This window comes from Misgurnus anguillicaudatus, chromosome 13, assembly GCF_027580225.2.
Source record: "Misgurnus anguillicaudatus chromosome 13, ASM2758022v2, whole genome shotgun sequence".
Taxonomy (NCBI): domain Eukaryota; kingdom Metazoa; phylum Chordata; class Actinopteri; order Cypriniformes; family Cobitidae; genus Misgurnus; species Misgurnus anguillicaudatus.
Genome location: NC_073349.2, coordinates 4,006,214 through 4,078,302, shown reverse-complemented (window position 1 = coordinate 4,078,302; position 72,089 = coordinate 4,006,214). Strand labels below are relative to the sequence as shown.

The window sequence follows — 72,089 nt, the reverse complement described above, 5'->3', positions numbered from 1 at the left end:
AGGAGGTCTGAGATTACAGACTGTCAAGACACCTCCTTTTTTGGGCTTAACGGAACATATGCTCTTTCAGGGTGTGGACGTGCTCTCTCGCAATGACCCGCCACTGGAAGAGTGGAGAATGCACCCTCAGATGGTCGAGACGATATAGACCATCTTCGGTCAACCACCTAACCTGCTCTGCCCCATCAGAGCCCTTAGCATTTAAACAAACCCCTTTGCCTCCTTTAGGAAGTCAGAACAGCTGTTTGTAAGCTTCGCAGATCAGTCACAATCACAAAACAGCAGCGAGTGTTTTTAACTGCAAGCTTCATGCGAAAAGGTACTCTATGGCATTTGTATAAAAGGCTGTAGAGGAAAGAGACTTTTACTGTGAGACTTTGATTTTGATAAGTGCAATTCCTGAACTTTCCAGGAGGCGGCGGTAGCGTTCTTATTCACTATGCTGTGTTATAGTTGAATACTGAGAGAACGTCAGCGGTTTAACTATAAGTTTCTCCTGCCTGTCTTTCTGGTTTATCGTTGGTGATTTGGTGTTCAAGTGTTAGTACGTGACAAATAAGTAAGTTTTTAAATATTATTTTAAGAGATTGATCGTGTTTGAGGTATATCATTTAAATTTGTGTGCCACACGTGCATTGCTAATTCCTGTAGTTATTGTAGAGTTGTTATCGTTTGTCTAATCACCGAGTGATTTATATTGTCAATCTTGCAATATTATCCTGAACATTGTGCTATGCCTTTGACATTTAAGTTGATTATACTGCAGGAGGATTTGGTTTAGTTATTTGAACACTATTATTTGTTTAATGATATTTCTCTGCTTTATACCTCACACATTCATACTAAGTCATTTGTGTTCAGCCTAACATGATGTAAATGTGTATTTGAGATTACAATTTCTTGATTGTTAGTTTGATTTGTTACCAAATAGGTTTGTTATTTATATACAGCCTATATAAGCATAGTTAACATTGTTAATCCACTCCTATTTAACTGTATTCTGTCTTTATTATTTTCTATACTATGATTCAATACACTTTGAAAAAGAAGCTCCCGTCTCCTCATCATTAAAGTGTTCTGACGGACACACAGGAGTGTTCACTGTATAAATTGCAAGCCAGAGCCTATAAGTCTAATTCCTACCTAACAGATGGTCCTTCGAGCCGGATACAGTGCTCATTCCTGGTATGATGGAGTTTGATGAGGAGAACATTAGAGCAACCAGACCAAAGCGCCATATACGTCCACCAGTCCGACTCCAAGATTTTGAAGTACAGTATGTAGGGGGCAGACCAGTACCTGAACCTGTTCTCTCATCTCCTTGGGACTTACCTTCCCGCACGACCCCCTTTCAGTCATTTTATGACAAGCCTGACTCCTTCCATGGTGATCCTACTCCACACAGCAGCTTTAAATTAGGTGCTGCTGGTTTAAATTATGCTGAACGCAGTGAAGCCTTATATCATCAGTTCCCATCAACACAGAGTGAAGGCTACCCTGAGTATGAACGTCACAGAGAACTCCAAGCTATTCACAAAGAAAATGCCCAGCTTATTCAGTCACGTCAGGCCTTTCATGCTGATCTGATGGAGTTAAAAGCAGTCCGTACTGAGGTCAAAGAACTGGTCACAGTTGCTAAAGCCCTTAAAGCAGAACTTAGTACAGCAAAAAGCCGTGGCAGTCCTTCAGCCCGTCAAGACTCATTGATGTTTTCCAGTCCTTCCTGCAACGTAGACCAACCTGAGCTAGACAATTCTGCATATAGTGACCAATGGCCTGAACTTCCACCTTGGCCAGAACCTGAGCCTGGACTTCAGAGGGGTATTGAGACTTTGCAGTTAACAAAACCTCAAAAAGCTGCCTTCCAATCTGAGATACCTAATTATTCACAGGCCTCCAAAGCGCATCCTTCACCTGCGTACTGTTATCCTCCATATTCTGCCCCAAATACTGAGATATTCCCCCCTCCTCCAACCCCTGATGAACTCGGAGAGCTATTTTCCCCATCTGTGCCGCGCTCATACTTAAAACCCTCACAACTCAGAATTCCAGTTGCCCCTCCCACATATAGTTCCACACCTGCTCAATCTAACCACGCAGCACCTGAGGTTAGATTAACTTCAGACACAACACATCTAGCCCACCCTTCAGTGTCAGATTATGTATATAGAGGACCTACCCCTACTATTCCAAAGTTCACTCATCCAGATCCAAGTGAATTTGCCAGACTCCGTATTGCTTTGGAGAATTTGCTTCCTCCCAATGGAACTGAACTCTTTAAGTATCAAATACTTGTAGATCATTTAAAATTGGATGAAGCTAAATTAATAGCAGATGCTTATTTGAATTCACCCTTTCCCTTCACTGATACCATGAGAGTTTTACATGAGAAGTATGGTCAGCCCCATCAGCTGGCATTAAGAAAAATTGCAGTTGTTCTGGAAATGCCAGATGTAAAACGAGGAGATATAATTGCCTTCCAAAAGTTTTCACTTCAGGTACAGTCTCTGGTAGGTTTGCTAAAAACTTTAGGCCCTGAAGGTGATATTGAACTGCAGTGAGGGTCACACGTTGCTCGTCTGTTAAGTAAGCTACCATCAGACCAACGAGCAGAGTTCCGACGCCATATGTTCCGGCAACCTGGAACTACCCCTACTTTACATGACCTCTCAAACTGGCTTCGTTATGAAGCTTGGTGCCATGACTTTGATGTTGAGACAGCCACACGTGGAGTTCACGACAGAACTAACTCGAGGTCAGTACAGAGTAAGAAACCTGTAGCAATTCTTCATGGGGTTGAAGATTCCCAAACTGTGACTCTCCTGTCTCCGCAGAAAACTACTCAACAGGCTAAGTCAGTCAAGGGTAAACGATTCTGTTCATTCTGTGATAGTACAGAGCACTATTTAAGCCAGTGCAATACCTTTGAAAAACTCACCACCGATGAAGTCAAAGATTGGATCCGAAGCAATAATCGCTGTTGGCGTTGTGCCAGAAGTCATCACGCAGCCCAGTGTGATTTAAAAAAGCCATGCAACCTATGTCAAGGTAAACACCTCCGTCCTCTTCACGAGGTAAATGTCAGACCCACACAAGAGGATACCCTGAGGACAGAGAAAAGTTGTCTTACCAATTCCTCGACAGATAAATTTTACCTGGACAAACCTGTCGTTGGGAACCGTGTCATGCTAAAGATAGTCCCAGTACATGTTCATTATGAAGGACGTACTTTAGATACCTTTGCTCTGCTGGATGACGGTTCGGAGAGAACCATCCTGCTCCCAATTGCTGCAAAAGCCCTTGGTATACAAGGCATACCTGAAGACCTCCCTTTGCGGACTGTGCGTCAAGACATTGAAGTTCTTCATGGGGCATCTATTACCTTTGAAGTAGCACCGACTCATAAGCCTCAACTCAGGTATAAGATTGAACATGCTTTCACAGCTGATAACCTCAATTTATCACAACAGTCGTATCCTGTGGATCAATTGCAAAGAAAGTATAAACACTTACGAGGTCTTCCCATCACGCCAATGAAAGATGCTCAGCCTCTGCTTTTGATTGGGTCAGATCAGCCACATCTCATTACACCCACTGAACCTATCAGATTAGGATCACCCGGTGGTCCAGCTGCTGTGCACACCCGTCTAGGGTGGACCCTCCAAGGCCCTATCACGTTCATGGGGCGGCCTGTGTCTTCCTCACAATGCTTGCTGACCTCAGTCCAATCACCACAAGATGAACTTTTTAAGAACGTCCAAAGACTCTGGCAGGTTGAAGTAGTTCCTCACCGAGATGAGAGGGAGGTGACTCGGTCCAAACAAGATCAGGAGGCTTTGACGTTGCTGGAAACCAAGTCTGTTCACACAGATATGAATGGAGTTCTACGCTTAGCCACGCCACTATTGCGTCAAAAGGATATGCCTAGGTTGTGTGCCCCTAAAGAGTCAGTCATGCCTAACCTACGTAGTACAGAGAGACGTTTGATGAAGGATCCAGTGAAAGCAGACATATACAGGAAGGAGATAGAGAAACTTGTGCAGACTGGAACTGTTTGGGAAGTATCCACAGATGCAGCAGAATCTAATGAGTGTTGGTATATACCCCACCATCTTGTTAGTCATAATGGGAAATCTCGGGTTGTGTTCAACTGTTCCCACGAATACCATGGACAAAGTCTAAACCAGTTTCTGTTACCAGGCCCTACTCTGGGAGCATCATTGTTAGGCGTACTCATCAGATTTTGGGAGCATCTAGTCGCTGTAAGTGGTGATATAAAGGCCATGTTCCATCAGGTCTGCCTGCTTCCTGAAGACCGTCCTTTATTGCAGTTTCTCTGGCGTGATCTCAGCGTGGATAAGCCCCCAAAGGTCTTCCAATGGCAGGTATTACCTTTTGGTACCACATGCAGCCCATGCTGTGCCACTTATGCCCTGCAACGGCATGTTACAGACCACAGTATGACGGATGAGAACATCAGATTTTCAATTGAAAGATGCTTTTATGTTGATAACTGCCTCCAGAGCTTGTGCACACCTGAGGCCGCCAGACAGCTAGTCGACAACCTAAGAGCAATACTTTCTGAAGCTGGATTCGAAATCAGGCAGTGGGCTAGCAATGTTCCCGAGGTTCTGAGTCATTTACCTACGGAGGCACGAGCAGAGAGCTTGGAACTGTGGTTAACTCAAGATAAATCTGACATGCCTGAGTCAACCCTGGGCTTAAGTTGGAACTGGCAGACGGATACTTTGACTTACAAGCACAGACCTGTGGTGTATAAGACCCCCACCCTAAGAAATGTCTACAAGGTCCAATATGACCCGCTCGGTTTACTTTTACCTTACACCACTCGAGCAAAGGTTATTATCAGGCAGCTATGGAATAAGCAACGTGGTTGGGATGACCCAAACTTACCTCCTGAGATTCTACAGGCGTGGGGTGTCTGGGAAAATGAGTTGCAGTACCTACCAAACATGACAATTCCTAGAACATATGTCCCTCCTGAGGTCGACCGGGATGGTACCACACATGAGGTACACATATTCTCAGATGCATCAGAGCAGGCATATGGAGCTGTGGCCTACTTAAGGACCACTGACAAGAGAGGCCAAACGTTCCTGTCCTTTATCATTGCACGTTCCCGCTTGGCCCCCAAGCGTTCACATTCCATTCCTCGCTTAGAGCTGTGTGGAGCTCTTGTGGCAGCTCAGTTGGCCAGATTGCTCGAAAGGGAACTAACTCTACCAATACAAAATACTGTGTTGTGGACAGACTCCTCCACGGTCCTTACCTGGCTCCACTCAGAATCCTGCCATTACAAGGTCTTTGTTGGCAACAGAGTAGCCGAAATTCAGGAGCTAACAGAAAAGTGTTCCTGGCGCTATGTGAATTCAACCAACAACCCTGCAGATGACCTCACTAGAGGCAATCCTCTGAGTGCTCTTACTGAGTTAAACCGATGGTCTCATGGGCCTCCCTTCTTATTGCAAGAACCAACCACCTGGCCAGTGATGCCAACCTCCAACCTATCTGATGACAACACTGAATTACGTAAATCTGCCTTCTGTGGCTCCACTGCAGCGCTCCCTTTATTCAGCAGGCCAATTGATTGGAACTATACTACCTGGCAGGAACTCCTGGATGCCACTGCTAAGGAAATCCAAATTAACCCTACTCCAGGTGCCTGTCCTGACGCGACCGACTATCGGCAAGCAGAAATCCTAGTCCTAAAACAAGCTCAACAGGAATCGTTTCCTAAGGACTTTCAACGCCTAGTAAATGGGAAATCAGTGTCCTTAGATAGTCGTCTCCTTACCTTGGCCCCTGAAATAGACAAATCTAGTGGTTTGATCAGAGTTGGAGGTCGACTAAGAAGAGCCCAGATGATTGAAGAATCGACAATACACCCCATTGTCTTGGATGCTTACCATCCAGTTACCCAACTACTGATTAAGCATTATGATTGTAAACTGCGTCATTCAGGACCAGAGAGGGTGTTCGCAGAAATGCGACGTTGTTATTGGATTCTCCGTGGCCGTGAAGCCATTCGCCGGTATCAGCATCGGTGTCCCGAATGTCAGCGCTGGAGGGCACAACCAGTCATTCCTAAAATGGCGGACTTACCTTCTGCCCGTCTCCGTCTACATAAACCTGCCTTTTACTCATGTGGAGTAGATTGCTTTGGACCAATGGTGATTAAAATTGGGAGACGCACAGAGAAACGCTGGGGAATAATCTTTAAATGCTTAACAACAAGGGCAGTGCACCTGGACCTCCTCAGCACCATGAGTACAGATTCCTTTTTAATGGCCCTTAGGCGGTTTATTGCAAGACGTGGAACACCAGCAGAACTGTGGTCTGACCAAGGAACAAATTTTCGAGGGGGAGAGAGAGAACTGAGAGAAGCCTTTGCAGGGATGGCCCCTGAGTTGCAAACTCGGCTTGCTAGTCAAAAAATTCAGTTTAATTTTAACCCCCCAGCAGCTCCACACTTCGGAGGGGTATGGGAGAGGGAGGTGCGCTCAGTAAAGTCAGCACTCTACACTACCCTAGGAACTCAATCCCTTCCCGAAGAAGTCCTCATGACCGTCCTTCTAGAGGTGGAGGCAATTCTGAACACTAAACCTTTAGGGTATGTGTCATCGGATATTGCAGATAGTGACCCAGTAACACCAAACAGTTTGCTTATGGGGCGGCCAGATGGCTCTTTGCCACAAGTGATCTACCCAAAATCGGACTTGTTAAGCCACCGACGCTGGAAACATTCACAAGTCTTAGCCGATAACTTCTGGTCCCGGTTCATTCGTAACTATCTTCCTACTCTGCAAACAAGGCAAAAGTGGCACTCCTCCTCACCTGACTTGACAGAAAAAATGGTTGTCATGATAGTTGATCCCCAACTTCCTCGGGCCTTTTGGCCTATTGGACATGTCATTAAGATCCACCGCAGTGCTGATGGACATGTTAGATCTGCGGATGTAGACATAAAGGGGCAGGTCTACTCTCGACCAGTAGCAAGACTAGTAATTTTACCAGCTATCCCAGATAATGGAAACTGACAAACCAACTTAAGTTGAGTTGAGTAGCCTTTTAGTAGGAACAAAGCTGCTTAGCACCTTTGGGGGCGGCTGTATAAAAGGCTGTAAAGGAAAGAGACTTTTACTGTGAGACTTTGATTTTGATAAGTGCAATTCCTGAACTTTCCAGGAGGCGGCGGTAGCGTTCTTATTCACTACCTGCTGTGTTATAGTTGAATACTGAGAGAACGTCAGCGGTTTAACTATAAGTTTCTCCTGCCTGTCTTTCTGGTTTATCGTTGGTGATTTGGTGTTCAAGTGTTAGTACGTGACAAATAAGTAAGTTTTTAAATATTATTTTAAGAGATTGATCGTGTTTGAGGTATATCATTTAAATTTGTGTGCCACACGTGCATTGCTAATTCCTGTAGTTATTGTAGAGTTGTTATCGTTTGTCTAATCACCGAGTGATTTATATTGTCAATCTTGCAATATTATCCTGAACATTGTGCTATGCCTTTGACATTTAAGTTGATTATACTGCAGGAGGATTTGGTTTAGTTATTTGAACACTATTATTTGTTTAATGATATTTCTCTGCTTTATACCTCACACATTCATACTAAGTCATTTGTGTTCAGCCTAACATGATGTAAATGTGTATTTGAGATTACAATTTCTTGATTGTTAGTTTGATTTGTTACCAAATAGGTTTGTTATTTATATACAGCCTATATAAGCATAGTTAACATTGTTAATCCACTCCTATTTAACTGTATTATGTCTTTATTATTTTCTATACTATGATTCAATACACTTTGAAAAAGAAGCTCCCGTCTCCTCATCATTAAAGTGTTCTGACGGACACACAGGAGTGTTCACTGTATAAATTGCAAGCCAGAGCCTATAAGTCTAATTCCTACCTAACAGCATTCAACCCGGACTTATATAGGGGGTAGTCTCAGCCCCTTTTCGCAAGCTCAAATGCCATTTGTCTGTAATTTTTACCATCCAGGGATCCAGGGTTATGTGTGTAACCGTATCATTTTAAGTGTGCCCTGTTTCCATGTTGTTTCTGTGTCACTCCGCCCCTTGTTCCTGAGTCCTGTCTTGTTTACTGTATTGCCTGGATGAAATTTTAATTTAAACACCTGGTTTAATGTGCAATAATGTGTAAAACTGTAAAGCCAAGGTTCTCAACTCTGGCCCTCAAGATCTACTTTCCTGCAAAGTTTAGCTCAAGCCCTAATCAAAGACACCTGAGCAAGGTAATGAAGGTCTTTAGGAATAGAGGGTATGCACGTAACGTCACCTTTTGCAAAAGTGACTGATGTTACTCCCACTAACTGTGCATTCAGACAGCCACCGGCGAGAGCGTCAAAGTGGCCGGAAGTCATTCATTTTCAATGAGAGACGGCAGCGAGCTCCGGCGAGCAGCGGCGCGGCACGTCATGTACAGCGTGAGCGTCGAGGAAAGTTGAAATCAGCTCAACTTTATGGTAATGAGATATGACGCGGTTCGGCGGCAACCAATTGGAAGGCGGAAACCTCCGCCTGAAAGGAGTTCAGAGAATGCATTCGAGCGTCAGAGCGTCCACTACAACTTTTATTTAGCGTCGTTGTCAGGGCAGCCAGAGCTTTTATTGACGCTCTCGCCGGTGGCGGTCTGAATGCACAGTAAGTGCCAAAAAACAGAGCAGCAGAATTTGTGTTCAGTTTGAAATCAGCAAAAACACAGGCAAAACGCATCTAAATTGGAAAGAGCTGTTGTCCGATAGACTGTGCTAACAAATTAACAAGAATTCCGAGCTATCGTTTTACAGCTGCCAAGAAACACAGAAAGGAGAAGTTAAAGGATCGTCCATGCCAACGTCCACTGACCACAGGTGGATTGACAAGTTGCTAGGATCAGGGGCGTCGCACCCGTGGGGGATGTGGGTGTTTTAACACCCACACTTTTCCTGGTGAGAGGGTTCAACACCCACACTTTTTATGCAGTTTTGCAAGAACGCTTATTAAAGTCGCTCCTCCGTTTCTCTGGCCGCTCTGTCTGCTGCGCTGCGCTGCCCTTCTCCCCCCTCCCCTTTCCCCTCTCAAACATGACGCCAGCTTTGAGTATTACCGGCTGATGATTAGCTGTTCTGCCTTAAGTCCCGCCTCTCTTGGTGGGTTAGATTGATCGGTCAGCTCCGTCAGCTCGCGCTGAGGAGGCGGGAACTTTGAGATGGTCCTCACTGCGGAACACAACATCCAGGGGGCGGGGTTGGATCTAGATCCAACTCCTCCCACTTTATATACTTTGTTCCGCCAAATGAACCAGTATATTTGCGTTGTTGCAGCCCGCAATTAGTTGCAACCTGTGGTCGCCAACGTTTGCTCTTATCAATTTAAGTGTATGTTTGATTAATAATATAGTTGAGAAAGATTCATAATTTAGAAAGTATCACAGTTAGGTGTAAGGAGAGGTACGGACACGTTCCCGACAGTTTGATATCACTGAAGGGATTTATTTGTACATTATCCCACTTATAACACAGCTATTCCTATACGAGTAAATATAAAAACAAATTTATTTGATATATTTTATTAGCAAATAAAAAAAGTAAACCATCTACGAGGGAAACCTGTTTCCTAATGGCTGTAAGCAAAGACGTGTTAAAACAAGTTCAAAGTCCATACAAGATAAACATTCAATTTATTAATTTCTAAATAACATGCCATAGCCTATATATTTTAATAATTATGCATATTTATACTGTATCCATTAATAGGTCTTAAACTGCATGTGGTAAGATTACTCATAGTAGGCTTACCCGAAATGTTTTACTCCAAAACATTATAGCAAAAAACTTACATTTCACCCTAAAGGCACTACTTTTATTGTAGTCATAAGTAAAGTTAGTTTTTATGTCAAAATAATAACTTAATTTAGTTACGACTTAATGCGGAAATGGTAACGCAGCAACACGTGTATGACGTGTCTTGTGGTAAAACTGCCGACCAATGGGATCTCTGGATCTGAATCCAGCTCCGCCCCTGGATCTAAATCCAACTCCTCCCCCCGGATGTCGCGTTCTGCAGTGAGGCGCTACTGGGAACTTTGGCTGAATCCCAGACCGCCTACTTCCATACTATATAGTATGTAAAAAGCGCTATTTTGCATGCTGTATGGTATGGAGGTAGGCGGTTTGGGATTCAGCCTTTGTTTATTTACATCTCCATTTTTCAGGTAGGCTACTTTGAATGAGTGTTTAAAAAACTTTATTAAACACTTAAATAACTCTATGTATGCTTTTGAGGTTTTTGAATAAGCTTGATATGTATTTGGGACTAATGCTAATTGGGTTATTGTTCAGCAGCTGGCTAAATTGACGAGGATGAGGGATAGATTGCAATTGTTTAGCAGTGTATTTATGGGTTTATTCTAATCTAGTGCAATCGATTTGATATTTTGAGCATTGTTTGTTGATTAGCTGAATACTTTGTTAATACTACCGGTTGTGTATGATTGTACTTGTTGAGGAGAAAAAATGAGAAATTATGACATAGTTCTTCAACAGGTATGCAAACAATGAAAGAAAAGTGTAGCCTATATTATTTTATTGTAAAAATGGTAAATTGTTACATTATTTAGGCCCCCAGAGAAAAAGCTTTTCAGGGCACAAGTAGCAAAATTTAGCAGTCACAGTCCTGTCAGACCCATGTCACTATCAAGCTTACCATTATCTTTTTGTCACGCAGTATAAATAAGATACAGAAAAGAAAGAGGCAGAAGAAGATTGACACCTTTTTCAAGAGAAATCCTGTAAGTGAAGTTGAAAGCTGGACGTTGATAAATGTTGACATTAAACAACAGTAGCCTATTACCATTATATATTTTTGGATTAATTTAGTATATTACTTTTTAAGTTTCACTAAGGTTTGCTAGTACCACAGCCTTATTCCTTTATCACTGCACCCTTGTTTAGGAGATGAGGTTGCTGGAGGCATCAGTTTAAAGAGAGAGAGAGAGAGAGGCACAGAAAGTTTCACAGGTGAGCAATGAAAAATGAATGTTACAGTTTGAGAAAGAGGTCTATGAAGGAAGAGAGGATGTGTTTGTGTCATGGGTGGTGCTTAATTCCATCCCAGGTGCACATACGCGTGTTTCTGGTGTGTTTATATCAAATTTAAAATGTTATCCATCCCCCACACTTTTGAAAAGCTTGCTACGCCCCTGGCTAGGATCACTATCAAGTGCAACAAAATTTTTATTTTTGCAGATAATTGTCACTTACACTGACATTTTCGCAGCCAATGCTAAAACAAGCAAGCAATTTTGCAAAATGTTTGGTCACTCAGCAGGGCGAGCTCCGGCATAGTTACGTGGAAAAGTGACGTCAATGCATACCATCTATACCAGATAATTGCAAGCAGTTGAGTTTGATCAGGGTTAGAGCTAAACTCTGCAGGAAAGTAGATCTCGAGGGCCAGAGCTGAGAATATAGCTGATAACACCGAATCTCATAGACCCCTTCAAGGTTTGTAAACATTGAATGACTTTCGGGTGCGCGCGCATCATGGGGTCAAACCATCCAGGCTTTATAATTTAATCTAATAGGGCTGAAAAATGATGACTTACCTCAAATGAAGTGAGCACTACAAACACAAGCCTCTTTTATATTTGCATTGTTCCAGTCTGCATTTTAATTGCTTGCAGCCGCAGATGTTGCATTTTTTGGTTTTTGAGATTCTGCATGAATCGCGAAAACTTAACGGAAGACCTGGTGCGATTTTCACAGCCCACGACGTAAGTAGGCATTTTTGACGATACCGAATAATACGCAACTCAATCAGCTGTAATTACTTTTCTGACCCCGACATGCGCAGTGGGAATCGCCTGTGACGTGAACCGTGAAGGGGTCTATTGGTTCTTGCGTGTCTCATTAGCACATATCATATGCATGTCTCATCATCACGTGACACACAAGAACCAGTGTGATTCCATACATTCATTTTAAGCAGGTATACCTTGTTTACCATTTAAATATTTCTATAGTAATGTTCGTTATTACTACAGCAAACAAAAGAAATTTTTAAGTCATCATCTCTCACACTCTACACATCTATTTTTATCGTTGTTGACTTAAAGCTTTTTCACTTAAAAAAACACAATGACATTAAACGAGTTCCTGCTTTATTATTTTACCTCGGTGTTTTTGACAGTATCACATGTTCGTCAGGGTAAATTGTTGTGCACAAAGCCTGGGCCAGACATCAAGATATTTTTCATTTGCTATGAATGGTCTTTTTTGTTTTCACCACTGCAAAACATATCAACACTGGATTATTGTCCAAACACACCAACCTTGTTTCATCAAGTTAAAATTACACATGCAGTTACATTAAACTAGAGTAATAAAACCGAAGATGCTGTTTATGAATTTTTAAACTTTATAGAGTTTCTCAGTCCTATTCCTAGTGACGCACTGCTCTGCACACTTTGTATGGCTGCGTCTGAAGTCTTAAGTAGGTACTTATTTCAGTCATTAAATTCCAAAAAGTTCATATAAAGCCCTATTCGCACGGGATTAGTATTACCTGGTGACCTCTAGTGATTTGTAATAATTACAGAGGTTGTCTGTGATCTTAATCCCGTGCGAATCGGCCATGTCTGTAATTTGTAAAGTAAAAATTCCTCCGCAAATGACCTACCATATTTTGCCGAACACCGAGGTCCTCTGATAATATTAGTCCCGTGTGAATGAATAGGCATCTCTGTAATTTGGCCAGCATTTGTTATCTGTGCGCCTTTTTATTTATTTATTTTCTCAGTTTCTGCGCCTCTCGCACTGCAGCTGTGAAGCCCACATACAGAGACACATCCCTCCGATTTTTTTGGCTTTCATGGAGAAACTTGAGGACTTTATTAGTATATTTCTAATTTTAAACTTCTAATCAGTCTCTCTCGTCCATCTTGATGATTAAAAATATGCAGAACTGTCAAAAAACAGGTAAAACGCAGGGTGCTATCTTTCTCCTATGAGAATATATATATTATATTAAAGAACATTGTTTAGGCTTGAAGGCAATACATATTAATATAGGACATTTTCAATTTGTATCTATAAAGTTTGAAATTAAGTTGTAAGATCATTTTTAGTCATTTGGCTTTTTTCATCATTTCAGAACAAGCTTAACCACTATTCATAATAACTTATATTATATTCCGTGGGTTCCTTGGTCGAAAATATGTAGAAATATATGCGAGTAAAAAAGTACAGAACAAAAACATTGCGCGGAGCCAACGAAAAGCCGTTAATAAAGCGGACTCTCCTTAGAGGACGTGCTGAAACAGTCGAGTCGGCAGATGATCATGATGTTAATGTTTCACGCAGATATATTGTTGATGAAAAACTTGCATATGTAAATGCCCAGGCGAGAGTCAAGTGTTCAGTCAGTTAATATACAGCCAGAAGTTACATTGGCTGCTGCCTCCTCGTCCACGGAGCGGAGAAATTCGGTTCTTATTAAAAGCGGTTTTAATGCTGGTAAGCAATCATATTTTGGCGCCTTGTATTTGTGTTGATCAGATAGATAAAAGTAATTTAATCTTTAAAACTGCATCTAGAGGCAGAGGACGCTAATTCTGTCATCTCAGTTTCACTTTTTTCCCCACACGTTCACTCACTATGATTTAACGAAATATGCTTTGGTAAAGGTACCTTTTACAGCGTGTCACGGTGTTGCGTGATAGTGTTATGCAAAGCCTCAACATTATATCGGGGAGATAAGTCAGTAAATTTGAGTGAAATCACAGGCTTTGCTTATCCCGTGCGAACCGGCCACACGAAACTCAGACGTAGGGAGGTAATTTCTAAATCACACAGGGTCCCCAGGTAATACTAATCCCGTGCGAATAGTACATAAGTCTGCTATTTATAATATGAGGGAAATCCTGACATACTACATTCATCATGTTGTCATTGTCATGTGACCTACCAGGATCAGTTGTGTGGCATCGTCTCCATTTTCAAATTGTCTCCCATGGGATAGAAAAGTGTCCATCGAATGCACAATTTAGAATCTAGCCAGAAGTAGTAGGGCATCCGGCTACTTTTTGCCTTCTTTTCTATGAGTACTGTTGATTCAGACATGCTTTTTTGTCACATATCTTGACCACTATATACTGGGAAAGTATGTGGTTTTGGCCTTAACACACTTAGGTAAAAGCCGTCACACACACACACAAATATAATCGGGCTGAATTTGGAAATCTATGAACATTCTAGGTAAAGTCTGATCGTCTTATTGGTTGTACCAATTATCTTATCAGATTTTCCTGTTTTAAGAGGGACTAAATCTGTTTTGAAGCACATCAGAGGCTCTTCGATCACAAATTGTAAATATTCTAAACGTTGTGTAAGGGGGATTTCCTGTGTTCTCTGTTGAGACTCAAGTTGTTTGTAAAGGGAATCTGGATGGTGTGCTGAAAATCGTTTAGTGTTGCTCTAGCTTCATGGATCTCTCACATAATGATCTAACAATCAGAGTCAGATGTGTTAGATAAGATGACAAACAGTGGATCACCATAAACAGGATTGAGTAACACTGCTGTATTGTTCAGTTTCAGGTCTCCAGCACACCTGACTTATTTTCCAGGTTAACCTAGAGACCTTGAATAACTGGTTCGGGTGCGTTTGATCGGGCTACATTTAAACTCTCCACACTCTTAATTCTTCTGGGTTACTTTTAACCCAATGCTGGGTAAATATTGTCAAGAACACACACGTTGGGTTAATCAATAAACCAATGCTGGGTTGTCTCAACTCATGGTTGGGTTACCCATGTGTTCAATATTTACCCATGTGTTTAATATTTACCCAGCAGTGGGTTCAGTGGCGGATGCAGAACGTGACATATGGGTGGGCATGGATTAAGTCCGGGTGGGCCTGAATCTATGGGTGTCACTTTTGAATAAGAAACTATAACAAGTCTATAAAATTCGTCAAAACTTCAGGAATCACAAGCGTATTGGTGTGAACACTAATTTAAACAGCATACACACACACCCGAACTGCACGTCACATTTTTTACATTATTGATATACTTTAAATTGTAATGCAACATGACATTAATTAAGCCTTTTTGGTAAAAAAAATTTTTATTGGGCTGTCATAGCCTACAAAAAAAAGAACCTGCACACAGTGACAAGAAATATAAATGAACACAAAAAACCTAATACTTTTTAAAATAGCCTATTAAAACTGTTTAAATAAATTAAGCTACTAAATGCTTAAAATGAAGCTTCTAAAATAATATTCTCTTCATGCAAATCACTAAAAATATATTTTAGTTCTCACATATTTAAGTTAACTTACTAAATAAAGAAAGAAAAAAGGAATTGCTAGAATAATGTTTGACTCTGAGGTTAAACGAAATGACAAATAAATAAACATTTAATATACTTTTTGTAATAACTTAAGAGGAATACCACCAATGAATCATCCAATGAAGTTCTTTAATGTCTCCAAGCCACAACACACACCGCAGAGAGAGGCATAACAGGTGGAATACATTATGACCAAATGAGTACTTCTTTGCTGCTTTTAACATCTACATTGAACAGCACTAGACTGCCCCCTATAGGAATATTTACTTGCCGCAGCTCATACAATCTCACATTATAACATACCCTTCCCCTTAAGTTTACAATAATTCCTCCCCATAATAACCAATTTAAATTATTCCCAACTACACAACCCAGTAAGCATATTACCACATAATAGTTAATTACCTATTTACAAGAAATACAACAGTAAGACAACCAGAATTTACAATAGCTATCAATTACTGTTATGTATAACCATAATATTAACCATTACAGTTACCCAAATAAAGATAGGTTCCATAGTTTAAAAAAATCAGTTACTTCAGTTCAGTTCAGTTCATAGTCCTTCAAATAGGCAGGCAAATTTCTAGTCCTCTGTGATCGCCTCATAAGCACCACAGGGCTGACAGATTTAGTTGATTGTTCAGTTAATTCAGTGGCATTCTCAAGAGCTACCCGAGTAGGACTACTAGGTGTCTCCATTCCTTTTGTGCTCATACTACTAGAAGTCTCCACCCCTTCATTAGACTTACACTCCATGTTTGGGTTCTCACTTACGTCTGTCAGGGGAGATGGGGAATTACCCCAGAATTCAAAATCTGGAATTTTACTGTACTTAACTTTCTCTCGGGTTTCATCCACTCCTTCCTGTCTTGCATGGATTTGATCCACATGTCTTCTGACTACATTTCCATCACCCAGTATTACTTTATAAGAAAGTGGACCTGTAAGTGTATCTATGAATCCAGGAATCCATTTTGGTCCATAGCTGAAATTCCGAATAAGTACTGGATCTCCAACACAGAAACTATGTTCCTTAGCCTTTTTGTCATGATAAAACTTCTGCTTTTGTTGTTGTGCTTGAATTTTTCTAGTTAAATCAGGATGTATAAAGTCCAAAGAACAACGCAGTTTCCGTCCATTAAGCATTTCAGCTGGAGAAAGTCCTGTAGTAGTTTGAGGAGTTATTCTGTAACTAAATAAAACTTGTGCTGTTTTTGTTGCCACCGTTCCTTCCATCATTTTTTTCATCATCCCTTTGAAAATTTGCACAGCTCTTTCTACTAGACCATTACTAGAAGCATGATACGATGCAGAAGTTACATGTTGAACTCCATTTTTATCAAGGAACTCTTTAAATTCAGCACTCAAGAAACAAGTTCCATTGTCAGATACAATCAGTTGAGGTAATCCATGGTTGCTGAAGCTTTTGCGCAAACATTCTATAGTTGTAGTAGATGTAGCTGAGTTCACTGGATACACATCCATCCATTTTGAATGAGCATCAATCAAGATGAAAAACATCTTCCCCATGAATGGTCCTGCATAATCAACATGCAATCTTTGCCATGGTCTCTCTGGCCAATTCCAAGGATGTAATGGAGCTACAGCTGGAACATTTCTATGTTCTTGACAAATCTGACAAGTCTTCACAACCATTTCTACATCATGATCGAGCTTAGGCCACCACACATAACTACGAGCCAAAGCTTTCATCCTGGAAACCCCTGGGTGACTTTGGTGTAATTGTTTAAGAACTCCTGGTCTACCTGAACTAGGGATGATTACTCGGGCTCCCCAAAGTAAACAACCATCCTGTACACTTAGTTCATCCTTCCTTGATATGAATGGTTCAAATTCCGTTCCCTTTAATTCCTCCAAGCATCCTCTTTGCAACATTTCTCTTACCCTTGACAAAACAGGATCCTTTTGGGTCCATCCTCTCACCTGTTCTGCTGTAAGCAATGTTACATCGGCATTCTCCAACATTAGGACTCTTTCCTCTTGCTCAATGCTAGATTCCATAGGTAATGGTAAGCGACTTAAAGCGTCAGCATTCCCGTGATCTTTACCAGGTTTATAGATGATGTTATACTCATATGCCCTTAATGTCACAGCCCAGCGTTGAATTCTAGGAGAAGATATTTGTGGAACAGCTTTCAGTTCATTAAACAAATACAGCAAAGGTTTATGGTCTGTAACAATAGTAAATTTCCGACCATACAAATACTTGTGAAATCTCTGTAAACCAAACATGATGGCAAGCCCTTCTTTGTCCAATTGAGAGTAATTTCGTTCAGCTTTATTCAATGTCCGGGACATGAACCCAATGGGCCGTTCGCTGCCATTTGGCATTTTGTGTGAAAGCACGGCACCTAGACCGTAAGGAGAAGCATCACATGAGAGAATTACATCTTTCTGTGGGTCGTAATGAACCAAAACTTGTACAGACTGAATCATCTTCTTAGACTGATTAAAAGATACCTCTTGTTCTACACCCCAATTCCAGTTTACATTTTTGCGTAACAACCTGTATACAGGAGCCAGTATAGTAGACAAATTGGGTAAGAACTTATTATAGTAATTTAAAAGTCCTAAATAGGCCTTCAACTGTGTCACATTTCTTGGTGTAGGAGCATTCTGAATAGCCATTAGCTTCTCAGGGACTGGGTGCAAACCAGTTTCGTCCACTTTATGGCCCAGGAACATTACTTCTTTCTCCATAAAGTTACATTTACTCCGCTTCAATCTTAATCCAGCTTCCTGTAATCTCTTTAATACAAGGGCAAGTGTTTGTAAATGTTCCTCACCATTCCGACCAGTCACCAGAATATCATCCAGGAACACTGCTACATGTGGAATGCCTTGCAACACCCCCTCAATTGTTCTTTGGAAGATGGCTGGACTTGAGGAAACTCCAAAAGGTAAAACACGATAAGTAAACAATCCTTTATGGGTGTTCACTGTGACATATTTCTTAGATTCCACATCCAATGCAATTTGATGGTAAGCATGACTCATGTCCAACTTGGTGAATTTCTGACCTCCTGACAAAGTTGCAAATAAATCCTCTATTCGAGGAATGGGATACTGTTCAAGCTTTGAAACACGGTTTACTGTTAACTTGTAGTCACCACAAAGTCTCACTGTGTTATCTGGTTTTAAAACAGGTACCACTGGCGCAGCCCATTCAGAGTGTTTCACTGGCTCTATGATGTTTTCACGTAAGAGCCGCTCTAATTCAGCTTCAACTTTTGCCTTCCTTGCATATGGAACGGGTCTGGCTTTAAAAAATCTTGGTACAGCTTCATTGTCAACGTAAATCTTTGCTGGTGGACCTTTTAATTCACCTAGTTCCTCTTTGAACACTTCTGCATATTGATCCAGTACTTTACACAAGGCTGAGTTGTCTCCTGCTTGGATTGTATGTATAGTCTCCCATCTCATGCCCAATTCTTTAATCCATCCTCTTCCCAAAAGATTTGGTCCTGTTCCTGGTACTACCACTACTGGTAATTTCTTCACATGTGTTTGGTGTTTAACTTCCACTTTTGCACATCCTAGTACTGTTAAAGCTTGGCCAGTATACGTTTTCAATTTCACCATGCTGGGTTCCAATTGCGGAATTTGATCTTTAACCCACAACTTGAAAAAATTTGACTGATTCATTACAGTTACTCCACAGCCTGTATCTACTACTTTTATGATCTCTATCTCCTCCAAATTGTGAATTGTAAAAACCTCTTCTTCATCAGATGCACTGTTTTCCTCTCTAGTGACATAATGTGTTCTCTGGTCTCCCCTGGACATTACCATCTTCTGTTTCCTTACCACCTGTGATTTACTTTCTTCTTGTGAACTTTCAGATCGACATACTCTTCTTATGTGTCCTTGTTTACCACACTTGTGACATTTTTCAGAAGCAAACTTGCATTCATTTGCTAGGTGTTGTAAATTTCCACATCTATAACATGATCTCACAAGACCTTCTCCTTGTTTTAATGACACTTTATTCATTCTCATAGCTACAGACATTTCTAAGCGTTGGGCTTGCAAATCCTTAACATCTTTATTTGCTGTCTCCATAGCTTGAGCTATCTTTAATGCTTTTTCAAAAGTTAAATCCGCTTCTGACAATAGTCTGCGTTGGATACGATCCTCATTTATGCCACATACCAGTCTATCACGAAGCATTTCAGTTAATTTGTCTCCATAATTACAGTCATGTGCTAATTTCCTCAGCACTGCCACATAATCCAACACAGTTTCTCCTTCTTCTCTGAATCTTGAATAAAATTTAAATCGTTGCACAATTTCACTAGGCTTCGGATTGAAATGTTCTTTTAACAATTCCACTAGTTCTTGAAATGTTTTTTCTCCTGGTTTCACTGGGCTTAGTAAATTCCTTAGTAAACTGTATGTTTGACTTCCAACAGAACTTAATAATATAGCTTTTTGCTTTGCTGCCTGTGTAATTTAATTTGCCTCAAAGAAATGTTGCAAAATTTCACAGTATTCTTCCCAAGATTGAGATTGACAATCAAAAGGAGCGACTGTTCCTACCAGGTTGGCCATCTTCTTCTTTAAGCTCCAACTTGTATGAAATCACAGTCTTTTATCCAAAAATATCATTTTCATTTTCATCCTCGTCGCCAGAAAATGTAATAACTTAAGAGGAATACCACCAATGAATCATCCAATGAAGTTCTTTAATGTCTCCAAGCCACAACACACACCGCACAGAGAGGCATAACAGGTGGAATACATTATGACCAAATGAGTACTTCTTTGCTGCTTTTAACATCTACATTGAACAGCACTAGACTGCCCCCTATAGGAATATTTACTTGCAGCAGCTCATACAATCTCACATTATAACACTTTTGATGAGCAAGAGCAAGCGGGTAGCCTACACGTGAAGAGCGGAGCGCGCATATCAGACGTGAACACGAAAGGAATAATGGGTTTAATTATGCTTTCACTTTGCTTCATTTCCTGACAGTTTTACTTGTTAGTGGGGATAGTAATGACTAACAAGATGACACCGAATTACATACAATATAATTACCTAACTAAATCTGAGAGAATGCAAACACATTACAATATTTTTTCCTCCGCCCGACGGGCAGGGCGCAGATACATTTTCGTAGAACGACAGGAATTCGCCATAGCCCCGGGACTTCGGGGTAGCAATTTTGCGAGCCCTGCATAGGTTTGTTTTGTAGAAAGACTTTCTTTAAAGTGAATTTCGTTTTGTATAAATTGTATCTTAATATTAATCAATGTTTAATCAAACAATTGCCTCGATTTAATAAATAAGAAGCAAACCAAGAACGTCTGTGGTGTGGATTGAAGTGAACCCACTATATTTCCGCAGCCTACACGTCTTTCTGCTTTTAATGCATTTCTTAAATTAATGTCTCAATTACACAGTAGGCTTATAGGTTGTTATGATAGGCTATTTGTTGCTTAAAAGCAATAGGCTATATTGTATAAAGTGTAGCAATAAACGTGGCGTGACTTATAGTGGTGAGTTAGAGAGCTGGTAGGGTATATCAAACAACATCACTGTGATCAGATCTTTTCTTTCTATTTTTTACCCCGCTGTCATATTTGTTGTGTGTTTATGTTATTGAGAGGAAAGCACGTAGCACATATTTATAACATGTTGTTATTCAAAATACGTTTTCCACTTGCTTGCAAAAAAAGTTATCGGGAATATTTTTCTCATTAGAACCATAATGTAACGCAACATTCAACTTCTTTATAATAGTTTTTAAATAGTTATCAGGCTTACTTATAATTTTACTGTTTTTAACATAACATGAAATAGATAAAATACACCATATGAAGTAGTATCCATTTCTAACTATACAGAGTACTATTTTTTTACATTTCCTATTGGGCGGGCCAGCTGTCAATCTGGGCGGGCCCAGGCCCGCCCATAGCTCCGCGCCTGAGTGGGTTAAAAATAACCCTGCAGGTTTGCTGCCCTAGTGTTGGAGTGCCGTAGTTCTCTCGTGTGTACATTTGTAATTTATCTCTCATGAAATAGACAGCTAAGACAGAATTTAGTAAAGCATGGAAAGTAAGAGAGGAAATGTTATATAGACATTTCTACTGTAGGGCATAGGACATGTTAGTTAGTGTTGTCGCTGGGATTATTCGCTGCTCTGAATTGCTTTGGAAGGAGCTGGCTGATATGGTACTAAAACCTCTTTAATGTCATCATGGAGTTATGTTCCCAGTATGTACTGTATATTATATTATAAGTACATTTTAACCCCTTTCTTTGGCTACAGTGGCTGTTTGGGTAAAATATACCTTTTTGTAATATGTTTGTTATCTACTGAATTCCAAATAATAGATGAATTGAAGTATTATGGATTAGTGAGTTCCTCATATCATTGCTTAGCTCGAGTCTGAAAGGCAGCATGTGCAGTATTTCGCTGATTGTATGCAAAAGATTTAGCTATTTAAAACAGGATGGGTAAGTTTCTGGTTTCTAGCAACATGTGATATTTGCTTAAGCAAAAGTTATGACCCCCATATATTATCATGATTAATATTACTGTGATAAAATAAAACATGCACAGCACTTCTTTTTTCTCAGCTTGTGCTCTGGAATGAAATCTGTTGAGATTCTCAGTAGACAGGTTTATTTCACAGGTCATGTCACATAAAATTTCATTTATCTTTCTTGACCTTGACGTTTTCTGGTGAACATAAAATAAAATATTTTGATAATTTTAAGCACACAATTGATGGCACCCATTGACTTTTAAAGTATTTGTTTTTCTTACTATGGAAGTCAATGGATACCGTCAACTGTGTGTTTACCATCATTTATAAAAATATCTTATTTTGTGTTCAACAGGATAAATAAACTTATACAGATACAGAACAACATAAGGGTGAATAAATGATGACAGGATTTTAATTGTTTGGTGAACTGTCCCTTAACACAGTTTTGCTGACAACAGCATGCTTTTGTTTTTTGGCCTCCCTTTCGACTCATTTGTAAAATACATTTCTTAGAAGATTTGTACATATGTATTAAAAATAAAATCACACTCAAATTCTTGTAAAGTCCCTAAAGCCTCATTATGTACAGTAGGTTAGTAGGACATGAAGTCAATGTTCTTGTCTACAGTCATAAATAATGACGGTGACATAAACTTTTTGTTTTGTTAAGTTGGCTATTTAAGCTGTTGTTCATTCACATTTTTTTAGCAGTGGTTCCCTCCAAAGAAAGATGCGCAGCCATAATTGATTTGCTTCAAAATAGCCTCACATGCAAGGAAACTACTTTGCACCTGAAAAAAAGTACTGTAGGGTGACCATACATATCCTGGCCAGGTTTTTGCGTGTGTCTTCCGGAAGTCGTATCTGTCGACCGCATACGTCATCGAGGTTCTCACATTTCATATACAATCATTGTAGTTTCATTCTCACCTTGAAATGTAATAGTTGCTTTTCTCAAATAGAACTGGAACAATAAAACTCGATGATGTATGTGGTCGACAAATACGACTTTCAGAAGACGCACCCGAAATCAGGAAAATGGCACGTATGGTCACCCTAATTTACTGGATCATCAAGAGAGGTTTGACTGTAGTGAAGAAGGCTTCAGGACATCCCAGAGTGTCCAACAAGCACCAGGACCTATCATGTCACCTCCAGTGCAGAGCTTGGTCAGTATTTGCAGCAGGCGGGTGTGCGTGTCATGCAACACTGAAGCATCCTGAGATCATCCAAGCGTGGGGTTGATGTTTAACCAAGGAAGTGGGCTCTTTCTTTCTCTCTCTCATATTCTGCCCAAAAACAATGTCATGAATAAAGAATGTTATGAAAATGTCCTGCTAGAGCAACTTCTACCAACAATCCAGGAGAAGTTTGGTGATCCATGCATTTTCCAGCATGGTGAAGCACCATGTCACAAGGGGAGAGTGATAGATTACGTAGAAGATGAGAGGCAAGGTAACGTAGTTTTAACTGGGTGGTTTTAGAGGAAAAATAACCTCTCTTTGAGTTTTGCAAAAAAAAAAAAAGGTGTACTTCCCCTTTAAGAAAACGGCAGCTGGCGATGACGCGTTTAGAGGCTTGCGCAATGCATGAGACATGGGCTCTGTAGATCTGTATCATCTAAGGTTTAATCCATTATCTATGGCATAGGATGATCAGAGATTGTATATTGTTGCACGTGTTTGTGTGATTATATAGTGTATTGTTTCACCCCAAAAAGTGTGCCCTAACATTTGTAATAATTGAGAGGGTTTGGACCAAATGTATACTTAATTTGGATGGTTTACTTTGGTTCTTTTTGATATCCTTGTGAAATCTTTATTTGGTGCTTATATACAGTTATAGCGCCCCCTTGGGTGAATTTGAGTAGTAATATTTTGATGTCAGTTTGTTGATATTGAATTGTCATCTGTTATTGGTGAAATCCTTCATTTCCATTTTTGATTACAACTGAGAAAAGAATCCAAACAAAATCATTTAGTTAAACATCTAAATAAATCTAAGCAACTATAAAATATGATTCAGTGTAAGGGTGATTCTCACGAAAACTTGGTTTTAAAAATGTCAAGCATGAAAATGTAAAAATTGCTTACATTTACTTTTTTTCCCACCAGAGATTGAAAAACAAAGTCTGGAGTAAATGGGAACATTAATTTAAAAACGTTTACTTATCATTTAACACTTTTTGTAACATAATTTAAAAAATTTGTCCTAAAAAATCTCATTACCGCAACAGTCAGAAAACATCAACACTGACATATTTTCAAAATGACAAACCTGAAAGAATATAATTTGGAGATTCTGCACATGCATTTAAAATCAAAGTATTATGCTTCTATTAATTAAATTAACATTTAATAAGCATCTGTTGTGGTAATGATAATCAAAATGTCGTGTAAGCATTCTGACAAGACAATATTTCAAATTAACTGTAAAAAAATTATCTTACCTGGTACCCATCTTGAAGTAACTAGTCCATGTGCTTGGTCACTCAAAACAAACTTTATTAAAATTCTGTATGTGTGCTTAAACTGTTCTCAAAAAGTGTTGCGGAAGATGAGAACATCAGGCATGGACACATCATTTTCCTAATTTTTCTTCATTATTATTATACATGAATATTCAGTAAATATTTTTTCTGTCATCTAAAGTAGTCTAGCAAAACATCCATTTATTTTTTTTCTTAATATTTTTGTGTTAATTTGATTAAATTACAACATAATGCATGTTCAAACACAGACAGACACATTGCGGTAATGAGAATTTCAGCAGAAAATGAGATAAAATTTCCAATTATAAATTCTTATGTTGAAATCACACATTGTGCAAGGTAGAACACAGTATTGTGTTAATTCTGATGCTTTTTAATGTTACTATATTACACATTTTAAAGCTAAAATCATGCCGTGGTGTTTCAATGGTTTCATGAGAATCACCCGTAAATTCATTTATTTTGTTAAACTGGCAACATAGTCAAGGGCAGGAGATATATCCAATAAACAAAGATAAACAGTCCAACCAAACAACAAAACATAAGGGTACTCCATGAATTAGTAATCCAACACTCTAGATTCTGCTGGGTTATATTGGTAAATATTGAACAGAACAGATGTTGGGTTATAAATAAACCTATACTGGGTTGTTTCATTGCAATATTTTAACTCATGGTTGAGTTAACAACAACCCAGCATAGGTTTATGTAATAAATATTTATCTAGCATTGGGTTAAAATAACTCAGCAGAATTTAGAGTGAGTAAACAGGCACACTGGTCGTAACGTGAAACATGGACATGTAACAATAGCAATTACTATCCTTCACATTGGTTACGTCCTAAACCACCTACTTACATACTATATAGTAGGCAAAAAGCAGTATGCAAATGAATATTATGTCCGAATCGTCAGTATACGTAAAAGGGTAGGCGAGAATTAACAGGATTTTTCTCGTGAGATTCGTTGTGTCCAAAACCGCCTACTAGACCCCTCAATTGCATATGTCACTGTGACATCACCGCTCTAGCTGGAGGCAAAAAATAAACATAAATAATGCTTGTGTTTGCAGTGCACACTTCACATCAAGTAAAATAATGTATGCATATATACTGCTGTGTTGGTTTTATCTAGTACAAAGCAGTATGTTTCTGTTTTATAGGTGAAAGGTCCCCAACCTTCAATATTGTTTAGCTTAAATGTTAAAGGTGACATAGAATGATTGAACGGAGTATTTATCCTTGTTCTGTGATGTGACATGTAGACAAAACATTTTTTGTTTGGGTCTGTAATGCTCTAGAAGCTTCCTAAAAACCTCTCTCAGATATCTCTATTAGGGTGGGGGATTTTAAACAAGTGGTTTTGCACCTATTTGGCTCCCCCTACTGGCTTAACTTGCAATCTCATTACTGATTGGCTGACTTTGCTGCCACTCAAAAAATTTAGCCAATTATTTTAAAGTGTAGGGGCAGTGAGATGCCTGGGATGTCATAAGCATCAGTTTTTCAGATTGGGCTGTTTTCTGGCTGACATTTCTAAAAGAGGAATTTCTATGAGACTGAGATGTTTAGCATGTTTAGCACTTTTTGTATGTTTGTGAATGTGGGTAGACTATCATTATTCAACAAAGACAAGGTAAAATGGTTTTTCATTCTCTGTCCCCTTTAAACAAACAATGGTCTCTTAAAGTAATCCACATTGCTAATTATAGTTAGCCCAGCGATAAGTAACATTAACCAATAAGCCTTGACAAAATTCCCTAAACCACCCGAAAGTAATTCATATGCTGTCTAGGAAATATCTAAAACCTGGTTAAAACTGCGAAAGTTAATTTACAAAAATAGCTGTCACGGTCCCGCAGAATCAGTGACTGTTCATATTCGGACAGTTCTGAACCTTCTTCTGCATCCATGTTAAATAAATCCCTCCTAAAACTAGGTATGTTGCTAACTCCGCTGTCACGTCTTTTTGGTTCCACTCAACGAAACTCAAGATTTTCTCAGGCGGCGTGCGATGTTGTGGAAAATAATGCTTCTGTTGGTTTGTCGATGGCGAAATATCTGAGTTTTTATTGTTAACATCAACGGAAGAAGCATAGGTACCTTCACGTTTTCAGTCACCACCATGTTTAACTGCTGGCCGTGCAAGCTCGCCAAAGTCTGTTGTTTGTAAAGTCGTTGTTGTTTTTGCTAAAGTTGAGTAAAGACAGTCTTAAAATGGTAAAGACATTTAGTTTAAAGGGAAACCAGGCAAGTCTGCGTAATATTTCTCTACGAGCTCCCCCTAGTGTCTGAAAGTAAATGCTTTCAAACACACTGTCGTAAAAACGAACTGTTGTCCCTCCCCCCTCGGAACCAAGTTTATCAGTTTTTTTCCAATCCAGTTATGTTTCCCTTCTGTCAAGGGTTTTCGATGCTTCTTCCCCGGCTCTGCCATTTGCAACAATCCCTAGCCGTGTTTAGCTCGCCTGCCTCTGTGTTGTTTGCTGTAGTGATACTGCTTCTCGCAATATCTGAGACTTTGCGAGACTGAAGGACACCGGGTCGGATACAGCAAATTTGCAAGTGGGGTATTCTTCCTACAGACGGTAGGGGCGGGCGAGAGAGACTTCATTCGTCCGGTAATGAGTCATTTAACCATATACCGACTTACGAAGATGATTTATTAACATAAAAATGCTGCCTTGTGTCCCTTTAATTTCTAAACTACAAGTGAACGAAATATTAATAAATTTGAACAACGACCACGGGAGTTTTACCTCCACCAAAATCTGCTTGAATGGACCAACAATGTGAAGCAGACATATAGCCATGTAGTAGATGTCTGTATAATAAAGGGTGTTATTTGGTGTAATTAGTGGTTTGTTTTTTTATATATTTGACTTTTCCGAAGTAGAATATGTAGAAGATATATCAAACAGCTTATCCTGAAAGATTCAGGTCAATATCTTAAGAATTAAAAAAGTTATAGCAAAAAACTTTATAATTTTCATGATTCGGTCATACATTTTCTTGAATTTTAATGGAAAACATGGGACAAAATAAAGTCATGATTTTCGAGTTTCAAATGGCCAGTATTTTGTTATTCTTGAACCCATAGACATAGGGTGGCCATTTGTGCCAGTTCCGCCGGACACGTCCCGAACATGTTTTCGGGTGCGTTCTCCGGAAGTCGCGTTGGTCGACCGCATACGTCATCAAGGTTTAATATTTCGGGTTTCATTTCAGAAAAGCAACCGTTACATTTCAAGGTAAGAATGAAACTACAATGATTGTATGTCTTAAAAGAAATGAATCTTAATTTCTAATGTATTTTAACTGAAATGTGAGAACCTCGATGACGTATGCGGTCGAGCAATGCGACTTCCGGAGAACGCACCCGAAAACATGTTCTGGAAGTGTCCGGCGGAACTGGCACAAATGGCCACCCTACATAGACATGATCTTGGTCTCATTGAAATCATATCTTTTTTTCTGAACAACTAGTTTTAGCATTTAAATATTTTGAAAATTTTAGCAACATACCTACTAAAACGTGCTAGCTTACGCTTGTCAACATCACATACACGGCTCTTTTTGCCTCCAGCTAAGCCCCGCCCACTCAGAGACTTTGCAATGTTTACAAACTTTTCAGGGGTCTATATAGTAGGAGAAACAGTACATGAAAAGAGTAGTATGTCCGAATCCTCTGTATTCATAAAATGAGTAGGCGAGAAATCCCTGGATATCCTTCTGTGTCTGCCCAGACTCTGAAGCACTGATTGATAGATACTTTTCCATCCCTGATTTCCCAGAATGCCACAGGAAAGCAAAGCAATCGTCATATTGACCGAAGACCAGCAACTCGGGTGTTTGCAAAAGTAAGTAGCTATTGCAAAAATAAAGAACCTACTCACAGAGTATCCGGTTGCGAACGCAGCCAATGTTAACATGGAAAAGCTTAGTTTAAATAACTATGAACAGGAAGTGAATGAGAAAGAGAGCGTGTCCATAGTCCAAATTGGCAGAGGATGCCCCCTGGTGGTGGGACAAACGGGTACACTCACATTTATTACAGCTTAAATTATTTTGCCAATACCATAGAAACATGGACGAATAATCTACAAATACAAATACTTTTGACTGTCCTCGCCAGAAGCTATGACCTTATTGTAGGGATGGCTGACGCGAAACAGTCGTTCCGAAGCTTTGCGAGACCCCGAAGCGCAGATGTGTCGAAACACTGATCCGAAGCGCGATTCAAAACACCCATGTCACGTGACTATGACCAAATGAAGCCTCGAAGTGTTTCACCAAGTGTTTCATCAGGTGTGGTCTGCCGAATCAGCGTTTGATTTGCACGGTCGGGAACAGACAACACAATCGCACATCTGTATAAAAGTGAAATAAACACATATTGACCTTGTGGGTTTTTGTGAGAGGAGTTTTTCAAAGGCTGGAGAAATTATCTGTAAAAAAAGAAGTATGCTAAGTCCTTCCACACATAGCAGACATGGTGGCTTGATATATTTTATTAATTTCTTATTGTTTGTGTGGTATTTATCTCTATTCAATTTATTTATTAAATAGACCAGCTTATAGTTATTGACAATGGTGAGCCTAAAAGCTCATGTAGTTGTAAAACAGATGTTAAAACAACAACAAATATGTAACTTCATTGTGACGATGGAAATAGTAACGCGTTTCCAGGGATTCGATCCTAAGTGTTTTTTGCATGAGAGTCGTGTACACTATCCACTCTCCCACCTGATCACTTGTGTTAATCAATCAACATGTGGGATATAATTTGTCAGCGCTCGTCTAAAACCTTGTCAAGGTTGTTCTATGGTAATACGTGCGAATGACCACTAGGTGTCACTGTGGAGGCGGTTCCGAACCATGTTTCGAAGCCTCGACACAATTGATTCAACTGTTTCAGTGTTTCACAAAGCCTCGCTCTGCCCATCACTACCTTATTGTAGATGTCATTGAGCATTGTGTCCTAAACAATAATCTAATTTACATTGCACATTGAACAGGTATAGGAGAAAGAAATAAAAGACAAATAACCAATTCAGTGTAATCTGATTAATCTCTTTATCATTACAGGATTTTATTAGATTTGATGTAGCATCCTGTTCATGAATTCTCTTCAGACTGAAGAAATTATTTTTTAAAAAGGTTGGCGATCAAAGTAAAACTGAAGACAAAGTCTCAGGAGCTCAGCAGCCCTCATACCAAAACTATTAAAATGTACAATATTTACACAACTTTCAGTAAAACCAGTTAAAACCCACATGTCTATGTAAAAAACAGATGCACACTGCTGTATGTTTTCATGTTCACACACAAAATGTAAATGTAAGTTTTTATAAATTTAATGCAACGTTACAGGATGCAATATTGTGTATGTTAGGCTGAAGAGATGATACTTTAATCTAGAGGTGATTGTCTGAGTCCCATATTATTCACATTATAAACCGCTCTCAACTTGTGTTTTCCTAATATATTATGTACACTTCCTTTCCCCATTATTTTTCCATTAAACTGGAAAATTCAGGAAATGTTTTTCTTTATTGTCTTTATTATTTTTGATGTACCTTTAAGCTGCCGCAAGTTCTAAAGCTCCTAAAACACACAAAAACCTCAAAGAAAAGTGCAATCAGTATTTTTCTGTTGTTTTTCACTAAACCATCAAACAAAATATACTTTAATTACTAATTTGCTATTTTGCTAGTATTTTCTCAGCCTTTTGGCCAATGTTTACAAAACATATTTACATTTCAGTGTAAAAATGTCAACGGGTTAGAAAAAGTAAAGAAAATTTAAAACGTAAAAAAATTCCTACGCAAGTCACACTTTTGATTCCTGAATAAATGCATCTTTATAAATGTATTCAGGATGTCCTCCCTGGAAAACATTGCAGAAATTTGAGTCATTAATTTTGTCCAGCAAATGCAGAGGTCCTGTGATTTTCACTTTAAGCAGCAAACATTATTAGCGCTCCCGTATACATTCACCATGAGTGCACATTGTATCCCAGAGTTCCTTTATAGACAGTTGTGGCACTGAAGACTTGTTGTTAAAAGTGTAAATCCATAATGAACACGTGCTGTATTGTTGCTATTCTCAGCAGCGTTGTCCTTCAGATTAAAGCTTCCAAGCAAAAGCAGAATCCCTGTTACCGCTCTGTGTCCCACACCAATCTCCTAGGAAATGTTTATAACAGAAATGTTAGAAAAATAAGTGAATAAAAAAGATTTCCACAAGCCAGAATATTCATCTTCAAACTCTGACGCTTTTTTGTGGCATTTTCTCTTGGCAAACCCCAGCCAGAGGGATGAATTTTGGCCCAAGGTTCTGCAGGAAGTCCAGGTTATCTCCAAGATTGCTAACAGTCAGCTTATCTAATGACTCACATTCACTGCCCCTCCCTTCATAGTCATACTCATATGCTATATAAACCGGATAGTCCTTCTGGTCTTCTTCAAACCCGTAGAGTTTCTAAAGGATAGCAATAAAAAGAGAAACATCATAGTTCAAATCCTTATGACAAGAAAATTCTAGTAAAGCAACATCTACAGTGCAGTAGGGATGATGCCATCTTGTGGTGATGACATTCATACAGAAACATGCATTTACTGTGTTTGTGCAGTAGGTGGAGATGTGCACTAACTTTCCAACTCTATTCTTCACTACCTTTTGAGAATAAATTAGTGCAGGGCCTCCTTTAACTTGTAAAGAGGCTCAGGTGTGCCAAACAAAGCAAAAATACAAATCTGCCATTGTTCATGCCTACACTTAGGTAGTAAACTGAATTAACTGACCTTTCTAAGCACTATTAAAGTTGTAGATTAAATTAATAATACATATAATTGAAATATTACTTTTTGAAATCATGCCTGCACACTCTTAAATGTGTTTAAGTAAAATATCCTCGCAATTAATTTAAATGAAATTACCTTGTCAAGCTGATCAGCCAGGTTTATTCCTGATATTCCTGATCGTGAACTGTATGTTCGCTGCATCATCTGACTTCCTCCATTCTGAAACACAAGCGTGACTGTACATTAAAACACAGCAGGTTTTTGTTATTTTAACAGTTTAATAAAACAAGTTACTCTTATTTACTGTAATCAATATTCAGCCTAAGATCATTGCACACTAAGTCCGAAATGTTTGTCCAAGAATATTAACCCTTATGTGTTGTTGTTGGATGTTTTCATCCGCTAGACTAGAAGGGTTTTTTACTCTAATTTTGCCACAACTTTCTCTGTTTCAGCAAATTGAATGATTTTTGGTGACAAACCTTATATTTACATATATTTTAAGAAAATGCATTGACATTTTTCAAAAACTCATCGATATACCGTGGGCAAATTTACTATTCTTTCGTGTTAGTGGATAAAAACATCCATTTAATTCAACGGCTAAAAATGTATCAGATGAATATTTTTAAAAAAAAAAATTTCACATAAATCAACCTCAGTACTAATCAAAACTACAAAATCTTCACAAAAATTCCATGATTTTAACTCTTTAATTGCCAATTTTATAAGTGGTGTCACTGATTTGGGGAAACACACACACACAAAATGACAATTTTTTTAAGGTAAGTGGTTGCAATCAATTTATTTAGGCTACATTTAAACAAAAAAGATTAGTAACGTAAAATAAAATATAAATAAATTGATTGCAACCACTTGCCTTGGAGAAGTTGATTAAATTCAGTTAATCATTTTTTTCAGTGTATAACTCCATAATAAAAGCATTTTATTGTGTGTGTGTGTGTGTGTGTGTGTGTGTGTGTGTGTGGGTTGGCAAATGTGGTTTACGAGGACATGAATAGTGTATAATGACATGTTAACTATGCTATTACCATGGTTTATGAGGACACAGGAAGTGTCCTCATAAACTGAAACGCTAAAAAAACATACTAAATGGTAGTTTTTCATAGATTAAAGACTGGCAACAGGTTTTTGTGACATTGGGGTTAGGGACTGGGGTAGGTTAGGGGAATAGAATATAACAGTTTGGACAGTATAAAATGCATTGCGTCTATGGAAAGTCCCCATAAACCATGTATGCCTGACTGTGTGTGTGTGTGTGTGTGTGTGTGCACAAAGTATTCCTCACAAACAGAGCGAGGAATACAAAGAGATAAAATGTAAAGTAAGTGAAGGTGACGCGATTGTCAGGCATCTGCATCTGACCTCTGCATTTAACCCATCCCAGTAAGTAGTGAACACACACACACCCGGAGCAGTTAGCAGCTTACATAATAAAGACTTCATTTTGTATTGTTTCCTGAATTATTTTGAAATGGATTAAACAATACGCATCTGCATGCAAGGTTTCTGTGAAAGTTTAGGATGACGAATACGAATAAACGCATATGCAAATTTCAGCCTTCAGTGTGCAAACCTTCAGTGTGCAGTTTTGATAGTTTCATTTAAATTTTAGTCTTGTGGCACACACAAGGACTGCAATTTTATATGAATAACATATTTCCAATACTTTCAATTTTCTCCACTAATTTGCAAAACTTACCCTTAATGTGTTGGTTCGGGCCATTGACATGTTGCGTTGTGGCTTTAGGAAACAAAACATAAAATAGTAAATATCCATCATAATTAAGAACATTTCTTTATACCACAAAAATATAAATGTGTCTATAAAGGGACAAACTTCACATAAATTAAAAAAATAATATTAATAATAATAAATGCACAATACTTTTTAAAGTACAAATAAATTGGCCTATAGTGATGGAAGAAACGAAGCTTTTCAAAGCTTTGAATCAATTGAACTAATTGCTTCGTAAATTGATTCAGTTTTTCGAAGCGTTCGAAACACCATACACGCTGGCGACACCTGCTGGTCAAATAGTGTAAAAGCAGCAAGATCTGTCCAAAAAATAATAGCAAGATTGTTCTAAAGATATGATTTTAAGAAAAAATTATTATTTAATTGAATTAAGACATAATTAAAAGTGTAATCTGTGTTTTTAGTTTTATTTATGGCAAACAAATCATTAAAAATAACTCCCTTTTTTATTATGCACATTTTTGTAATTAAATCTGTCTGTTTTATGAAATTTTACAATAAAACTGACCCGAGTTCACATATACTGGTCATTTGTGATCAACTCCCCCTCGTGGTGAATCGTCGGATTTTCGAAACGTTTCGAAACAGTTATGACGTAAAGAAGCCTCGATTGCTAAAATCACGTGACAGTTTGAAACAAGCTCCGGAACACTGATTCGCAACAAAAGATTCGTAAATGTTTCAAGCGTGCTTCAAAATTGCCCATCACTATTGGCCTATTTTCTTAAAATTTTTCATTATTCTTTTCACAAATTACGTCAAAATGATCACAGTTTCCTTTCAGTCAGTCACTTCAGATGAATAAGGGGTGAATTAGGAACTCGCTATAGAGATCAATCCACTTCGACTGTAAAGAAGTCAGGGGTGTCAAACTCAGTTCCTTATTGTCCTACAGAGTTTAGCTCCAACCAGCCCCAACATACCTGTCTTGAAGTTTCTAGTAATCCTGAAAACCTTGATTAGCTGCATCAGGTGTGTTTGATTAGGGCTGGATCTAAACTCTGCAGAGACACCGGCCCTTCAGGAATTGAGTTTGACACCCCTGATCTAAGCAGTGCCATGGAGCCGGACGTAGGAAGGCTGCCCAGCCTCTCCGCAAAACGTGGTGGTACACGCAAGGGTAAGCTACACTGAGAGGGGCAAGCTAGAGATGGTGAGGACTGCTCTTTCCCCCGGAGGAGGGCCGGGTGGAGAATTACTTTTTGTACCCAAATTCTCAGCAACAGACCAGTTTCGCACATCTTTAGGTCTGAAGAGGGCACTTCACAAGATACTGTTCGGAATGTTGACCCAGAAGTGCATTTTAGGATGCGTCTGTCCCCACGATTGGTTTGCAGTTATCGACCTGAAGGACGCATACTTTTATGTTTCGATTCTCCCCCGACACAGGCCCTTTCTACGCTTTGTGAGCATTTCAGTACAAAGTTCTGAATTCAGCTTTTTGGGCTTCGTTCTAACAAAAGTCTAAACTCTTATTCCTGGTTTCACAGACAAGGTCAGGTTTGCGTTTTTTGAAGTTTTTTTGAAGTTGTTTTAAAGGGGACATATTATGAGATTTTTTTTAAGATGAAAACTAAGTCTAAAATAGGTCTGAGCAAAAGTGTGCCGTTTTGGGTGTGTCATTTAAAATGCAAATGAGCGGATGAAGTGCAACCACTGATCACAATGATGGTGGTTTGTTGCAATTGAAACTCAATTGTGCTGTGAAATATTTTATCTCTCTCTTTCTCTCCCTACTAAATGGTTGTGCTGTGGTTGGATAGTGTAGATAAAGGGGGCGGTATTACCTTATTCTGACATCACAATAAGGGCCAAATTACAATGACCTATTTTTCACATGCTTGCAGAAAATGGTTTACCAAAACTAAGTTATTGGGTTGATCTTTTTAACATTTTCTAGGTTGATAGAAGCACTGGGGACACAATTATAGCACTTAAACATGGAAAAAGTCAGATTTTCATAATATGTCCCCTTTAAATATTTACATGAACATGTGTGGGTGTGCACATACCACATTTCACTAAAACAATAAAACCGTGTGAACCATTTTGATTCAGTAGATATTTTTAGAAGTTTTTTTGTGTTTTTTTTCCTGGAAATAAAAAAGCCCCTCCCAGTCACATGTCACACCCAAGTGTCAGTTTGACGTTGTCACTTACCACACTCATCACTCCTCCACCGTTGGCGATGTCCGGAAACTCTGATATGTACTGTAAGAGATGAGAACAAAATCTTAAAGAACTGTACCGATATTCATAGGCTCAAATGCTCATTTGTATTATTAATGTGTGTTTGTACAGTACACATGGGGTGTAGCAAGCGTTTTAAAAGTTGGTGGACACAGCTGTTAGTTGGTGTGACCGTCAAAGCTTTAACAAATACAGTACAGTATGAAAGGAATTACTGACGATGGGCCATAGAAAATTTTCGTAAAAATAAAATAAAAACGTTGTGGTAATGCGACACGACCTGAAGCCACAGACATTGCTCTGGTGGTACAGAAATTGATCAACTATAAAGTAATACTGCATAGTCTTTATTGTATAAATTAGAGTAACGCTTTAGATTACAGCCCGGAAAGTACTGGGTAAGTACAGCATATTAACAGCGTATGTTTCTGTAATTATAGTTTTCTTATGAAGTACGTACGTGTAATTATAAGGGAACAATTTATAATATTTGGGGAATAAAGGGGTAACAACCAGGAAAAACACAAATAATATATGCAGTAAAGTACTGCGTAAGTACAGCGAATTTACAGCATACATTTCTGTAATTATAGTGTACTTATAAAGTACATACGTGTAATTTATAATATTTTGGGAACAAAGGGGCAACAAGTACCACTTTAATTTACAGCCCACAGATGTTGTATTTACATTGTAACTACGTGAAACAAGGGGGTAACAAGTGCCACTTTAATTTACAGCCCGCAGATGCTGTACTTACTCTGTAACTACATGAAACGAGGGGGTAAAAAATTTTGACTTAGACTGTAACAACACAAAACAATGGTATATTTACACATTAAGAAAATACACTCTTAGAAAGGATGTGTTAATTTTTTAACACATTATGTGTAATTTTAACACATTAGCCTATGTGTCATTTTGTGTTGATTTTGTGGTAAAATATAACACAAGTTGTGTTAAAAGTAACGCAAAATGTGTTGTTTCCATAATAAGAATCCATGTGAAAGCACCCATGCACCAGCTATATGTGGAGAGGAGTGTGATCGAGCCAATTCAGTGAATGTGTGTGTCTCGCTAAATTACTCTCAAACATAAGATTGTTTTGCATGTAGCATATGCCATAATCACGTAGGCCTAATATTTGAATTGTGAGTCTGAAGTTATGAATTACTTACTGTATAAATAATTTGTAATTTCCCACGTTTTTAGCATATAAGTCATACATACCATGTAATATTAAAATAGTTAGCCCTTAGTTATAAAATACTTACTGCATATATTATTTGTATTTTTCCTGGTTGTTACCCCTTTGTTCCCCAAATATTATAAATTGTTCCCGTATAATTACACGTACGTACTTTATAAGTATACTATAATTACAGAAACATACGCTGTAAATTCGCTGTACTTACGCAGTACTTTCCGGGCTGTAATCTAAATATATATTAACCCTTATTATAGTAAATCAGTCAAGACAAACTAATGATTTGTTTTTGTTGTCTGTTGTTTAACTAAACAGACAGCATTAGATTTACGCTGTCACTTGGATCCAATATACTTGGATGCATTTGATTTCTCCATTGTTTATATTAATGACGTTATTACTCCTACCACTCTTTACCATGAAGTCTTTACCATTTCTGTGTATTTGCGTGCTGAGATATGGCTTCCCAGGCACATGTTTAGATCACAAACACACAATAAATACTTGCATTGAGATCTGAGAATTTAGAGTGTGTGATTGGCTGAATATTAGTGGTAATAGAGTTGAGAAAGTTCAAGTGACATTTTTTTATCATAATTTTTATCTACAAATGGGGTGATCCCCATAGTCTAGACCCATTGCACTGTCTAGATTTAATATCAAACGTTTAAGTTATCTAATTAACATTACCAACTATATTTAAAACCCCGGTGGTTACAATATATCATATCTTTATGATGGCTGACATATGATGGCCGATAAAGTGAAGGAGAGTCGGTGGAAGTAATCCAAGTAATCCAAAGACTGCAAGTTTTAATAAACATAAATGGGGGGCCTGGACCGTGGAGCATTGGTGGGCCTGGACCGTGGAGCAATGGCAGGCCTGGGCCATGAAGCAATGGTTCAGACACACCGGCAATGTCCTCTGTGCTCTCTGCCTCATCCCTTTTTACCCTCCCCCAAAAAGTACTTAAGGGAGACGCGATCTTGGCAACAGTTTCAGCCGTTGCTATGGCCATCTTGAGGACTGGTTCAGGCGTGGCTGCGGCCATTTTGGGGGCTGGTTCAGGTGTGGCAGCGGCCTTCTTGGGGGCTGGTTCAGGTGTGGCGGCGGTCATCTTGGGGACTGGTTCAAGCGTGTCAGCAGCCATCTTGGGGACTGGTTTAAGCGTGTCAGCAGCCATCTTGGGGACTGGTTCAAGCGTGGCGGCGGCCATCTTGGGGACTGGTTCAGGCGTAGCAGTGGCCTTCTTCGGGACTGGTTCAAGAATGGTGGCAGCCATCTTGAGGACTGGTTCAGGCATGACGGCGGTCATCTTAGGACTGGTTCAACCGTGGTGGCAGCCATCTTGGGGATCATTCTTATTACTACATCACCGGTAGTACTGCAAGCAGGGGACAGATCTCTGACTCCGGTTGAGCAGGCATGACGTGAAGGGACTCCTTCCAGAAAATCCTTAACGTAACCCTCAATGGGGCAGTTGCCCTGGCGTAGCCTTCATAGTTTAACTGCTGGGTTCATGGTAGGTCAAGCTTTCTGTAAAGTTATCCACTGAGAGGCGAGCGATTTAGAACCCAAGTGTAGTTTCAATAAACATAAAAAAACATAGACATAAACAAGAACTAAACTTGACATTAACAGAAACAAAGGCATGGCAAGAACTCTACCAAACAGAAGGACATAACAGTTTAACAAAGCTTGACAAAGGACTATGGGAACATGAGGGCTATATACTGTATACATACCAATCAGAACATGACACATCAGGGAACAGGGAAACAAGAGACAACATGGCTGTGACAATATCAAAATAAAAGACCTGTGGTCTCATTTATATAGCGTGCATACACACAAAAGGGGCTGGAAACTTGCGTACACCAGTTCCCACTCAAAGGTTGTGATCTATAAAAAACAAACTTAAAGGGGCAATAAGTAGGATTTAGCCCATCTAGTGGTGGAATTGTATTTTGCATTCAAACGAACAGTGCTTTCTAGTGCCTCCCCTTTCCAAATGCGTGTTGCAACTACGGTAGCCGTTATGTAATCGCTGATCTCCTTGTTCGTTTCAGCTGGTTCACGTATTCTAAATGAAAACGTGTTGTGGAAACGCGTTGGTAGGCAAGTGCTTTTTGTCCCTCTTTGCTATTATAGTTCATCAGTATGGCGGAACGATATGGGTGCCTCCTTGGACTTACCCGTTCAATGTAATTAAAGAGAAGAAATTGTAAGCTTACAAAGAAAAGTCAGATCACTGGCAGAGGTCATTTGACACCAACAAGGACAAATTTATGAATAAAGACATTGATTTTGATTAATAAAACACTTAAAATCCTACTTATTGCCCCTTTAATGAGAGAATGGGCTTGCAGGGTGGGATCTAAGGTTGATTTATGTACGCACACTTGCCGGTGATCTGTGATTTATAAAGGGAACATTGCACATAATTTTGTTGCTGTTTTTTTTAATGACAATGACAATAAAGTGAAATAGAAAATAGAAATTTGTTTATAAGTCTTAATCTTTTTTGGCGTATGCCATTTTTGGCTTTTGTGCATACATAGACTTTTAGTTAGGATTCTATGCTGTTTTATTAATGAGACCCCAGAACATGAAACAAGAACTTCAAAATAAAAGACATGAACATGACAAAACCATTACAGTCTGAAAGGGGCTGCGTGGGGTGCTAACCATCTGCGGGTGCATAATTATCAGATCCAATTTGAGCTTTGGATTCATAAAAAAACATGTGTGTATATTTGTATATTAAAGGCTCTTGCGCTGGAATGAGCTTCTCTCCCATGTTGACATGGATTTACAATTAAACTGAAATTTCATAACGACAACTCCTACAGTCGCATCCGAATGTAATGTACAATGGAAAGGCGGTTTAGCCTATATAATTTTTAAATATTAAAAAAGAAAATATGAAGTGCAAATTTAGTCATTAGAGAAAGACTGACTATGTGTTATGACAATTTATGAAAGTTAAACAATTCTGAAACATTTATGAAAAGCTATAAAAAGAGCTATACAGCACAGTTAGTGCTATACAAAAATACATGTGATGATTATTTACACTTTTTTTTGCAATGTTCATAGTTGAACTAGCATTTGGCTCTTGCAATGTTAAACTGCAATTGTTTTTAAAATATAAAAAAAGAAAATATGAGTTTTCAGAAATTAAAGGCAAAATGTAAAAATGTATAAAATGTTAAAATTTGGGGTGTGGGTGTGGCCTGCATTATATTTACAATTTTTAAATCTGGCTTAAAGAAGAGAACTCAGAGCTACCTCACCATATCACTGACTTCAAAAAGAGTGGACTAAAATTTTAATATTAATTTTATGGATTCTTCAAAGATAATAAAAAAATTAACAACTTAATCATTTTGACTGAACGTTATCATTATTTTAATGACAGTAATGTTGAAACCGCAGAATAACTCCTAACTTGTGTGATCAGGTTGACAACCAAATAAAAAACAACCAAAAAAACATTGTCATTATGGGGCTAACAAACAGTTTATGCGTCACTTTTGCATGCGTGCAGGGACTCGCATTCAAATCTGTCTTTAATCCAATAGCTTTGAGCCATATAGATATTAAATATATAAAGTAGCTCACTAAAACAAGTAAGCTGATATCATATATTAATCCATATGTCATTCTAATCCATACGATTCCAGAGGAAACTCCTGGCCACTTTTTGCAATACAACAAAAGTTATCCAAATAAGTATTTTTTTGTTTGACAACTATGCGTAAAAACAGTTATTATGCACAACATTTCATGGGCTCCCTATAGTGCACTTACTGCCATAGATTACCAACATTGTTTCTAACACAAAGTCAAGTGTATTTAATATGTTACGAGCATCAGTCATTGAAATTTAAAATGTATCAAAAACCTAATCATGATTAGCCTGGCTCCGCCCACCTACGTGCGTCCAGTACTACGTCTGGGACTGCTGTGTAGAGTTTCGTTTTCTCCTGCAAAAATCTGCAGGACCAATCAGCGAACAGAAGGGGGTGACTAAGAACGATGACGTTGAGGACGTGCTTCAGTTTGAGTTGTAGTTCAGTAATGGCAGCGGAGAAAGACGTGAGAAAAGCTATTCTGTCCATTGTTGCAAAACTGCCGAATATACAGTAGTTAAAGCCGGAGCAAGAACCAGGTTTGCTAAGTTTTGTTGGTCTGATTATTCGTACTTGTTGTTTCCGGCCGGTTTCGGCGCAAGATATACGTCACGACCACCGTTAGTGGCAGATCCAATAGTTTTAAACTTCAACAGAGGACCCTCCTTAACGGAAGTAACGCTTTGCAATGGAGCATGGCCAGACTCTCTGTACAAATGAAATGAATGTACCAGAGTCTGGTTGGACCAGGCTAAAAATGTGATGCAAATTTTAGGTAACCCATAAGGGTGCAATACAGAAAAAATGTGGGCAAATTGCATTAAATTGTCTATTATTAAGCTGGCATATACACTCTCAGAATAATTTTTTTTAAAAATCTGTCACTGGGACCGTACCCTTTCAACAAGTACATATTTGTATATAAAGAGATCATAATAGTACCTAATACCTTATAGTCAAGACTATAAAATGAGTTTCTTGTCACAAACATTGATTTGATTTGGCACTTACCCCGACAGAGCCTCTCAGTGTGCCATTTCTGTATCCATCCCTGTATTCAGGCTGAAAAAACAACAATATGTGGGTTGTTAAGAACTTGTTAACCATCAAAAACGAGTGATGGAAATGCCAAATTTCACATAAAAACCCATTAATTTGCAAAAAAGTTTTTACGCTCGCATGAGGTGGTTTTTGACGACTATAGGTAAATGCGAATAATGGGAAATGGAAACGCATTTGCTGAATACATTCTGATGTAGCGAACACTTACCCAGGTGACTAAACGTTTATCTATTTCCGCTAAGGTTATATTTATCATATAAGGTTCTCAACGTTGTCTTAATGCCCTTGCTGCTAGTGCCTGCATCACAAATGCTGCATTTGGCAATATAGAGCTGTACTGCTAGGAAATTAATAACTTGCCCCATTGTGACTACATGCAGTCATGTCTCCGTTTTCTAAGCATGCATTGTTTTATTTACCATTGGTTACCAATACCACCGCCATTCGCTCTGACAACTTGATGGAAACGCAACTAATTCACATTTGTTTGTTTGCGAATTTGGAAAAGATTTGCTTCGTGTTTGGATGGAAACCCAGCTACTGTCATTGTGGGGCTAACAAACTGTTTAAGTGCGTCACTTTTGCATGCGTGCAGGGACTTGCATTCAATTCTGCTGTCTTTAATCCAATAGCTTGAGGCCATCTAGATATTATAGATATACAGAAGCTCATTAAAGCAAATAAGCTGTTATCATACACTGAAAACAACAAAATGCAGCATGAAGTTAAAAAAACTTTTTTTAACCAATTCAACCTACTTTTACCTGCGATAAGTTGACATAACTTATAAAAACAAGTTGAAATTGTTTCACTTATTTTTTTTTTGTTAAAGTAACAAAAAATATATATGTTGATTTGACAAAAAATGCTGTGTATTTTAATTTGTATGTCATTGTAAATCCATTCAATTCCTGAGAAAACTCCTGGCCACCTTTTGCTATACGACAAAAGTTATCCAAGTATGTATTTTAAAGATATTTGCGTAACAAACAAGTAATTATTCACTGCGTCTCAGAGCGTTTATTTTCCACATAAACTTTTTTTTGAATACGAATTTTAAGTAAGCAATAAGGTACGAGAGGCTGTGCTGTATCGTGAATAAGTAACGGCTGAAGCCGTTACTTATTCACGATACAGCACTTGCCTCGAGTACCTTATTGCTTTTATAAAACGGTTACCACACAATATTAAAGTAAAAAAAAATATTAGTGCAACTTTCATGAAGTTAAATCAATAAAAGCATTCCTTCCGCTAGAAAAAATAGTCCCTGACTGCGAACAACAACATGAAAGCTCAAATAAAAACAACAAACTGTTCTCAGACTTTGTCTCATTATATGTTTATGTGTTGCTAAGGGTGTTGCTAAGGGCGCAGTGATATTAAATAGAACCGTTGGGTGAAGCGGTCATAGCAGTGTTTTATCGTGAATAAAGCACACCTATTGACCAATCAGAATCAAGGATTGGAACTAAACGTTTTATAAAGTAATTTAAGTATTAATATAATTCACACACAGTGTTATTTCATGGCTAAAGAAGAATCAAAATGTAACGCAGAAATCTTTGCGTCAGCCCCAGACCTCATTCGGTTTTATTGCCGGAAAGATATTTTGAGACAACATGAAGATGATAAATGAAGATGTCAGTTTTATTATTGTATAGACTATTTCTGTAAGCCAATGAGATAATTCATAAAGAAATTAAAGAATGTTAAAGAAACTAAACCTACCTGTGCATATGCAGTCTTTATATTGTAAGCAGATTCAGGCTGATGAGAGAAGAAAAACAACAATGAATGTGTAATACCTTACACATCAGACCACAGGTCTTATCCAGACAGAAGAATAAAAATAAACGTGTTTACATAAATCACTGATACTTTGAAATGTCCCTGCATGTCTTTACTTGTGTAGTGTATAGCAGTCTTCTACGGCTACATTTACAGGAATGTAAAATATTGTTTTGAAGTTATAATACAACCAAAATTGGTGGTACTTTCTAGCTTCATCCTCATTCTTACAAACACAGCTTTCCCCATTCCTCAACTGACACGCCCACAATTTGCAGACTTAAAAGTTTTCCCAGCAGTAATTCTGACATCATGTGCATGTGCACTGAATATGATCACGCCAGAATGTCTTGAAGGCATTATAAATTACTCATTCGTTTGGAATACAATTTAAAAAAGAAATAAAATACTATAATAAAATCTGATCACTACAGTGTGCATATCTGTGCATGTACAAGAAATCATTGTGACACTAGAAATACATGTTAAAGGGTCAAAGGAATTTTTCCCTTGGAGTCAACATACAATATAACGTTTTTGCTCCAAAATTTCCCAACATTAGGATTGCATGGGACATGATTTGCTGCTGCAACACACAATTGCACATTTTCTAATTTTAAGTCTTTCCTTTCTGCAACAACCTCAACGTAAACAAAGTCTCTCTCTAATATTTGGTGTAATATGTCTGATGACTTGTGGTTATGTCTTTTATTTTGTTTTTATTTTGTATTATCTTAATGTTCACTTTCTGATTTACTCATATCTAAATGTCTACATTCCAATTTATAGGCTGAATGAACAGATCCTTCACAGATTCACTGCACTATTATTATATTTGATGTTCGCATTAATATTACTGCCGCATACTGTGTTCACTTTGTATATGTTTAATGTTGGTTAATCTGATATACACTTGAGAAGTTTCATCTACAGCGATGCTTCATATTCTCTAAAAAGAGAAAAAGTCATAGTCCCTGTCACTAAAGGGAAAAGCAGGTAATGCAACAGGGAAATCTATCCTGTAAAAAAAATCCGAAATTACAGTATTACTGGCAGCTGGTTGCCAGTAACTTACTGAAGATCTGACATGTATGTTGTTTACTTGCAACAGTTTATGTAAGGGATAATCCACGGCTAGCCATGCATTAAAGGATTCTAATGCATGACGTAGAGGCAAAGAACCACCCGACACTGCGAAGTGCATTAAAATCCTTTAATGAGCTTTTCACTTAAAGTTGAATCTCGTTCTACTCTTGGCGCTTAGCGCTGAGCGCGGAAAAAAAACGCTAGCTGCTGGCTGATTTGAAAAATCACTGGAAACAATTGAAAACATGCCACGGACGTAAAAGCTTTGGTGTGCACGCCCCCCAGTAGTCTACCTAAATAAACATTTTCATATGTGTCTCTCACTCAGTTTGCAAGTGTAACTGTGTTACTATGGTTGCCAATGTTTATAGTAGCGGATTAATTTCTAACTGTAATCAAACTGACTGGAACTACCTGTGCATTAAACGGTTTTAATGCACACCTTCCAGCCAATCAGAATCGAGTATTTAAACAGACCATGGCATAATAAATATTATAAAACAGTTCTTTCTGGTTCTCGAATCTGATTGGCTAAGAGCTATGCGATATTGTGCTGATAACGGCACTGTAACCGCTTCACCTTTCGTATTATTCCGCCACCTAGTGAATGGAGGTCCTAAGCAGGCTCATCTCTTAATGGAAAAACACAGACGCGCTATTTGAATCACTCTCCGTGTGTCTCATTAGTTCACTAGCTCATAAATCATTCTGTGCATCCCCAATCGGAAGTTATTATTCCGTCAAAGATCAGCGCTCTTGGATGTTACGTTAAAGTTAATGGGAGAAATGTCTTGTCACATCGTGTGGACGATTAACACTTGGAAAGAGGAATATAAACACTCGTTATTTTTCTGGAGCTATATCTTTTATCAGAACGCGAAAACACTGTGGAACTGCAGGTAAGCACCGCAGCTTTTAAATGTGGACATTGATCATTTACTTTATCGTGACGTGACTATTAAAACATGTTATGAGATATCGCCACTGGTATATTTATAAGCAGCATGCAAAAACATCTCTCTGACACTTATAAAAAACCGTTTTGTATAGTACTGACAAGAACAAAGTTTAATAATAATAATAGAGTGCTCGTATCGCGTTAAGAATAAATGAGAAAGCAATAGTAACGTTATACAAGTAGTTTTATTAACTTTTACCTCGCGCCAAAACAATAACAACACAAAAGACACTAAATATGAATAAAAAACAAGTAATAGTTTGATCATGACACCAAATACTGCTGATTTGATCTCATTTTGACGATCATAAACAAACAAGGCCAACATGAGAGCCAGGGAATCTCTGTCAGAAATGTAGCCCAGAGAGGTCGGTGGTCAGTGGGGCGAGTGAACACTGACGTCCTCTCATGCTTTGGTTCTTATTCGTACCGAATCTCACTAAGCAAACGTTCAAACAGGCGCTATCTTTACTAATCGACTGCAGATTTAAATATAATACATATACATTCTCGACTGAACTAATCTTAAAACTACACTTTGTGACCAAGAAACGGTAATATAAAGTAACGGCTTTTCCGTCCATTGAGTTGTTATGAGCTTCAAAGCAGCCGAAAGTTTTACCTGTCATTCTGGCCGCCCTCAAATCCGTGGCGGAAGAAGTTGTTCTCAAACAAAGAGACTTTAAAATAACTCCGTTGTTGTTTTCTAGTTTTCGTTTTTCAAACGTGTGCCGTCGAACTGTTGTATAAAAGCAATATCGCTCTCGGAGTCATGTGATATAGCTCTATATCATCACGGCTGTGATTGGCTCCGGCACTCGGCCTGCGGCCTCGTGCCTCTGGCCTTATCACAGCCGTGATGATGTAGAGCTATATCACACTCCTACTCGAGCGATATTGTTAAATAAACTATTGATTATTAAGTACTATTAAGTGATCATTACGTACAACTTGACGTTAATGTATTAATTAACAATGAATTCATGTGTTAAGTCATGAGTCATGTTGTATTTAATAAAGACTCTACGTTAGTTTATAATTAGTACATGCCTAAACTTAGCATTACTTCATATTTAAGTAAGAATGAATTAAGGTATTAGTAAGTTAATTATAAATCCTGGACCCTTATTATAAAGTGTTATGTTTGTTGTGTGGGAATCCTTCAGAAGTGCATGCAAATAAATGTAAATAAATAAAAGGGCATGTTTAAACTTGAATTTTGTTTAGGAATAATAGCATGTAATTATCTGGGATCTGTCACTGATATGCAAAACATGGGTGCTTACACATGAGTGCATTCATCTGTGTGATGTCGTTAAAGTCCACGACATCACTGGTACAATAAATGTTTTTATAACCCTCAAAAAGTTTTAAGGATTTAATTAACTGACTTAATGCAGGGCGCTTTCAATGAATTATGCAACCCAGCCCATGAAAAGACAAAGAAGTCATGAAAAGCAAAAACAATCGTTTGTTTTCCCTAGACACTACAAGCCACAAGAATTTCCTTAAGGTGACTCACTGCTAAACATAACTTAAAAAAAAACACATCAGATACCTTATAGACAGAGCCTCCTCCCTCTTCATTGTATTTGACAAGGGTTTGGTTGCCCTCATCATGCAGGTTCAGTGGAATATGTTGGAAGTTCTTGTGTTTTCCAAATTCGCATAAGAAACACAACAGGAGCAACACAACTGTACAACAACAAATAGTAGATGCAAATAAGAATTTGAGATATATATATATCGAGGAACACCAATCTTTAAAGCATAATAAAGTTTTTTCATTCACTGACAATTTTTTTCTTCTTAAAAATAAGGTTGCTACAAAAGTTTCTCTGCTGCAACGTCATAGAATAAATCATCCAGTAAAACGTTTTTATATTGACGCATTTGTTTTTTACATTTTAGGTAAGAACCTTTGTGCAGTTGTGCAACAGAAGGTTTTGATCGATGTTAATGGTTCTTTTTGAAACCATACAGAAGAAATCAGTTTTTCTATGTCATTGTTTTTAAGAGTGTAGAGTGATGACTCCTTCAATTTCCAAAAGGCATAAAAACTGGCACATCCCCAATGTTGACAATGCACAACTGCAGTTTCAAAAACATGCCTAAAATTAATTACTATATCATCAGTATATTTCTTTATGCAATATTTGTTATCAGTAAATGAGCCTGAAACCACTCAAGAGTTTACACAAGATCAGAATTACTTTTTTTTAAATGAAGGTGAGGGAATGGGGTGAGATGTTTGAAAACGAATTACGCAACGACATTATTATTAAACTGATTGTCTATTAGCTGTGAACAGACAAAATGCAATTGTCAATCATATAGTGATAACCGCAGCCATAAATAGAAAAACAAAGTTGAAATGTATCTGATCTTTCTAACAAGCAACTAGGGATGGGACGGTATGAAAATTTCATATCATGATTATAGTGACCAAAGTTATCACGGTTATCAATATTATCATGGTTTTGTTAAAATGAGATGGAGATGTTTAAAAAGAACTTATACATACGGAGCCCCTAAGGGGACAAAATTAAATAAAGTTTAGTTTTGCGTGCACACGTGAAACTATCGCGTGTGCACATGAAACTTTCACGTGCGCATGCGATAGTTTCAAGTGAAAAAAATTTTTGCACATAAAGGTTTCGCGTGAGCACATGAAAGTTTCACGTGAGCACATGAAACTAAACTTTAGATTTTTTTACTCCAATGTCACCTTAGGGGCTCGGTAGATACACACACTGAAAACATAAAAAAGTTTTATTTTTGAAAATAACAATTTAAAATTTCATGTCCCTGAAATTATTTCTGTGGTAAAAAAATAAATAAATCTGTCTAATAAGTTTACCATAAACGAATACAATACATTATCTCTTAAATGTCTTCTTGTGCAAAAACTACGTTGCATGTGCGCGTCTGCGTCAAACTGATTCTGGATTCTGGCTCAAACACGGTTGTAATAATGATTAAATTTTAAACGATAATACTAACCGTCAGGACATTTTATCGTGGTTAATCATGAAACCGGTAACAGTCCCATCCCTACAAGCAACCATATAAATGTATTTTTTTTAAATAAACCCAAAAAGCCCCAACCCGTGATTATACCTCAACTTTACAAAGAAAGACGGTCAGGTTGTATATTATAAGCGAATTTGGCAACTCTGCATATACCGTGTGGTTCCTATAACACCAGTCTCTTGTCAATGAAGCCAACACTGCATTTTTTTTTAAATCTGTATATGAGTCAATCATTCTGAAAAGTTGTTAATTCTCATGAAATAGATGTCAGTTTTGCCAAATAGCTTTCGTATTGTTAATGTGTTTAGTTTGACAACTTACAGAACAGGAGAAATCCTGCAATCAGAAGGCCGATGGCTGCTGCACCTAACCGGGAGTAGGCCGCTCGGCGCACACGACAAACAGCCACTTCAGTGCAGTCACAAACAACCACATGAAAAACCGCTTCTGTTGCCAAGGCCTGCTGATCCTGGATCTTGAAGGGAATGGAGTAGTTTCCATATGGCAAACTCTTCAAAGTTATCAGAGAAGTGCTGTCCCCTACGGTGCAAACCAAACAAATCTTTCATGTGAAATTTTTAAAGGTGCAAGAGAACACGGTAACTGATTTCCTAGCAGTAAACAAATCTTGCTTTTATGTTTGATTTATAGTATTTAATTTGAAATCAAAATGCTAGCAAGACTATTATTTATTATTATTATACGGCTCATTGGAATGCTTGATTCTGATTGGCCAGTTGCGACATTTGCAGGTTTGTTATTCCCAGATAACAACTTAAATCTGCAAACCGTTTTGAAAGGTACAGTTTAATATTACACAAAAATGTTGGTATTTTATAACCAAATAGCGTGTTTGTGACATCTGTATTAGGGTCCTGATCACACTTTTTAGAGTGGCCTTTTATTGTGACCAGCCTAAGGCACACCTATGCAATAATCATGCTGTCTAATCAGCACCTTAATATGCCACACCCGTGAGGTGGATGGATTATCTCGGCAAAAGAGAAGTGCTCACATACACAGATTCAGACAGATTTGTGAACAAATTTGAGAGAAATAGGACTTTTGTGTACATAGAAAAAGCCTTAAGATCTCAGATCTATATATACATGAAGAGTTTGGTTCCAAAACGCAATAAATCCATTTTGACAAATTTTGGTAAAAACTAGTTTTCTATACCAAGAAAGTGACAAGATGAAAACCACTATTTTTTGTTACAAACTTTCACATATCATCTTTAGGTTATAAAAACATAAAAAATTCAACACAAAATGCAATAAAACCATGACAGTTTTTTATTTCAAAATGCTATAAATCTATTAAATCAATGTATAAATGTGCATTCATCTTTACCATTTTATATTTATTTAGTTGACTAGTGGTATACAATGATTAAAAAATAAACATTAATGGCATTAACCAAAACACTTACTTTGTTATATTAAGAACACATTGCTGTGGTTATAGCCTACTTGACGTCGTCTCTTTACATTTTCACAGCGATCAGCTCTAAAATGTTTTTGGTCCCGCTCGATTTTCGTTGACTTTGAGTAAAATAATGTAAAGTTTTCATAAGATCCTCTGGGGTCAATGTTTTAGCATGAGAAGCTTGATGCTGTCGGGAGAACAAGCAACCGAGTGCCTCTCGCGGAAATCATTAGATGTTGATGGCTTACGTTTCTTTCCCGTCACAGAAAACCATCACAGGTTTATCAATGCAATTAAAGTATTATTTTATTTTGTTTGTTGATCACATAGTACAAAGTAGATGAGGAAAACTAGGACTCTGTGTACTCAGCGCGCTGCCATGTTTGCTTACATTGCATGAATGGTGGGCTGTAATTTCAGGAATGGATTTATTGCGTTCTGTAAAAAAGGAGGAGTGGCGTTTGTCGCATTTTGGGAAAAAAGGGAGAAAAGATGACAGAATATCACGGCGGGTATTGGAATTTGCGTAAAATTAAGAAATTACTTTTAACTACTGACCTGATATAATACTGATTAGTAACTCATTTTTTTCAAAAATGGCGTTTATCGCGTTTTGGAACCAAACTCTTCATATATACCACAGGGCTGTTGATTGCTTTAGTCTGATTGGTTGAGAAATGTTCCGGGTATGCATCATTTTTGGATAACCGCACACCTAACTTGTCAAATGTCTTAAAAATAGCAATGTTCGCGATAACCGTGGTACTGTATAAGCAGAATAATTGACTCATTGGTTACTTTAATTATTTGAAAATAATGCACACCCGCGGTGTAGATCTGCGTCACTTTGCGCCGTGCCGCATTACCACCTTAGGTGACCATTATTTTCTTATGATTCAATGGCCCGTCGTGAATTATTCCTTACATATATAGACTAGAAACATAGGTAAAACTGTAAGAAAAGCTGGCACTTTATATCACCACCTATAGCTTGCTAAAGTCACACAAAAAACTTTTTTTTATTACAAAATAAAGCCTACGACTTTAATTATATGTATTTGATTAGCCAGAGGAGATCTACAGGAAAATATTAATGCTATCTGAGACTCAAAAGACAAATATCTCCTAATATCATTCCTTTCAACCTTCCAGTTTTTCCCGTGATTTTCCCGCATTTTACCATTCTATCCTGCTATTATCTTGTTTAAATATTTTCCTGAATTTCTCTTGTATTTTTAATTTTTCTGTGCAAAAAATCCAACTGTGCGTATTTGATTTGTCTGTTACATTCGCCTCTTTTAAAGCAGGTGGAGGATTAGCTGTAACATCTTACTCAAACGACACCCGCCAATAAAACAAGAAGAAGAAGAAGAAGAAGAAGAAGAAGAAAAAAATGGTTTGGAAGTGCGTGGTGGTGGGCACTCTAATTGTGCTTTATTGTCATTTAAAATCAAGCTCAATAAATAAATGAATAACATTTCCCACCCCTCCTCTTGTCTAGTTGTGAGACAGCCTGGGGGAGTTTAGGGAGGGTAGTGTTGGGGTTGGGAAATTTCCATTATTTTCAAATCCCAATGTTGAAAGTTATGCATAAATTGGTAACAATTGTGATATTAAGGTGGAAATGTTTTACACATGCTAAAGTATGTCTAGCTGTTTCAAAATCCCTCTCTGATGAGAAGTCTGTAGATTTGTTTTTAATGTAACTGTTAGATGTTAAAGTGATAGTTCAGGCAAATATGAAAATGTGCTGTTTATTTTTCTTACCCTCAGGCCATCCGATATGTTGGTGACATTATTTAATCGGTAGAACCATTGCATTACATGAATCAAAGAGCACTGCGGTTTCTGCAAAACATCTTTTTTATTGTTCTGAAGAAATAATGTCACCAACATTTGGGATGCCCTGAGGGTAAGAAAAATAAAAAGCTAATTTTAATTTTAAGTATAAAATGTATGTGAAATGTATGTGAAGTCACGGACCTGTGGTGGGATCAAACTTCCAGAGCTCTTTAAGTTCCTTGTCCCCCATCATAGAAAAGGAAAACGGACCTGCGTATGGATTTTCATCCTTGTCTTCTGCTTTTATTTGGACACGGTCAACCTTGTTCACACACAAGACCCCGCTCTTGTTGAGCAGAACTGGGACATTATCATTCACATCACCCAGATGTATCTGTACGGTGCATGTACCTGTGCCCTGTGGCTCTCCTGTAAACGGCACATTGAAAAAAAATCATTAGTGATTAAGATCTGTGAGATCAGACAAGATGAGAAAGTCTCAACCCTAATGTCTTCTGTATGATTAAGAATAGGGAATGATTTTAGATATAGGGCCAGATTTACTAACAGCTTGCGCCAGCGCAAATCATAATTTTGGCGTTAAGTAACAACGAAAGACACGCAGTGGATAATTAGTGCTGAAAAGGTGTGGTCTAGTTATTTTTGCGACTGACCTAATTGCATATTTCTAGGAGTTTCCCCTTTCAGATGCAAAATTTATGGGAGATTATTTAAATGAATCACGCAATGTGATTTACTAATGTTAATCTTTAGAGATCCACCCCAGAGCTTATTGCTATCACTGCGTGCACGCCTGTTGCCTGGAGAAGAAGAGATGGAGAAAAGTAAACTTGCCGCAGGTGAATTCATTTTTAGGCATATTTTATTTATAGCCTATATTTAAAGTTTATTGTTTCAGTTGTTTGTATTGTTATAAGGCGTGAACATTAAAGCTTGGTTTGAATTTCCGTCTGCTGGTCATGATAATAGCCTAACGTTACGTGTATGAGAAAAAAAAGGCAGGGGGGGGGTCGGCGGCGTCGGGCCGCGGGTTGGGTTCGGACAGATAATTCACGTTGATGTGTCGGGTTACATTGGGTCCGGGCTTTAAAAGCCACGGATCGGGTTGTAATTTTCAGGCCCGTTGAGAACTCTAGGTGCAGTGTGTACATTTTAGCTGCATCTAGTGGTGAATTGCAACCAGCGGCTCAGTTCACTACTTACTCCTCGTTTTTTAATCACATAGAGACAAACATATCATTAGAGACAAGTTTGTCCATTAAGGGCTTCTGTACAAGCATGGTGGCACAAAATGGTGACTTCCATGTAAGAAGACCCTCGATATATGTAGATAAAAATGTCTCATTCTAAGGTAATAAACCCATAACGGTTCATTATAAAAGGTCTTAATACACCCCTGATCATATAGTTTTGTATATTATTTGGCATTTCTGTCAAGAAAGCCTTCCAAAAATTACAAACTGCACCTTTAACATGTAACTTTTTTTTTTTTTTTGAAATGCCAGAGGAAGTTATTATTAAAAAATATTGTTTGCCAAGCCATTTTTTTATTTGTTGGAGGAAATATAAGAGGAGTCATTAGGAGAAGTCACATAATACCAAATGTTTCAAAACTTTTTGTGAACCTTAATTTTTCAGTGTCCTATGGCTACGTTAGCTGTGATGTCCATGGTGCCAAATTTTTCGACCCTGAACAAATTTTTGCTGCTCTTAGTAGATTGTGTTGGTCATTATATAAATCAGCTGTTGCGCCTGTGTTATTTAATTTGCGCCTCCTTAGTTAATAACTTACAGATATTACCACTCCCATATGCACTTTTTGGAATTGCGCTCTCATGCTAATTTGTCCCGTATAGTAAATATGGCCCAAAATTTGCTAAAAAAAAGAAGCTATTATTAGTTTTAAAGGTCACGTTCTTCCTTATCCCATTTTTCAAAATTTAGTTAGTGTGTTGCTGTTAGTGCATAAATAATACCTGCAAAATTATAAAGCTCAAAGTTCACTGCCAGGCGATATATTTTCTTTAATAGAATTCCCCTTTCAAAGCCTACAACGAACGGCTAGTTTGGACTGCAGTCCTCTACTTCCTGGTTGAATGATGTCAATAAAACAGTTTTTGACAAAACTCCGCCCACAGTAATACGGCAGTCACCAGCATTGGCTCAAAGGCTCTGCTAAGCTAAGTTGCTATCGAATCACAACACACTAAACAAACTACACAATCAGAACTCATTATGTATTTCTGAAGGAGGGACTTCATATAACATGGAAGACGCTATACGGATAAGTAAATTGTGTGAAAAATACCGCGTTTTTTTACACACTAAACATGAACACATGTTATATTGCGCAACGTAAACACAATCAAAGCTTCAAAAACACAGAAAGAACGATACCTTTAAAGGTGACATAGAATAATTGAACAGAGTATTTATCCTTGTTCTTTGATGTGACATGTAGACAAAAAACAATGTGTTTGGGTCTGTAATGCCTTAGAAGCTTCCTAAAAACCTCTCTCAGATAGCTCTATTAGGGTGGGTGATTTTAAACAAGTGGTTTTGCACCTATTTGGCTCCCCCTACTGACTTAACTTGCAATCTCATTCCTGATTGGCTGACTTTGCTGCCACTCAAACAATGTAGCCAATTATTTTAAAGTGGAAGGGCAGTTAGATGCCTGTGATGTCATAAGCATCAGTTTTTCAGATTGGGCTGTTTTCTGGCTGATATTTCTAAAAGAGGAATTTCTATGAGACTGAGATGTTTAGCATGTCTAGCACTTTTTGTATGTTTGTGAATGTGGGTAGACTACCATTATTCAACAAAGACAAGGTAAGAATGGTTTTTCATTCTCTGTCCCCTTTAACTTTTGTCAAAACACCTCTGACACCAAGATTAACCAAACACAACATTAAGTTGAACATGCAAGATAATATTTTTCATTTAGAGATTAAATATTACTCCTACGATCAATAATAAATAGTCTGAGTAAATAAATGCGTTAACAGTGCAGTAGTTTAATCCGTAATGTATTGTATGTTTGTTCGTAATCAAACAAATGACCTTTGAGCTGCTAACCTATTGCTCTACCAACTGAGTTACAAATACAGTGTCTGGCTTTTTGATGTTTTTATTTGCTCACCTAGTGTTCGACCTTCTAAAGTGTTTTGTACCTACCATCATCTAAAGCAATGATCACAACGCTGTAGGTGTTATTTTTGACATATGAGGACTCTCTGTCCATCTTCTGAACTGTAGTGACCTTTCCAGTCTTTGGATCAACAGTCACCCATTTGGCTGGATCTTGCACTAACTTGTACCTTTAAAAAGCATGCATAAAAGAAATGAGACCTGTTTGATTCATGTCAACTATTATGATTCATGTCATGATTTATGTACAGGATTCCTACCGCTCATGCACTCATACAGATGATATCTACAGTGTATTATTTTACAGAAGCACACAAATAGGAAGTATTGTACATTTTAAAAATATTACATTGTTAGAAAAAGCATGATTGTTTCAGCCTTATATAATTTCCCAAAATATTTTTTATGTTTCCCCTTACCCTTGTTTCAAATGCTTTTAAAGGACAAGTTCGGTATTTTACACTTAAAGCCCTGTTTTCAGATTGTTTATGATGAAATAGAACGGTTTTGACTGAAATTTGGTCATATGATGCTGGCCTGAGCATTTTCGGGTGTTTGTGTTTCACCTCCCACCTCTACAATGGGTGTATAGGTGCACAGGAACAATCCTTTCCTAAAATGCATTAAACTTTCATTTACAAAGACGTGAAACTCACCGAGTGGTCAGGGGTGTTCACTGATATGCTCACACAAATATCGCTGTAGCAAGTTTGGTGGTACAAAATAAAACGTAGCGCTTTTCTAAGCGGATTTAAAAGAGGAACTATATTTTATGGCGTAATAGCACTTTTGTGAGTACTTCGACTCGGCGCAGTAACACCCTCCCTCTCCCATTATGAGAGTGAGAAGGGGAGCGGACTTTTCAGGCGAGTCGAAGTACTCCCAAAAGTGCTATTACGCCATACAATATAGTTCCTCTTTTAAATCCGCTTAGAAAAGCGCTACGTTTTATTTTGTACCACCAAACTTGCTCGTATAACTACTCGTCTTAAATAGTAAAAACGTTGATGTGTTTGGTCACTTCTAACTTTATCTCTAAATGGTACCATTGAATGAATGGGGCTAAGCTAAATGCTATCGAAGCATCGCAGCGCGCTCCAGCGCTTACGTGCACGCACACAGATGATAGAGGGATGTATCAACAATTCTTAGTTAAGGTAATAACATATTTTAATATTGAAAATGAGTAGACTATTCCTTTAACATGGTTATAGAGTTGTTTCCTCATGCTAAACGTAGGAGTATTTCTGTGCCGAATGCACTTCGCCAGGGTTCGTACAAGTTTCGGAAAGTTTTTTTCGATTACAGGTCCATCTGATGTTTCAGGGGTTTTCTATACATATCACTTCTTTATATGGGCACTTCCCCCGGAAATCCCCGCCCACCCGTCAATCAGCGGGAGCCGCTACAACTTGCAAACATCTTATCACGCGACAGCTTTGTTTAATTTCAAAAGTCAACAATGGCATGAAAGAAGAAGTGTGTTTTTGGATGTAAGGAGAAGAAATCCAGCCTTATGGGAACAATGGATATAGTTTTTTTATCCGGGGTAACAGCGGAGTTTTGTGTGTGTGTTTGATGCGCTGGATTTTCCAAATGGGTCATGAGTTGCATGCGGTAAGTAAGACTTCTGTCTTATGTTGGAAATAGGCGCGTGCATATTATATAAATGACACAAACATGTAGTGAATCATAAGTTAAAACAGTGTTGTGTTGCATGACTCGTACTCGCTCCTCCCGCGGTATAACTCCTCCTTCTTCATTTTTTCGTACGTTATCGGAAAAATTCGGTAAAGCTAATCTTTCTTTTATAAATCTGATTAAACTAAAGACTCTTCGGAGATATAAAGGATGTCATACTACTCTATGAATACTCCAGATTAACATCAGAAATGCAGAAACAGCATGTGTTACGTGAGCTTTAAGCCAACTGAATGCATATACAGATCATAGTGCTGCTGATATACAAGGATATAATGCAAAACAGCTGCTTGTATAGTTTGTGTATCCTTCAGTCACTTTATGAATGAAATGTCAAACGTACCTGATGTTGTTTACGTCCGAGTCTTCATCCTTCACCTCGGGTGTAAACAGTACATCTCCTGGATCCATGTTTTCATTTCTGTATACTTTCTCTACGGTCCTTTTAAACTCAGGGGGATCGTTCACATCAATGACTTTAACCTCCACTTTAGCTGTGTTTGGTTTGGGAATTAAGTTTGTTACAGGCTTTCCATCGATACACTGAAACAACTTCTCCTCGTTCTCCACCGATATCTCCAGCTCTGTGATCTCAGTTTTCTCAAAATTTTTTCCCTGTGAAAATGCAACCATACATGACGTCTATTTGCTAAACATTTCTGTTGTCATATCTGACATCAGCTATAGTTGTGTTTGGAGACGTAATTTTAGCTGTTTTCCAAGTGGTGGTTTTTTTTCAATGGCTTTAAAAGTAGCACTTAAACTGTTTCTGATTCTAACAGACTTTATCTTAAAAATCTACAAAACTACAGAGTTGTGCAAAATATAAAAGCAACATATTTCACGTACCTTAATAACATACAGCACACCTTCGTTGGTTTTGGGGTCGGTATCGATCTTATAGTTTCCCTCTTCGTTGCCCTTCAGGATTTTAAAAACAGCTCTTGAAGCAGGTGTGTTTGGTTCGTCTTTGTCTGTTACGCCGATTCTTAAGATCTCCTTGTTGTACTCCATTTCCATCACCTCTGTATTGTACTGATCCAAATAAACATGCATATCAATGCATCATAGCACACCACTGAAAATCCAGCAAGCAATAACCTAGCCAAGAAAATGACGGCTAACTATAGTATATAACTATGTTTATACCTGAGGCTAAAGTAAAAATGTTTTCAATCCCAGCTATCAGTTACTAGAAGTTGCTGACATTTTTCAAAATGGTCTTATGTTTTAGGTAACAAGACAGAGATTGAAATAATATAAGGTTGGATTTGGTGACTTACACACCCAAATCGAAAAAACATCAGATGATAAATTTACTTTCATGCCTCCAAATCACTCTTTGTTCAATATCTTAACCAAAACTGTTCATACTGTAAGAGAAAAAGACCAAAAGCACAGATTGCTCATCCGTGTATAAATATGTAAAGTAGCCGCAATTAACCTCCCTGCTAAAAAAAACAATAGAAACCATCACAGAAATTCTATTGGTTTTATTGGGAATTTTATTGGTTCTAATGGAATATGGCCCAAAACACACTACAGTGTATTGGTCTTTGTTGGTTTTTAATGGTATGTATTGGTTCTATTGGTTCTATGTATTGGTTCTATTGGTTCTATGTACTGGTTCTATTGGTTCTATGTATTGGTTCTATTGGTTCTATGTATTGGTTCTAATGGAATATGGCCCAAAACACACCACAGTGTCGTGGTTTTAATGGTAAAAGCTAATGGTTCCTATTGGTATTTCAATGGGAACCATTAGAATTTTCTGTAATAGTTTTATTGTTTTTTTTTCAGCAGGGCTGTGTTAGTTTGTGCCCCGCTCACCCCTACTATATTCCATTATGTAAGCAAAGTCAACAGGTGTTCAAGGTGTTTGCTTTCATTTCTTGTATATGTTCTAAGCGTATACGTATAGTCTATTCTTGGGCTTAGATGTCTATTAGACTTTCACTGACAGCCCAAATTTTGCCTTGTTTTAGCCTAAATTGCTTGCTGGGAAGCTTTATGGTGAAACAACTCATTAAAACGCACTGTAGATCTTATTAAAGTGAAATGATGAAGCACCAAAGAGGTGCAGTTACACTTTTCAACTATGAATGGTTTATCTGTACATTAATCTTGAATATCTGGAGGTAAGCATCATGCACATCACCATTACCAATCCAAGACTCACCTTGGCAGCTGTAAACTGAGGAAGATGAGTGTTGGAGTCGGTGATGTTTAGGAAAACTGTTGCAGTCGAGGACAGCGATGGTGTTCCTTCATCCTTGGCTTCAATATACACTTTATATAGTTTAGCTTTCTAAAAAAAAAACGAGAAAAAGATGAAAACAGATGCATGACTCTGTTCCCTTAACATGTGAATGTGGTGGGAATCATAATCGAAGCGTCATAATCCTACCCGTTCTCACCAAGATGCGTACAAATGACACGCAGTGTGATTATAGTGCAATAGATACGCCAAATTCCGATTTTGCGTGCATATGATACGCCAGTCCTTCCCATTCACTTATATGGCGAATCGTTTCGTGACGTTTTATTTATTGTTTTCTCATTTGTTTTCTTTTTTTTGCACCGTTGTCGCTTGGGTTTGGGGTTGGATTTCACATTTGTTTGGGCAGGTTATTGAATATACAGGTTTCTGTATGTTTTTATCTATGTTTGGGCCATGGTCGCTTGGAGTTGGGGTTTGGGTTAGGATGTCATAACAAAAAGTTGTTCTAACCCAAAACCCAAGCGAAAATGGTAAAAAAACAGAATTAAACAATAAATAAAACGACACGAAACGATTCGCCATATAAGTGAATGGGAAGGACTGGCGTATCATATGCACGCAAAATCGGAATTTGGCGTATCTATTGCACGATAATCACACTGCGTGTCATTTGTACGCTTTTTGGTGAGAATGTGTTGCATAATCAACTCACATCATAATCAAAGCATCCGCTGAGGCCGAGCTGTTTGATTGTTGTAGTTCCTGTGATGTCCTGAAGGGTTAACTTTGGGAGAACAGGTTCTTGTGACACCAATCTCATGGTGAACTGAGAGTTAGGAGTGCCTTTTTCATCGATGTCATGAGCTTGGAGTGTTACTGGAAGTGTGCCTGAAATGACGAGGAAACTTACAATAAATAAGAAAAGTATCGCCAGCTACTGTCTGACCTTCTGTTTGGTGTTTTGAGACACAATCTTTACACTTCAGAATTATATAGGTTGTATATAGTGGTATTTGCATGTTAAGCTTGGACAGGAGAAAGTATGTCAAGTGATATGTAGTTCTACAAACCTTCTTTTGTGTTTTCAGGAAGTTCTCTACTAAAGGACACAGGAGTAAATTCGGGTGGATTATCATTTTTGTCATGTATTTCCACATTAAAAGACAGCGTTCGGTCCACCGGCTCACCAGTCAACCTGTCCAGGACATCAAAGTCCACCTGCGAATAAATCAAAAGAAATCCCACATGGAAACTCTTCTGGGAATTGCATTAACTTAGATCGCATTAATGCCATCACCAATCTCGCACTGTATTTTGCATGTGCAGTTTGTGGACTTACGTGATAGACGGGCTTCTTCTCCCTGTCGACGGCCCGGTGCACATACAAATATCCATTATTCTCGTTAATGGTAAACAAACCCTTTGGGTCTAAGTCTACCCCTTCTCCTCTGATTTGAAACTTGATGTTGTAGTCCGTTTCTTTGTCATTGAACATCTAGCATGAATAAAAAAAGGAATATTGTTGTTCTTCACCTTGCAGGAAGTTAAACAAATTCAACCCAGGTGGATGACAATAAAAAAGTCAACTTTTTGAAGTTTTCAAGTTTAAATTTCAATTACAGTTTAAATGCAACGTGGTAAAATTACCTGTGTTACTTCAGCGGGGAAAGGTCCTGGCATGTTCTCTTCAATATCAATGGTAGACAGAACCCATCTTCTTTTTGAACGAATAAGAACAGCATCCTTCGGAGTAAACAGAGAGAGATAGATAAACAGAAAGCATTACCGGTTTGTGTTTATTTTGTTTATTCAGACAAAATGTACAGAATCTGAAACGTTTTGGATTTAGCTGTTGAACATGTTCAGTTAACAACCTACTTACATTTTCTATTAAAATATTTTTTTGTAACTACAGTAAAATTTCAAAGAGATTGTCGGCATACTTTCTAAATGACACATTTGCAGAAGTCATTGAGATTATTTGATGTTGATAAGAGAACCTAACAAGACTTAAATTGGAATATAAACATAAATCTCTTTAAAAAAGGACTGATGAACATGTTTGACCATGTTTTGTCCAATTCCTGTTCCTTACGTACCCGTTTTTCTCGGCTGAGCGTGACATTTGTGCTGGATGCATTCGCCTCAACAAGCTGATGAACAACAAACAGATCATTAGAAATGAATTTCCATTTCAAACCAGTTGTTATAGTTGTTTAATGGCCAATGTCCTCACATGATATCTACAGTATGTAGACTTTGAACATTAATAGCACATCTATTAACAAACTGAACTATTTAAGGTGTAATTCACAATAAGTGCAGGCTGAGATTGGTGTCAAAGATTTGATGTTAAGATCCAAAAACTACAACCAACACCAATATTATCATTTATAAAGAATTAGTTTTTTGTTGTTGTTGGTTGGATCAGTGTGAATTAGATTTTCAATCATTATTCATGAATTCACTATTTAGTAACACTTATATACTCCCTTAGAAAAACTGTAGACGTTCTCTTGACTTTTTTTTAATGTCACTGTGTCATATTGTTTGACTTTTTTATAAAGGAGAATCAAGATCAGAATATTCCATTTCCATATTCCACTTTACAATTCAATTCAGTTTTATATATATATAGGAGAAAACACAGAAAAAGCGATGGACAACATAAGCATCAAAATTAAACCGTACTAGTAATAGTGTAATGCATAGAAGAGGGTGCTAAGTTAAACCAATGCCAGCTGACTCCCCTGCTTTAAGCACATTTAAACTTTTAAAGGTTAATTCACTGTATACTGTAAATATACACCAACGTCTGAATTAACTTACAGCTGCTAGTTTACAAGATATAACCACTGAATTTGAAATGTAGGACACTCGTGTAACTGTCATAAAGTACTGTCTGTGAAAACCCTTTACAATAACATTGCTGGAAAACAGCACACTTTGTTTTGTTAGTTAACTCAAACTCAATAAATGTCTTTATAACCCTGTATAACCCCATATAAACCCTGTGCCCTGCGCAAGCATGTTCAAGTTGTTTGTACTATGGCGTACTTCACAAAAATCTGAAGTGTATTGTATACGAAAAACACATAGTGATATGATGGAGGTAGAAATCTAATACATGTCTAATTGAGACATTACAGATTGTCATCTATTTGCTTTTCCTAAGGCAACTGCTTTTAAGTAATGAGTAATCTTATATGTGACTCCATACAAACTCTCAGCTATTACTATGAAATATAATTATCTATGATGTTAGTCATTTGAAATTGAGGTTGACGCATCAAAAATCTATTTTTATACTTACAGTGAGCAGAAACAGGAAAGCGATGATGTGTGTCATGTTGAAATGCTCCTCTTTGCTAACCCGCCTAAAATGACAGCGCACCATCTGTGATGATCACCTTAACTAAGATCAGATAAGAAGAGCGAGAGGCATCCCACAGTTTTGGTTTACTTTCTGTGTATCTCTGTGTGTGTTTGTGTCTCTCTGTGTGTGTATTTGATCTCTTGATATAGAGCAGTGAGTCATTACAACCACAAAAGAGCTTCAGGCCACACAGCTTGGGAGTGGCCATTCGACACAAAACAGCGAGTTAGCATTCACCTCCATAACCCGCCCTCTTTGTCCTCCACCTAAAGAGGAAAAACAGGCTTGACTACTTCATCAGTCACCAGTAGTAGAGAGTAGATAATAAGCAGGCCATTTGGCGGTAAGCCTTCCTTATCTTTAACATTTCAAAATAATCGTTATGCCGAATTAAGAAATGATATTAACTTTAATTAGCAAAAATCAATTTGTCATCTGCAACAAAGCTTACCTGAGCAATGCATTTATGGATATATGATAGCTCTGTGAAACGTGGGATGTTAGTGATGATCTGATAGTAGCAGAGCTACTGGCTACATTCAACAGATGAGAGTTAAGATTAAATGTCGCACATGCTTGTCTTGACTATTTTAGCCTATTTTTAAAAAATTGTTATTAGCATTGTTTCTATTTAACTGATGACTGAAAAAAAATGTGAAAAATGTAGATCAATGATAAAACAAAAATGCAACTGCAAATTTTTACTGTAAAATAAAACATGGTGCAAAATAATTCAAATAGTGGGACATCTAAAATAGCAGTATTGGTTACATGCACAGCGTTTTGTTCTGTTATACACATCAATAAAATGTCATTAGTGTTTGTGCAGGGTAACTGGTAGTTTGACCCATTATAAAACTTAAGCACACGACTTCAAACAATCTAATGTGTTTGTGCTATAGACCACAAATCCTCTGTGTGTGTGTATGTGTGAAGGTGTGGTTTGTGGTTAGATTTGTAACCAGCCAGCTTTTCAAAAGATGATAATTATGTTGAAAAAAACAGTCCTCGTAAAAAACCCTGAAGCAAAAGCAAGAAAAGACAACCCAATAAATTGGGGATAACTAATCATATTGGTTGTCTTCCATATTGTATACCGCACACATCTACCCATCCCACAAACACACTTGACTCTTTCCCCGCCAACAAAAGTTTAATGCTTTAAATGCCATAAAATGTCTGTTAAGCCCAGAGGCTCACAACGAAACCTAACAATAGTAGGGACTCTCAGAAGCCAATATATAATGAAAAAAAGGTTTATTAGCAGAAAAGGAACTTATACAAAGCAAACCAGTAGAATGTAGCAGTCAGAAATCAGTAGTATAATGCAAGGTGAATGTATGTTCATGTAATGCCCTGTTGCAGTGTTGGATAAACAGAAACTAAAACAACAAAGTCCAACAAAAAACAGCTCTCTCCTCAATGCACATTCAAATAGTTGCACAATCAGAGGGCAACAAGTGCTGGACATCATGGATTGCCAAAAGCAGTTGCTGGGAGGCGGAGTCAGCAGACCAAGGCCGTCACATCCCTCCCCTTAAGACAGGGGTCTGTCAAGAAACCAAGGAAAGCAACAAACAAACCAGTTACCAAAAAACATTTTGCCACAAATTCAGGACCAGGAAGAGCAGGACAACGAATATCAAGGGAATACGACTGCAAAAACAAAGACCAACGTATCAGTCTTTGATTCGGGCAGAGGAGGAAGTTCAAAAACGTCAAGGGGTTATGATCTGTAAAAATAACAACAGGTTGACTTGAGCAAACATAGACATCAAAATGTTGCAAGGACCAAATCAAGGCCAAAGTTTCTTGTTCTTCAACGGAGTAGTTCAACTGATTGTTGAAGAACAGCCCCAGCTCCAACTTGTCTTGCATCTACCTGCAAGGAGAAAGGTCTTTCAAAGCAAGGCGCAGCTAAGACAACAGAAGAGCCGGTAGAGACTTAACCTGGTCAAAAGCCATCGCACAATTTGTCGACCAGATGATTTTTTTAGTTTTTAAAGATCAGTAAGTGGTGCAGAAACAGAGGAGAAGTTACGACAAAAAGAACGGTAGTATCCGACTAACCCTAAAAATCGCATTAGCTCTTTTTTGGTTGTAGTTGGAGGATAATCTTGAACAGCTCAAATTTTGACATTTACTGGTCGAACCTCCCCGTTCCCCACCACTTTGCCTAGATAAACTACCGTTGCCCGAGCAAACTCACACTTCGCTAGGTTGACAGTAGGGATGGAACGGTACACAGAAGTCGCGGTTCGGTTCGTACCTCGGTTCAGACGTCACGGTTCGGTTCAATTTCGGTACAATGAAGGGAAAAGCAAAACAAAAATGCAGAAGGCAATTTTTTTAGTACTTAAGATAATCTTAAAAGCATAGGTGTCCTTATCTGTGTTATTGTGAGATGTCATGAATATGAACTGAAATGCATTTAACATATCTCGTATAACAAAAATGTATAAACTTTCATACAAAGATGGGTTTCAAATGTATTACAAGTTACCTAAATACATTTTTAAATTACATTTTACCACATTTATTTCATATTAATGTACTAAAGAACAAAAAAAAAAGTAGTCTTGTAGGATGCATTAATAGGTGTGTACAACTTCATGAGGCGTTGCAAGAAACGACAAGTGGATGACGTCAGAGTAACGCGAGAGCGATTTGAAATCAGCCTCCTCCGCAAGATTTCTCGCGGTACTCTGACGCTGATGGCGCTGCGTAAAGTTGAGCACACTTTAAAAACTGAACGCAGCTGAACTCGACAGAACTGCCCCGCGTATGCCTGCGCTTCGTCTATTAATTGTATGTTAGCAGGACAATTTATGTCCTTTTTCATAGCGTGAGAAATACAAGGTGTGGCGTGTGAACTGACTGAAATGCGTGTGTCTCATGGTGAATGGGTGAGACTTGAGAGCCCTGATTAGATGTATTTCCACTCACACACCCAACAACTGCTCGCCTGTACTACTGTAACTGACTGGAAAATTAAAGTTTTCCCAGACTTGCGATCTGTTGCTGATATCTGACTGACTCACTCATTTACTCACTCATTCGACCGGCAACCTGACAAAAAGCTGCAGAGTGCCAGAGAATGTTGACGGGCTCTGACAGAGCACATGCATAGGCGAAGCTCGGCTGCATCGGCGCCAATCAGAACTAAAGCGGGGCTACAGAAAACAACAGGTTTAACACTATTAAATTTTCGAAAATCAGTACAAAACCTTACCAACCCATCTGGCTTAGCGACCAACAAGAAAAGAGATGCCCAATCTGCATTTGATGGAACAGCTATATCATTTTCTAGCATATATTGAATTTCAGCATCCATCAACTTAAGTTTATTAGGTGACACTTGATAATAACGCTGTTTGATAGGGAAAGGATTATCCACAATAGTATCATGTTTGAGCCAGTCTGTTCGCAGGGATGGGCAGTATTTCAAATACATGTATTTAAAATACGTATTTGAAATACAAAATAGTATTTTGTATTTTGTATTTTAAAGCCTTTGAAAAAAATGAAATGTAATTTGTATTTAAATACATTTAAGATGAGTATTTTTGTATTTTTAAAATACTCAAAATACTTTGAGCCAGTCAACCAGTCAGGGTGCTGTTTTCATGCATCAACTAGTTCAGGCAAGACACCAGAGTTCAGGTAAGCAAATATATCTGTACAGCTTTTAGTGGGCAATAATTAAAATGTTGGAGTGGAAAAAAAAGCAAGGGCGATTGAATTATTGGGTGTAATGTGATTTGTGTTATTATGTAACACACTTGAAGGAAATAGCAAGCGTGTGATTTGGTTGGGTTCTTTTATTCAGACAGCATCATTTGCTACAGCTCCGTATCACACAATACAACAAAACATAACACTGCCAGTCTCATCAACAACTCTCCCTCTTCGGGTTTTTCCCCGGGGATTTTCTCTGGCTTACTGCCACACACTGGACAACCATCGCATTGCTGCATACTACAAATATACATGCATGTGCTGAATAATTAACTAACCAATTTTTAATCAAATAACTATCAAATAGAAATGACAAAACTATTATGGGGGGTCTAACTTTTAACTACAAATTATATTTAATAGTTTTTCCCACATTCTCCCCCACAAAACAGAATGTAGTCCCGACATTCTCAGAATACATTACTGGGTCTCCAGCCTTAAATCATTTCTGTGGTAGGAGTCAGTGATACAATAGTTTCAGTACTCGTGCTATACAGTCACTCAACACACAACATATATCTCCTTTTCATGCAGTGTGTTTGCAGCAGACATCATTGTGCACCATGATTTTCCACCACCATCACTGTTAATCAACAGGAATCTGTACTGTCACTGAAGGAATTTAACCTTGCACCATAGAAGCAATTTACTTTGTGTTTCCTACCAGAATGTTATGGCTACTTTCCTCTTTAAACAAAACATTAAAAAAATATAACTTAATCTTATTTAGATCTCAATTTAACTGTGTTAGCAGTTGAACTAGAACTTCTAATTTAACTTTTTAGTATTTTAACTAGAACTCAGTACTGTGATTTAAATCAATTTACCCTTCTACAATACTAGGCTGACCTAGAGTATGGTAAGTAAACATTTTCTTTTGTTTTCTATTTCTCAAAGGATATACTCTCTTGTAGACAGGTTGTGAAGGAGCTTCCCCATCACTTTCTCCAGCAACATCAGTTTCTCCAGCCTCTCCTCCAGATGATGACACATCATCTTCTACCTGTTCTGCTCCTTGTTCATGTTCCATTTCTGGTTCTGCATCGTTCAGCATCATTGTGTCTTCTGAATGAGGTTCTGGACGTTTTGACTGTAAACCATTTCGGACGCCCCGACTCGCCTCGTTGACTGGCACTCCAACCAGGCATCTCCAATCATCATCACTCTCTGAACTGTCATAGAATGTTTGCTTTTTCTGTGTCAAAGTTTTTCCAGCTTTTTCTCTTGTTTTGTTTTCTTTTTCAGGTCTTCCAGGTAGGTATTCTTTCTCTACAGGTAAGAAGTCACATGGTAACAATAAGTTCCTGTGTAATATTCTTGTTTTCCCTTTCCCATGTACAGGTCGAACTTCATATACTGGACTATCCTGGTACTTCCTCTTGGTAACGACATAAACTTGTTCTTCCCAAAAGGACCGAAGCTTTCCAGGTCCACCTTTTTCCTTAAAATTCCGAACAAGTACTCGGTTCCCAGGGATTAGTTCAGCTCCATGTACTTTCTTATCATACAGAGCTTTACCTCTTTCCTTCTCTTTGTGTGACACTTCTGAGGCTAACTTGTACGCTTCTGTCATTCTCTTCCTCCAGTTCTCTGCATAGTCATGGTAAGAGGAACCCTGGTCCTTTGCTGGCACACCGAACATGATATCAATAGGCAGTCTGGGAGTACGTCCGAACAGGAGATAATAGGGCGCAAACCCCGTCGCCTCACTTTTCGTACAGTTGTACGCATTCACAACTTTTGCGAGTGATGTTTTCCAATCGGCTTTGGCGGCTTCTGGTAGAGTCCTTAGCATTGCTAACAATGTCCGATTGAACCGCTCGACTTGACCGTTCCCCTGTGGGTGATACTGTGTCGTATGAGAGCCTTGCACACCACTGTACTCTTGCAGCGTTGCAAACAGCTTGTTATCAAACTCCCGGCCTTGGTCATGATGCAGTTTTGTCGGGAACCCAAATTTCAAAACAAAGTCCCCAAACACCTTCTCAGCTGCTGTCTTGGCACTCTTGTTTCTGCATGCATACGCCTGCGCGAAGCGCGTAAAGTGATCCATCACCACTAAGATGTATTCATAACCCCCCTTACACTTCTCTAAATGCAAAAAGTCAATAGAGACCAGCTCAAAGGGGTAAGTGGTGGTGATGTTTATCAAAGGAGCTCGGGTCACTTTGTTTGGACGCTTGCTTCTTAAGCAACTACAGACATGTGTGACAAAGTGTTCCACTTCCTTTTGCATGTGGGGCCAATAAAACCTATCTCTGATCAGGTTTAGCACCCTTTCGGTTCCCAGGTGCCCCATGTCTTTGTGCAACTCCTTATAAACAAGTTCATGGTATCTCCTAGGCAGTACCAGCTGATGACGAGATGCTGTTTCCCGAAACAGGAGACCATGCTCATCCAGGTATAGTTTTTCTCGTTCCCTCATTAGTCCCCGACTTCTGTTCTTAGGCCACTTGTTCGATCTGAGGCATGCTAAAACTTCTCTGATTTCAGGGTCTTCTTCCTGGGCTTTTCTTAGTGCGTCCTTGGGGATCTCTACGACTGAAGTGAACAGTTCCTCCTCCTGTTCTTCCGACAATGCCGTTTCAATCGTAAGTGGACACAACCATGGCCCTCTCTCCTGACTCTGTACCACTGCTGACTGAGATATGCTGACGATGGTTTCAGGGTGCACTTCTTCTGAACAGGTGTCCATGTACTGTTCCATGTGCAGCGGCATACGCGACAAGCCATCCGCGTCCCCATTTGACTTCCCTGGACGGTATTTGATGGTGAATCGAAAATCTGCTAGTTCTGCCACCCATCTGTACGTTGTGGCATTTAACTTAGCTGTTGACATCACATACGTGAGAGGGTTATTATCCGTATACACGGTGAATGATGGTGCATGGAAGAGATAGTCCCTAAACCGCTCACATATAGCCCACTTCATGGCCAGAAACTCCAACTTTCCTGAGTGAAGATGGTAATTTTTCTCAGGAGGGGTCAGGGTTCTTGACGCGTACGCTATTACTACTAACTTGCCTTTTTGCCTTTGATAGAGCACCGCACCAAGGCCTTCCTGTGAAGCGTCGCAATGAAGTACAAAGGGTTCATCCAGGTCTGGATATCCCAACACCGGTGGATTAGATAAGTAGTCAATTAACTCACAGAGGACTTTTTGATGTTCATCTGTCCATGTAACTGGATGTGACGACGCAAACTGTCCTTGGCTCTTTTTCCCCTTTCCTTTCCGCATCATCTGTCCTTTCTCCTTTGGTGTCTTCTTTTCAGCGAGCAGCAGATAAAGGGGTGCGGCCTTGCGGAAAAGTTCTCGATGTATGACCGGTAGTAGGATAGAAATCCTAATAACTTTCTCACATCACCAACTGTTTTTGGAGTTCTTTCCTTTAGTGCTTGGACAGGAGCGATGTCAGCCGGGTCCATCGTGTAGCCATCTTTGGTCACCAGCCTCCCTAGGAATCGTACCTGATTTCGGAACACTTCACATTTTCGAGGCGTTAGCTTGACACCATGATTCTGATAACACTGCAGCACTTTTCTAATGTCGCGAAGATGATCATCAAATGTTTTTGAATGGACTAAGTTATCATCTAAATATGGTTGACATACCTCATCACGCAGTTCCCTCAGGCAGTCCTCCATGCTCCTTTGGAACTCGGCGGGAGCATTTGATAATCCGAAGGGGACCCTCACCCATTCATATAGCCCCCACGGTGTTATGAACGCAGTGAGAGGCCGGCTGGATTCCTCTACAAACCCTTGGTGATAGGCTTTGCCTTGATCAAGGACTGAGAACCAGGCATTGCCAGCCAAGCTGTCGAGCATGTCCTGTATGCGGGGAATAGGGTGTCTATCTGGAATGGATTTCTTATTCAACTCCCGATAGTCACAGCAGAGGCGGAGGGTTCCGTCTTTCTTACGCACACAGACCACCGGTGAAGAATACGGTGACTTGGATTTAGTAATCCACCCCTTGTTCAACAGATCCTCCAGGTATTCTTTGACCTCTCGGCGCAGTGGCTTAGGGACAGACATGTATGTGTGCTTCACAAATGTGGTGTCATTGAGTCGAATTTTTAGCTGGAGAGATGGAATACATCCTACATCGCTGTCATCACGAGAACAAGCTTTTACTTGTGTGTGTGTGGATTCTTTTCCCCCAACAGCATGACCTGTTCTCTCTTGACTGTGATGTGGTGCTGCTGGAACTTCAGTGATTTTTGTTTCTTTAATGTTGGCATTTTTCTTGAACTTTTGCTGTCGTTCCCACTCAAGACTCGCAGCTTCGTTCATTGCTGTGATGAGAACCTCATCTGTGGTTGTAGGATCATCAAGGCAGGTTTTAAGCTGATTCTTAATGTGGTCATTTAATAATCCTGTTCCTAGTGCGCGCAGGAATCTTCTCTGTATGAGATCGCGGCTGTACGGTTCTTCTCCATCCGGTTCTCGAACAGCGGCTAAAAGTCTTTCCTTCAACTCAATGGCACGAAATAGGAAGTTTTGTGGTGACTCGCGACTCTCTTGAGTGATGTTTATCAGCCGATGATACAGATCTGTGGAGCTTTCTTCTTTATAATGGCCTTTTAAAATTGTGCGTAGCTGAGAAAGGGTTAAATCTGTCTTGATCTCCAGCATATCACGCAAGCTCATACCTGGACTGATTGCTCTTATCACCGCATCAATTATCTCCGACTCTCTGTGTCCCTTGTTCACTCCAGCTTCAATTTGGTGCATCAAGTTGTTGTATGACAGTTTATCCTTCTGACCTCTCTCTCCAATTTGGACATTTATCTTAAAATCACGCCGGATGGTGACTTCAGGAACTGCATGATGATGGGAAAACACAGGGGGACTTGACACATCAGGAACTTTCAAACTCAGGCGATGGATTTCATTTTTTAGCACATTTGTTGACAATTCAAACTGATGCTGCAATTGTGTGTACTGTCTCTTTAAATGCGCGAGCTCCGCGGAATTTCCGTCGGCGTCACCACCTTGTGCAGCGCCGTCATTACGTTGTGCTATTCCGTTAGAAAACGCCAACAAATCCTTCAAATATTTACAGGCTACATCATCATCTTCTGTCTCTATAACACTTTCTACTGATTCACTTATTAATCTGATCAGCGAGTGCCGTTTGGTTTGTCCCTCCACAGACAGTTTTGCATACACACACACCTCGTTCAGCTGATCGAGCCGCAACCGGAGCAGCGCGGCGCCCAGCTGATCTTGCAGTTGCTCCGTGTCCATCCTCAGCGTCTTCGTAGACAACTCACTCAAAACGGCACCGCTGATCCCATCCCTCGTCGCCAGTATTTTGTAACACACTTGAAGGAAATAGCAAGCGTGTGATTTGGTTGGGTTCTTTTATTCAGCCAGCATCATTTGCTACAGCTCCGTATCACACAATACAACAAAACATAACACTGCCAGTCTCATCAACAACTCTCACTCTTCGGGTTTTTCCCCGGGGATTTTCTCTGGCTTACTGCCACACACTGGACAACCATCGCATTGCTGCATACTACAAATATACATGCATGTGCTGAATAATTAACTAACCAATTTTTAATCAAATAACTATCAAATAGAAATGACAAAACTATTATGGGGGGTCTAACTTTTAACTACAAATTATATTTAATAGTTTTTCCCACAATTATAACTGTCGTGAAAGGAAATTCAAATTCACACTTGCACGTTGGCAGGCAGTTGCAGGTTGCGCGACTGAGACAGTGTGTGGAACGCTGACAAATATGCCTACACTTTTGACTTAAAGGAAAACCACAATTTTTTAATATTTCACTATGTTCTTACCTCAACTTAGACAAATTAATACATAACTGTCTATTTTCAATGCATGGAGGAAGAGCACTTAGTTTGCAGCATTTCGACCTCAGCGTGCAGTAAAATTTTCACAGGAGTAATGCTGTTACTGCGCCAGAGGTTGAAGTGCTGCAAACTAAGTGCCCTTCCGCCATACAACATAGTTCTCATTTTTATTCACTTAAAAATCACATTTTATTTTGTGCCACAATACTTACTCATGTAACTTCTCATGTAACAGTCTTTGAATGGGGAAAACATAGTATTTGGTGGCTTCTAAATTCTTCCCTGTTTAGATCCTAAGGAATAATGGGGCTAGGCTAAATGCTAACACATTCATGACACGCTGTGCAAAGATGAAGTGCACATATTGAAAAAAGATAGGCATGTATACATTCATCTAAGTTGAGGTAAGAACATAGTAAAATATTGGAAAAACTGTGGTGTTTTCCTTTAAAGGCCTTTTCACACATGACGTTGGAAGTGGTGGAATCAGCACACAGTTGCTGATTTCTTTTTAGCTTTGTGCAGTTGAAGCCTTGTTTACACTTTTGCAATCGCATGGCTCTACTCTACGGCGTGAACCTGCGGGCTCCTCAGTAAACCTACAAGACTTTTATGCTTGACATGCTCTCCGTTGTATAATTCTGTAAATGACAGAGGGCGACTCGTGAGTAATTGTTCTAAAAACCATCAAAAAGCAGCGACGAGAGATAGTAGTTTGCCGAAAATTTGTCAAACACTCGTCTCGTGAGAAGTAAATACGTGGATTTCTTCGCACATTAACAGTTTAGGTTGTGGGTCGACGACACATGAAAAAGTTTTTATGATGTTTTTTTTCATGACACGTGTCATGAACATGAAGGAGATTTTATGGACGTTTATGACAACTGTC

The 72,089-nt window shown here is 38.6% G+C and overlaps 1 protein-coding gene across 2 annotated transcripts; it reads right to left on the bottom strand.

Annotated features, from left to right (window-relative positions):
• Window positions 1–29,464: 29,464 nt before the first annotated feature.
• cdh26.1 (cadherin 26, tandem duplicate 1) lies at window positions 29,465–61,783 on the bottom strand. Of its 2 annotated transcripts, XM_055188399.2 has the most exons (20): window positions 61,565–61,783; window positions 60,351–60,404; window positions 59,899–59,994; window positions 59,591–59,746; window positions 59,322–59,469; window positions 58,964–59,139; window positions 58,210–58,338; window positions 56,880–57,065; window positions 56,374–56,645; window positions 54,357–54,499; window positions 51,360–51,587; window positions 48,270–48,488; window positions 46,474–46,610; window positions 42,812–42,850; window positions 41,033–41,083; window positions 35,149–35,199; window positions 32,932–32,973; window positions 31,344–31,427; window positions 30,801–30,885; window positions 29,465–30,590 (listed from the first exon to the last, which is right to left on the bottom strand). In XM_055188399.2, coding segments are annotated over exons 1-20 (2,382 nt in total). In that variant the 5' UTR covers window positions 61,649–61,783; the 3' UTR covers window positions 29,465–30,588. The 2 variants fall into 2 exon arrangements, with proteins under 2 accessions (XP_055044374.2, XP_055044373.2); XM_055188398.2 differs by having other exon boundaries at window positions 29,465–30,885; window positions 61,565–61,782.
• Window positions 61,784–72,089: the final 10,306 nt, after the last annotated feature.

Coding starts and splice junctions, on each gene's coding strand:
- cdh26.1 (XM_055188398.2), bottom strand. CDS start 61,648: ATGGTGCGCTGTCATTTTAGGCGGGTTAGCAAAGAGGAGCATTTCAAC. Junction 46,611..48,269: donor TGCAGGATTTCTCCTGTTCT/GTAAGTTGTCAA, acceptor GTTGTTGTACAG/TTGTGTTGCTCCTGTTGTGT. Junction 32,974..35,148: donor GTGGAGGAGTGATGAGTGTG/GTAAGTGACAAC, acceptor TGTTTCCTAAAG/CCACAACGCAACATGTCAAT.